This window comes from Equus caballus, chromosome 6 (assembly GCF_041296265.1).
Source record: "Equus caballus isolate H_3958 breed thoroughbred chromosome 6, TB-T2T, whole genome shotgun sequence".
In the NCBI taxonomy this organism is placed as follows: Eukaryota; Metazoa; Chordata; class Mammalia; order Perissodactyla; family Equidae; genus Equus; species Equus caballus.
The window spans coordinates 18,916,665-18,977,612 of NC_091689.1; the positions used below are offsets into that span (position 1 = coordinate 18,916,665).

At 54.9% G+C, this 60,948-nt stretch overlaps 1 protein-coding gene, 2 long non-coding RNA genes and 1 other non-coding gene across 5 annotated transcripts; all 4 read left to right on the forward strand.

Annotated features, from left to right (window-relative positions):
• Window positions 1-4,655: 4,655 nt before the first annotated feature.
• Window positions 4,656-11,946, forward strand: LOC111773860 (uncharacterized). The gene is made up of 3 exons (XR_011439878.1): window positions 4,656-4,887; window positions 10,361-10,663; window positions 11,522-11,946. It is a non-coding gene; the product is annotated as an uncharacterized lncRNA (long non-coding RNA).
• An 18,383-nt stretch (window positions 11,947-30,329) lies between these two features.
• On the forward strand, window positions 30,330-39,793 carry LOC138924748 (uncharacterized). Its single transcript, XR_011439879.1, has 2 exons — window positions 30,330-30,412; window positions 39,310-39,793. It is a non-coding gene; the product is annotated as an uncharacterized lncRNA (long non-coding RNA).
• Window positions 39,794-49,209: 9,416 nt separating this feature from the next.
• PTMA (prothymosin alpha) lies at window positions 49,210-56,376 on the forward strand. 2 transcript variants are annotated; one of them, XM_070270660.1, is made up of 6 exons: window positions 49,210-49,393; window positions 49,937-51,716; window positions 54,447-54,518; window positions 54,772-54,865; window positions 55,300-55,373; window positions 55,635-56,376. In XM_070270660.1, the coding sequence occupies exons 2-6, from the start codon at window positions 51,672-51,674 to the stop codon at window positions 55,680-55,682; spliced, it is 333 nt and encodes a 110-aa protein (XP_070126761.1). In that variant the 5' UTR covers window positions 49,210-49,393; window positions 49,937-51,671; the 3' UTR covers window positions 55,683-56,376. The 2 variants fall into 2 exon arrangements, with proteins under 2 accessions (XP_070126761.1, XP_001498484.3); XM_001498434.7 differs by lacking the exon at window positions 49,210-49,393 and having other exon boundaries at window positions 49,840-51,716.
• Window positions 50,831-50,975, forward strand: MIR8978 (microRNA mir-8978). The gene has a single exon (NR_127984.1). It is a non-coding gene; the product is annotated as a microRNA mir-8978 (primary transcript).
• Window positions 56,377-60,948: the final 4,572 nt, after the last annotated feature.

Consider the following 60,948-nt stretch of genomic DNA (forward strand, 5'->3'; position numbering starts at 1 on the left):
CACTCCAGTGACACAAGAAAGTCAGGCCCTGGCTGGGAGGACCAGTCAGGGTTCCCCTCCCTTCTTGTTCCTCCATCTCCCCTCCAAGGCCCCCCCAGTTCCTTTAACTGCAGGGGGGCCCATGCCTGAGTATCTGGAAGCCAAGAAATGCCCCGGGGCCCCTCCTCCCTGCAGAAGGTGTTTCCCTTCATGTGGATAATGGCCATTGACGACGAGGAAGTGAGGGGAAGTCTTTCTCCTCTGCTTATGCGTCCACCTGAACAGATGCTTTGAGTCTGAACCTAAAAACAGGGGGCCCAGACAATCCCATGTTACGGCTGTGGGCATGGCATATTCTCTTTCAGTTTGTCTATTCGGTTTGCTTCTTCATTTTGTGTTTCAAAACTTTTTTTTTTATGATTTTATTTTTTTCCTTTTTCTCCTCGAAGCCCCCCAGTACATAGTTGTATATTCTTCGTTGTGGGTCCTTCTAGTTGTGGTATGTGGGACGCTGCCTCAGCGTGGTTCGATGAGCAGTGCCATGTCCTCGCCCAGGATTTGAACCAACAAATCACTGGGCCGCCTGCAGCGGAGCACGCGAACTTAACCACTTGGCCACAGGGCCAGCCCCATCAAAACATTTTAAACATATGTAAAAGTAAATAAAAGGGACTCCCATTGACCCTCTCTCCCAGAGTCTACAGTTACCAATTTTTTGCCACACAGGCTTTATTTGTCCCTTTCCAGTATAACTATTAGAAGTGCCCTCCTTCACTCCGGAAGTCCTAGTTTGGACAACTAAATGCACTATCTGATCCTAGACTAGATCATGCACTGGAGGGAAAAAGTGCTATTAAGGACATCTTTGGATCAATTGATAAAAATGGGAATATAAACAGTAGAGCAGATACAAGTATTACATCAAAGTTATATTTACCAAAGTTGATTGAAAAAAATATGGTTATGTAAGACAGTTTCCTTATTCTTAGGAAATAAATAGGAGTAAGGGGCCATGGTGCACGCAACCAACTTTCAAATGTTTCAGAAAAAAAGCATGTATATACACATATGTACATGTAAACATATGTATATGTATGTATACAAGTGTGTATACACATATGTGTGTGTATATATATTGAGAGAAAGAGATTGAAAGTAAATAAGAAAGATGCTAAAATTGGTGAATCTGAGTAAAGATATAGGAGTGTTCTTATACTATTTGTATTCTTTCCATTTTTCTGTAAGTTTGGAATTATTTCCAGAAAAACATACAAAAAACCCTATGTTAGCAAACCAATGAGAAGTGCTAGTCTGGACAATAAATTATGTGGCCACCCTACCTAAGATTCATCTAAAATCTAAAATGGCCACTGTGGGTTTGACTGTGCTGGGGAGGGAAATGCCCCTGCTACCCCTCTTGAGTTCTTATGCCTGGACTAATAATTAAACTGACACAAGACCAGAGTAACAGGAGGGAAAAAGCAATTTAATACGTACGTACAGGAGATCATAAAAGTGATCCTCTAAGAGTGAACAAATCAGCTAGTTTATATATCTTTTTATACAAATAAATAATAAAAATCTGTAATTGACAAGACAAAGAAACTTAGCTTTGGGCTATGTTAATTACATAATTGTGAGGAATTTAAGCAGAGTTTAGGCTTGAGGTAGTAAATTAGTAAAAGTAACAAGAGTTGTTTATACAGGCTTCTCAGCCCTGAACTCCCCAGCTCTGTGATAAGGATGTCTCTATTTCCTGGTGCAAGGAGGGTACTTTTCTCATGGGAGATTTATTTCCTGCCTTCAGGAGGAACAGAGAGAGGAGAGTCAAAACTTTAAGTCAAAACAAATAACTTAAATTCAAAATAGTCCATATGCCATTGTGGGACACTTTGGAGCAGCCTGCCCTGGGTGCCAACAACTGGGAGGCAAGTCCCGAGATTCCAGGCTGAAAGAGTTCTGTCTCACAATTCTGTTTATTCTCTGCCCCACCCTCATTTGCATCTGTATGAAAGGCTACAGAGAATATTCATAAAACCAGGCCCATTTTGTTGAGCAATGGCTGCATGCAGAACCCTGGGGTAGGGGCAACAGTGCCAAGATGACTGAAGTGGCTCGTGGGCAGGTGGGCAGTGTTAGGGGCCATCCTGACGGCAGGGAGCTCTGCAGCCCCAGGTCTGGCCCCCCCTGGTGCTGGCCCCAGAGGCCCTTAAGTGCTTGAGTTCCACAATCCTCCCCTGTTACGGAGGCTGGGATGCCAGGACGTGGCTGTGTGCTGTGCATTGGCCTGGAGCAATCTCTTGCCTGGGGCATCTCTGCACATCATTGACAGGAGCTGCTGTCCACTGGAATGAACTAGAACAAGAGCTGACTGTCCGTGGCCCTCACCCAACACCTGGGCTTTTCATAAGGGGTCTAGAGTCCATGAGAATCCCCCAGTCCAAGAAAAGATCTCCTAGGTAGAAGCATTCTGCCCCATCGTGCCTTTTTTTTTTTTTTGGAGGAAGATCAGCCCTGAGCTAACATCCATGCCCATCCTCCTCTACTTTATATGTGGACAGCATGGCGTGCCAAGCGGTGCCATGTCCGCACCCAGGATCTGAACCGGCGAACCCCGGGCCACCAAAGTGGAACGTGCGAACTTAACTGCTGCGCCACCGGGCTGGCCCCCCATCATGCCTTTTTGTTATCCAACTCTGGGTTGGAATTTAATATATTTACTCTAATCTCCTGGATGTCTCCGCGTCAACTGGTGTGCCCCTTCCCCCTGCACCCTTCTCCTACCCTTGAAACTCAGAAGTATAATAACAATAACAATGGCTGACACTTTATGCACATTTCATCATTTAATCCTCCCAAGAACTGGAGGAGGTAAGTACTATTATCCCCTTCCACACAGTTTAGAAAACATTAACTAAGTTCACCCAGCTAGAGAGTGGTGGCACTGAGCTTCCAGCACAGGCAGCGCAGGAAGGGGTGGGGCAGGCAGAGCTGCTCCCGGGAGGCGTCCTCGCCCCAGGACCTGGGAGCCCAGAGAGTGAAAAGCCCACTCTGAAATGGACACAAGGGTGGGCTACAGTCCCAGATTTCTGAATCTCCATGAATATAACGGGATGTCCTGAGCACAGACTTGGGAACCAGGCTGCTTGGGTTCAAACTCCAGTTTAGCTGATCACCAGCTGGGTGACTTTGGGCAAGTGTCTGTACCTCGGTTTGCTCCTCTGTAAAATGGGCATAATAATGGTACCACATGGGGTGGCTGTGTGTATTCATGAGTTACACACACAGAGATTCTCTGACGGCATTCGCTCTTTCTCACAAAATGCTGCTTTCTGTGCATCCCTCCCTTAAAGCCACTTGACCCTGAGGATTCACCCACTTTTTAAAAATTAGTCAATGAGTTTACCCAATAGAGGGTTGATTACTCAAGTAGTTATCTCTTAAGAAAGTACAAAAGGCTGTGAAAGAGAAGAGTTGGGTCAAGGTGGAAAAATTTCTGAAAGCCTGTATGTGTGTGTGACCTGTTTAAACACAAAGAAGTAGGTCTGCAAGGATCCACGGCGCACTGCTCAAGGTGCTCGCCTGCCTGGGGGATGGCAGGGGCAGGGAGGCGAGACAAGGGCTTCTGCATTTTACTTGTATAGGCATCAGCATTTAAAAAAAAATTAACAACAAACACGTGCTACTGTCACGAAGCAAAGTGGGTTTGCTTCTTGGTGAGCTGAAATCAGAGCCTTCACCAGAAGTAGTTGTCACACAAAGGAAAGTTTATTTGCCGCAAATAGGAGACCTCGGGGAATCATTTCCAAAGTCGGGGCTCTCTGTGAGCACAGGACAGGAGGGGCCGTTTATTTCAGATGGGGAATGAATATTCAAAGGAGAGAGGTGGGTATTCGCTTGCGCAGGCTCAGTTGGAAAACATGCTTCCACATACATCACGTTATGGCAACAAGGCCTAAGCCCCTCCAAGAGGGAAGATCTTAGCGTTAAAAATGAGGCAAAGGTCACCTCCTACCCATTGGGTGTGCCTCTGCCATCCAGTTGTGGAATAAAATCCATGCATCAAGAATTTTAAAATAGGAATAAATGTGGTTGAAGGTACATGGGGAATCATACTCCTACTTTTCTGTATGTTGAAAATTGATGTAAATTTTTAAAAATTTAAAGCAGTTTGCTCTCAAGGTAGATGACCTTAAAAGTACACATATAGAAAAAGTCCCGTGGCTTATCATCACTCACGACAAACGTGAAAGTCTGCAGAACTACAAAATCCTAAATGCCTAAAAAAGGTATAGCAATTGCTGTCTTCAATTCATTCCCTCTCATACACACAACTGGCTGTAATTTCCAGTTTTATAAAGTAGCCGTGTAGCCATTTGGAAGATTCTGGTGTTAAAAAAGAAATAGGCCCAAAATGGAGTCATTTGCCCCCACAATAGCCAACCAAGACTTGATTACAGTTTCAACCTATCCCAGGCATGTGATCTTTTCAACGGTCAATCAGAAATTTCCTGACTAGCCCTAGTGAGGTAATCTGCATGATGAAAACCCCTTCTGATCCCTTCCCCTAAAAGAAGCCGTCCTGGCCTGAAACAATTCTTTCTTTTCTTTTGCTAATCACTTCCTTACCCCACCCTCCTTCTGCCTATAAAAACTTTCCAGTTGTACAACTCCTTGGATTATCTCTCTACTTGCTACACAGGATGCTGCCTGATTCAAATTGTTTAATATAGCCAATTAGATCTTCAAATTTACTCGGTTGAATTTTGTTTTTTAACATATTTGGTGGCAGCCGTGGGATCAAAGGAGACTTCTGTTGACTTCGAGGACAAAGAGAAACACAGGTGTGGTGCCCTGTGAACACTTCTGAGTTTGCTGTCTTTTTTCACCATTTCCAGGGGCGTTTTGGTAAGTTCCTCTCGGTTTGAGCTCTGCTCTCTTTTTACATTGTGCTCCCTATTTAATTGGCTTTTCAGACCACAATTCCCAGATTATTGAGTGGAAACCCCAGCCCTGATTCTCTCCTCAGATTCCATGTTGGGAACTGCTGGTGGCAGCTGCAGCTCTCTATTTGTTTGGGATCACTCTGAAGTCCTCATTCTTTGAGGCCTGCTGGTCCAATCCTTTCCCCAGAGTCCAGAGTCCCGTGGGCATTGTTGGGGGTTAACACCAGAGTTGGACTGGGTCCAACTTAAGAATGGGGCTGGGTCTGATTCCAGAACCAGAGAGGGTCTGGGATTGGACTGGTTCGGATTTGAGCTAGACTAGGTCCATTGGAAGGCCTCAGGTGAATATTAAATAAAGGCCAGCTCCTAATGGGAATCTCAGAAGTAAAAAAAAAAAAGCAACAAACTTTAGTGGGCATGGTCCAAACATTTAAAGGCTGCTAAAATACTCGCCACCTCCCAACCTCACAGCAAGTCCTTCTTAGTATTAGTTTGGCTATGAGAAACCCAAAGGCATAGCTAAAAGAAATGGGATCCTTTATATTCAAAGAATTGAGGGCACCACCTTCTGGCACACCTGCTTATTTTATGTTTAACAACTATAGACCAGTAAATTGCAGATAAGATGCAAAGATTTCACTGAAAACTACCTAGAATTACAATGGCCATTGTGGGGAATGTTCCAATTAGACAAGATGGTTCATTTAAGAAATACACTAGAGGAGCCAGCCCTGTGGCCTAATGGTTAAGTTCGTGCTCCGCTACCACAGCCCAGGCTTTCGCCGATTCAGATCCTGGGCGCGGACATGGCACTGCTCATCAGGCCATGTTGAGGCGGTGTCACACATGCCACAACTAGAGGGACCCCCAACTAAAATATACAACTGTGTACCAGGGGGCTTTAGGGAGAAAAAGGAAAAATAAAATCTTTAAAAAAAAAAAAAAAACAAGAAATACACTAGAGAGCAAAAGATCCCAAGTTGAACAGACAGAATGGGACGCCTTTAATTGGTACGCAGAAGCTTCCAAAAACCTTTAAGATTCTAAAATAGTTTCATTGAAAGATTCATTGCAAAAGGCTAATAAAAAATTAAAAACAAAAGTTATCTAAAACAACAAGTCGGCCTCCCCCATTACATTCTCCTAGGGATTGATTATCCATTCAATGGCTGAAGGCTATAGGGGAAGAAGACTTTTCCTCTACCTAATGTGGGTTCGTCTGGCCGGAGAACAAATTAAATTCACATGAGACAGAATAGCAAGAGAAAATTAAACAAAGCTTTATGAGGACCGTGGCCAGGGGCCTTTCTTCCCAAAGGAAGAAAGGGCACTGAAGAAGTGGGGTGCACAGAGTGGTTATATACCCCTAAACAGGATATTTCGCATATGATTGAAATGTCCCTCCCAAAATAGTCACAAGATTGTCCTGTCGGCACAGCGCTTGATGGACACAGCAGGTAGTGGTCTGCTATCTTGGAGGGCGTAGCAGGAGGCAAGTCTCGAGCTGGGTGGCCACAGGTGAGCGCAGCAATCAGTTCCTAGCCTAAGGAATCAGTTCCTAGCCTAAGGAAAGATGCTTAATCCTTAAAGAAATGCCAGTGTTGGGAGGGGGAGGGGGAGGGAAGTCAGTTACAGGAGGTTACCAGACAAGCACAAGAAACAAATGCAGATTTAAGTCCTTGCCTTCCCCATTGATTAAGAGTTTCTAGAGACAAGGTCATCTCCTTTCTTCTTCCTGGTACAGAGAGGGAGGCACCTTTACAGATAGAGATTTGCCTTACAAATGTAAATGTGTCCTAACAAAGGGCAAGCAAGTTCTACTCCTCAGAGCCTCCTTCCCTGTCCCAGTTTATCAAAAGCAATCAGCCTCAAATAATCCTTATGCCAAAGAGACATATCTTGGGGTGGCCAATTCCAGTCCCCACAAGGCTCAATACTTAATTTGTAATCAACTGGGACACTGGGGGAAAAAGGTGTCCTCAAAGGCCCTATGCAAACTCTTCTCAAATGCCCTCATATCTACCTCCAAAGGAGGGCCTCCATATGGGCCCCTCCTACAGGTGCTGGGGCTCTGAGGGGTTTTCTGGTAAACTATTGCCAGTAATTCCCTTAAACAGCCAAGGGCAAACTAAAATTACAATTAATGGGGTTGCTCAGTACTGCCAGAAATACCCACTGTTTGTCCCAGCTGAAACTTGACGAAATATTTGAAAGGACTTAATAACTTTATGATCAGAAATTTGGCCAAATTGGAAGCTGATATTCAGAGTCTGATGGGAATTTTTTTTAGGCCTTCTCTAAGCTAAATGTATCTAGAGGGAAAGAAAAACATTCTAGCATAGGCGAATGGGTGTGCCAGCCTTTTGATACCATTTAGATGGCAACCCAGTTCTTTGGGGAATTGAAAACTGTCTTTGTCTTGCAAATTTATGCAGGGCCAAAGACGTGGCTCTGGAAGTTCTAGGTTTACCTCCCTTTTTTGCCAATCTCCCAAACCTTGCCCATTCCTCTCAAAATGCTCGAAAATATCAGGACATTGGAAACAGAGTTGTCATGCACTTAATCTTTGTGATGTAAATTTTCTATCCTCACCTTCTCTAGGACCTAAGAGCCATTCTTTGAAACGCAAACCTTAGGGAGAAGTTTTTGTTTTCATCCAAAGAGAAAAAGGAGGGGAGTGTATTTGGAAATTGGGCTAATGAAAAACCTTAAATGTCCGCTCTGCAAATATTAGTAAACAAAAGCTATACAATCTCTGTTTGCATCTGTCTGTGCGTTTGTGTTTGTGGTCATATATGTATGTTGTAAATGTGAGATATTTTTCTGCCTCTGGATTGTATCGTGAAAATTGATTGGTAAAAGAGCTCTATTTAATTGGGTTGAAGGTCAAGTGCCATTCTAAAACTCTTAGAAATATAGAAACTAATCCAAATGTTTTTCAAGTTCACATAATCTGAGATCATCTTTAGTAAACAAAAGCTAGTTTAAGTTTGCTGGTTTAATTAAAATAAACATGTCTTCAGAGTTATTGCATTAAATGTAATGCAGATAAACAACTTTTATTCTACTTGAGTTTATTAGTCAAATAAGCTCTGCTATCTCTTACAAAACTTATCAGCCAAAAACAAAAAAAGAACGATGGCTGATTTTGTCTAATGTCTCATGATGTTTTTGTGGGTAATCTAAACATAATAGTTGGGAGCAAATGATTTAGATAGATGTAAATGGAATAAGAGTTTATAGATAAACTTTTTAGCAACAATTACATTTTATGGTATGTGTACTTAAAAATAGCTTCCAAAATTTTTTTTGGTAACTTGAGACCTTAGAGTTTTGCTAAGTTAAATTAAATGATGGAAATTCATTGATTGTCTAGATCATTTCCAAATAAGATAAAATACTGAAACATTAATTGCGAAACAAGCCTAAGTTTACCTACTTTTGACCTCTATTACAGAGGAACTAAAGATATTTGGGTCTGTTAGTATATGATTATAATTTTTATGACTTTGTGTTAAAAATATATATTTGAGGTGGGGGGAGATCGGCCCTGAGCTAACATTCATTGCCAATCTTCCTCTTTTTGCTTGAGGAGGATTGTTTCTGAACTAACATTTGTGCCAATCTTCCTCCATTTTGTATGTGGGACGTCACCACAGTGTGGCCTGATGAGTGGCATGTAGGTCTGTGCCTGGGATCCAAATCCCTGAAGCTCAGGCCGCCAAAGTGGAGTGCGCTAACTTAACTACTATGCCACTGGGCTGCCCCCATGTGTTTAAAATATTGATGGTTCTTTTTTTTTCCCCTCCAGATATAAAGAAACCTTTTCTCTTTAGCCAAAGTATGACTTACAGCAGTTTGGTAAATTATACCTTTGTAAGCAAAGACGGAAACATTTACTTTTTCTCCCTACCTGATCCCTGCAAAATTTGAAACCTCTTGCATATTCTTCTCATGGCAATATAGTTAGTTATTTGTATAAATTCAATAAGAATCTGTTCTTCTTGTAACAGGACACAGTTGGAAACAAGGGAATTTTGTTGTTGTTGTTGTTTTTAAAGATTTTTTTCCTTTTTCTCCCCAAAGCCCCCCGGCGCATAGTTGTATATTCTTAGTTGTGGGTCCTTCTAGTTGTGGCATGTGGGACGCCACCTCAGCGTGGCTCAATGAGTGGTGCCATGTCTGTGCCCAGGATTTGAACTGATGAAACACTGGGCTTCCTGCAGCAGAGCGCACAAACTTAACCACTCGGCCATGGGCCGGCCCCAACAAGGGAGTTTTTTTATGTTCTCTGAGACCCCAATCAAAACTGGGCGACACATAAGCACTCTACTTATTGCTATTCTCTAACCTTCTGAAATCACTGACATCAAAATTGAGGCTCACACTAAAAGAACTGAATCTGGATATCAGGAAAATGCCCTGGCTGACTTTCACGCAAAGGCAGCAGCAACAGAATCCACTGTATAAAGATCGTGGCACAAGTAGATGAAGTCCATTTTGCTTTTGCAAAATATGGCCCCCCATTGCCAGACTTTTGCCATCCTGATGTCCTTGCAACATGGCAATAGTCTGCTTCTGAATCAGAGAAGTTAGGATGGGCAAACAATGGCTGTAAATTTAACAAACAGTTAGGGCTATGGGAAACTCAAGATGGCTGCTTGATTCTTTGCCACTCCCTGGATAACCTCATTTTTTTGGTTTTTGCTTTCCTTCACCCGCCACAGAGCATTTAAGATGACTCAAATTAGGAATAGACATTGGTGGGAAGACTTCTATAAAACTGCAACAACAGTTTACCAACAATGTCTGACCTGCCAGGTCCATAATCCTGGAAAAATTATTTTTTGTCCCCATGGGCTTTTTTGTCTCCTCTGGACCCTTTGAACACTTGTAGCTGGACTCATGCAACTTGAGTTATCAATATGTCCTTGTTATTTTATGTAGGTTTCCTGGATGGGCTGAAGACTTCCCTTGCTGCAAGGCTGATGTCCTTACAGTGGCAAAGAAACTGTTAGAAAATGTGTTTCCCACTTGGGGTCTACCTTCCATAATCTCTAAAATGATTGAGGCACCCACTTCCCTGGGGAAATCATACCTTAATGAAAACCTTGGAATGAATTCCTTCTTAGAATTATCACTATCCCTATCACCCTATCACCCAATCATTAGGCAAGGTCAAGAGAACTTGACCTCTTGATGTGATCCTCAAAATTAAAATTCCTAAACTTGCCAAAACTACTGGACTCCCTCGGCTTAAAGTATTTCCTTTGGTCTTGCTGACTGTTCACAGTACCCACTTTGGGAGACATAAACTCACTCCACACAATATAGTCTGGTAGGCCAAGTCTATTGGTATACAACCTGCTGCTGACCCCTTGTTGCCTCATGCTAGTATGACCAGTTACTGTAAGTCTCTATGTCTTATGTTCAAGCCTGTTATCAACAGGGTAAAGAAGCTTTCCTGGATCCCAATTCAAAGGATCCTCTTGATCACAGTCTAGAGCCTGATGACTAGGTATTCTGGAAATGTCATCAGAGGAAGACAGCCCTTGAGCCTTGTTGGAAGAGCCTTTACCAAGTGCTCCTGACCACTGACACTGCTGCAAAACTAGAAGGCATTGAGCCTTGGATACACATCTCACAGCTAAAGAATGCTCCACCTGACATCTGGTCCTGCACAGACGCTGGAAATCTCTCAATCAAATTGACGAGGAAGAGAAATAGCTGACATCAAGGTAGACAGCTTCTGCCTAACATGACAGATCAAGACTTCATACTTTAAATGTAAACCTGTTCTTCTTTTCTTCCTTTCTTTCTGTCCTTTACTCCGGCATTGGCCTGGGAAGATAACGCCGTCATCCATATCTCGCAGGCCATCGCTAAGGGGGGTGACCCCTGGAATTTAGAACAACTTTTTATTTCAGGCTAAGAGAAAACCTAACTGACGCCTGGCTTGAATGGGCAAATGCAACAATTCCTGCAAATTAATCCATTAACAGTACCACCTTACAGGAAATAGTGCGTGTCCTGACAGGATATATCTCTATCTGTGGTGATTATCATTCTCCTTGGCCTATGAAGGCCTAGACAGCTGGTGCACAGCTGGGCAATGCCTCTTAGGTTATCTAACTGTGCCCCTAACTGCTCTAGAAAAGACCTACTAGGAGGCTTCCATGATTTAGGGCTCGCTTCCTTTGGCAGGTCCCTACTTCCCTGGTTAGGAGTAAATACAAATGAGGCTACGATCAGGAACCTCTCCTTAACTCTTAGAGACAATGTAGATTCCAAGACATTATCTGCCTAGCAAACATCCTTAGGCTCTTTGGCTAAAGTTGTTCCTGATTATGGGATAGCCCTTGATCATCTTTGAGCTGAGCAAGGAGGTGTCTATGGTGTGGCCAACACCACCAGCTGTACCTGGATCAACACTCCTGGCAAAGTTGAAATTCACTTACTTAAGATCACTCACCAAGCCATTTGGCTTAAAAAGGTGACTCTTTCATATGACCCAGCTATCCCACTACTGGGTATCTACCCAGACAACTTGAAATCAACAATCCAAAGTAAAATATGCACCCCTATGTTCATTGCAGCACTATTCACAATAGCCAAGACATGGAAACCATCCAAGTGCCCATCGACTGATGATTGGATAAAGAAGATGTGGTATATATATACAATGGAAGACTACTCAGCCATAAAAAAGACAAAATCATCCCATTTACAACAACATGGATGGACCTAAAAGGAATTATGCTAATAGAAATATTCCAGACTGAGAAAGACAAACACCAGATGATTTCACTCATATGTGGACTATAAACAAACACATGGACAAAGAAAACAGTTCAGTGGTTACCAGGCGAAGGGAGGTGGAGGATGGGCACAGGGGGTGGGGGGGAACACTTATGTGGTGATGGGCAAGAAATAATGTACAACTGAAATTTCACAATGATGTAAACTATTATGAACTCAATTTTAAAAAGAAATTAAAAAAAAAAAAAAGTGACTCCTTCAATGGGGCCTGTCTTGGACTGACTTGATTTTGATTGGTTTGGCTCTTGGGCACCATGGCTCTGAAGTACTCTCCAAACACTGGGAATTATCCTGCTTACAATCTCCCTGGCATGTCATATCTTCCCAAAAGCTTTAAATGCGTGTTTGCAGCCACTAACTACCAAGCAAATGATCTCTTTAAGACTGGAAAGAAAAAAGAAGCAAAGAGAATGATCAACTTAAAACTGTGGACCCAGAGCCATGACCTATCAATATGACACGCGGGAGCAGTCAAAGCTGCGAGAACCACAGAGCGCTAGCTGAGAGTGGAGCTGAGGCATCACACTTTGTTTTCCTCCCCAAAGCCCCAGTACACAGTTGTATATCCCAGTTGTAGGTCATTCTAGTTCTGCTATGTGGGACACCACCTCAGCATGGCTTGATGAGCGGTGTGTAGGTCCGTGTCCAGGATCTGATCCTGCGAACCCCGCACCACCAGGCAGAGTGCATGAACTTAACCGCTAGGCCACCAGGCTGGCCCCTAATGCATTAATTTTTGATCACATCTCTCACTTAGGCTGAGAGTTTGATCAAAAGGGTAAAAGTGTTAGAAAAGAAATAACAGGCTCAAATGGAGTCCTCTGCCCTCAAGACAGCAAACCAAGACTTAACTCCAGCTTCACCCCATCCCAGGAACGCGACCTTTTTAACAATCAATCTGAAATTTCCTGATTAGGACTAGAGAGGTAATCTGCACAATAATACTCCTGTGTTCTCTTCCCCCCCAAAAGATGTCCTGGCCTGAAACAATCTTTTCTTTTCTTTTGTTAATAACTTCCTCACCCCACCCTCCTGCTTATAAAAACCTTGCATTTTGTAAGACTCCTTGGACTATCTCCCTACTTGCTAGATGCGATGCTGCCCGATTCATGGATCATTGAATAAAGCCAATTAGATCTTCAAGTTTACTCGGTTGAATTTTGTTTTTTAACACTGGAATGAAGGGCAGTGTGCTTACTAAGTAGTCAGCAGGGAGTTCTGCAACTTCCAGCCTCTTTTTCTCCATAGTAACAACTGGACCTTTGCACCAGGCACTTTTCTAAGCCCTTTAAATGTTATCAACTTATTTAATTCATCAACCCTACGAGAGTTACTACCACTATTCCCATTTATGAGAGAAAAATGAAGCACAAAGAAAGTGATTTGCCAGGTCACTCAGCCAGGGAGGGGAGTGCCCAGGCAGTCCACTGTCGTTTGCAGCACAGTGCTTCTCCCACTGAGCCCGGGCCCCAAGGCACTCGCTCTGGTCACAGATATGAATGCCTTCCTCTCAAGAGCCTTCTACGGCATATCCACACGATGGAATATTGCTCAGCCACAAACGGAATGGAGTATGATAGATGCTACAACCTTGATGAACTTAAAAACATTATACTAAGTGAAAGAAGCCAGACATAATGACTGCATACTATGGATTCCATTTATATGAAATGTCCAGCATAGGCAAATCCATAGAGATAGAAAGCAGATTAGAGATGGGGCTAAGGGGAGGGCAGACAAAGAGTGACTGCTAAGGAGTCTGGGATTTCTTTTTCGGGTAATGAAATGTTCTGGAATTTGTGGTGATGGTTGCTCAACTTTGCGAATATATTAAAAACTAACTGAGTTATACTTTTAAAGGGGTAAATTTTATGGCATATAATTTATATCTCAAAAAAAAAAAGTTTGGCATAAGGATTATTTTGAGCTGAAGGCAACTGAGAAGAAGCAGATATGAGAAAAGCTTTCTCCCCTCTTCCTATTTGCCTAAAAGCAGGACATAAATTTGCAGATATGTCCCTCCTCCTCTCTCTACCAGGAAGGACAGAAGTTCATTACCAGAGACAACCCTACACCTTCCTCAGCCTGGAGATGGCACCAGAGGAACCGACATAACAAACCTTGCTAAAACTAGCCCATATCTACCATTAATTCCCCTACATATTTACCTTCCCACAATCTGTCACCCTAGAAACTCAAAGTCCTTTTCTTTTGTCTTGTCACTTCTCTAAAAATTTATTGTTCTTTTGTTAAGATGCTATAATAAGCCCAAGTTCTAACCACCCCTTTGAGTTAGTCATCACTGGGCGCTCCCCTGTGTATGTGTGATGCACATTTGGTAATCTGTCTTTTGTTACTCTAATTAACAAGGCTCCAGTCAGAGAATCTAAAATGAGGAGAAGAAAAAGGTTTTTTCTTCTATACTCCTACAGAAATCTCCACGGTCTGGCTCCTTTCTGTGCCTCAGCTTCTGTCGCTCCTGTCCCCCAGCTCCCATGCCCAGGCTTTCTGGACTTCAGTTCCTCAACTTTGATGTGCACTTTCTCTCTTCAGATTCTAAGACAATGTTGGGCTCAGTTGAAGCATCACTGTCTCCAGGAAGCTTCCTTGGTTTTCTACCCAAGTCAGGGCCACTGCCACCTTAGGTAGCACCCCACCATCCTACACTCACCACCCTGGCAATTTGCTCAGGGTTTGGCTTCCTCAGTAAACTCTAGGCTCCATGAGAGCAGGGATGGGTTGTCTTGTTCACTATTCTATCCTCTGCCACAGCACCCAAACAGAGGTGGCACTTACAAATCCACTGAACAGAGAACACAGGGCCCAGATGCAGACAGGCTGAGCCCTGGGCTTACAGATGGCTCTGCTGCTTTGAGAGGGCAAGGGTCCTTCCCTCTCAGTGTTCCAGTTGACATCCAACCCCACCCTTCAGACCCTTTCAAAGATGGGAGGGGGACCTTACATGAGACCATTTCACGTAAGCCCTTTTATTATTTACTCCAGATAAAGCATGTGCCTGATGCATCGAGGAACCTGAGTCATTTCTGCGGTGAGTTTAAAATCTTCTCCTTCCTTGATCAAAAGTCTTGAGCAAGGGCCAGCCCCAGGGCCAAGCAGTTAAGTTTGTGTGCTCTGCTTCTGTGGCCCAGGGTTTCAACTGTTCGGATCCTGGGCACCGACCCAGCACCGCTCATCAAGCCGTGCTGAGGCGGCGTCCCCCATAGCAAAATGAGAAGGATCTACAACTACAATATATGACTATGACTGGGGGGCTTTGGGGAGACGAAGAAGAAAAAAAAAAGATTGGCAATAGTATATTCTAATTGTAGACTTAGATGTTGTTTGGGGTGGAACTGGGCACATGGTTGTGATCTGCATGGAGCTATATTAATGTTTCCTCAAAGGATTCTGCTACTCTTAACACAGAATAGCAACTCAACACAAGTGCTGCCGTTTATTTATTGAGCACCTGCTACGGTCCAGGGACTTTATAAACATCTCCAATTGTCCCTTAAACTCTGCCAGGATGTATTCTCATCCACGTTTTACAGATGAGAAGACAGAATCAGAAGCAACTTGGCAAAGCCACCAGCTACTAAGTGTTAAAGTACTTTCTTTTACAAAATGTCAGAAAAGGCAATCATCTAGGAAGCTTTTCACAGTCGCTGGAACTTTTTGATTTTCTAGGAACAATTCAAAATGCTTATTAGGAATTCGTGATTCAATAAAGAGAGGGACCAAGAAGACAGGATATCTCTGTGTGTGAGACTTGAAATCATATTTTGGTTCCATTTCCTATTTTTTCCAGTTCTAAAATTAAAAGAACATTAGGGTTTTCTCATATTCATGACGCATTAATGAATAAAAGTAGGTGACATATTACTTGGTAAAGAAAAACCAAATTCATATTGCAATATAAGAAACTAATCAAAGGATGAGCTGCTTTACACAAGTAAACAAACAAAAGGGACAAAAAGGGTGTTGATAAACAGGTGGACTAAAGGATTAATGAATGTGAGGGATGTGCTAGCTGCACACCCCTTGATGGTTAAGAATAGACAATCTTGGGGGCTGGCTCTGTGGCTGAGTGGTTAAGTTGGTGTCTCCACTTCGGCAGCCCAGGGTTTCACCAGTTCTGACCCTGGGTGTGGGCATGGAATTGCTCATCAGGCCATGCTAAGGCAGCATCCCACATGCCACACTAGATGGGCCCACAACTAAAATTTACAACTATGTACTGGGGGGTTTTGGGGAGAAAAAGAAGAAAAATTAAAAAAAATAAAAATTAAAAAAAAGATTGGCAACAGGATTGGCTCAGGTGCCAGTCTTTAAAAAAAAAAAAAGAATAGACAATCTTTCACCAAGCAAGAGAAGTAGGTACCATTTATCAGTAATGCTGGGTGTTGGGATCTCCATCTTGTTAGAGTTTAGACAAATGAGCATGGACATAATTACAGATCCTTTGAAAGCCAAGGACCTGGAGACTGAGGTTGCAATAGCCTCAACGTGGATGAAGGATCTCTGCTCCACTGTCTATTAGCTGATGAGCTTGGGCAAGACCCTCCATCTCAGCTGCTTCATCTGTAAATGAGGAGTCTCCCTACCCAGCTCCTGCCACCTTGAGAGCTGACCCTATCCTGATCTGTGAAAATCCGTTGCTATAGGCTAAAATGAGCTTGGGAAACTATAAAGTAAGGCAATTATGACCTGAGAAGCTGCCAAGTAGGGGAAAAAAGGAAGGAAGGAATAAGGAGGCTTTTCCTCCCATCCCCAGAAATGATCACATGAGCCACGGGAGTGCTCCAGGATCGCTAGATGTCAACCTTCTAGAGCTGGGTGCCGCTGAGGCATCACCCCGTGCAGCCTCCTAACAGCCCAGGACCAAGGTGCCCAGAGACAGCGAGGAACCTCCAAGAGCCTGCCAAGATTTCTCCATCCGTCCAACCACAGCGCTCCCAATTAAGCAAAAAACGCCACAAATTGCATGCATAACATGAACCAAACTTCCTAACGCACAGAAAAACACTGGCGGGAACGCCAGCTTCTTAAATAGTGGCCGTCTTGGTAGTGGGTTTACTGCTTTTTCTACTTCCCCGTACTTTAAGTACTTTTGTGGACTTAACCTCCTTGTGCTTGCTTCTCCATCTGTACCTGGCTATGAAGATTAAAGCACTTAAAAAAGCGCCTGGCATGTAAGTATTCAGCGAATGCCACCTGTCATTTCTTGCTAAGTTTTCTGCCAAGAACATGTGTTACTTGTAATGACGAAAAATATTTTGAAAAATGTTTTCTGGACTACTGCTTTTAAAGAACGTCTCTTTAATGGGAAACAATTTACTCTTTTGGCATCAGTGTCCTCCCCCCCCCCCCAAATCCACATTCTCAATTTGAAGCAGCAAGTTGCAAACTACTGTATTAATTTGCGGAGGGATCTGCGTGCCCTTTATGAAAAACTCTGGGCATCACATTCTAGAAACTTCCTCAGGAGCTCCACCGCCCTGCTTCCGCGCTGAAACGCGGGGGCCGAAGAAAGAGCTTGGCGGGAAGGCCTCGGGCTCTCCCGGAGGCCAGCCCTCCCCTCCGCGCCCGGGAACGGCGCCCAGTTCCGCCATCGGGGCGCGCGACGAAAAATGGAGGTACCCAGGCCTCCCCGCAGCGGCCGCGCCTGCGCCCTGCGCGTCCGGCCCGCCCCGGCGCGCGAGGCCGTTACAGCCGTTGAGGGAGGCCGAGGGGAGGGGAAGGAGCACCGCACAAGGCCCCGCCCCGCGTCTGAGCGCGCGGTTCCGGCGAGCCCGGCTCCGGCGCCGGTAGGCCGCTCCAGGCCGCTCCGGACCGCGAGCCGCTCCGTAGGCGCCGGCCGCGCTCCGTGCTTTCCCTCCAGCCCTTTGTGTCCTGGCGCGCGTCGGAGGCAACGCGGGAACGCGCGCCGCGCCGTGCGCCTGCGCAAGGGGGCGGGCGGCGCGCCCTGCCGGGAGTGGGTGCCGCTCCCGGGCGCGCCGCCCCTCGCCCCGCCCCCTGCCGCCATTTCGTGCTCGGGCGCCTCGCCTGGGCCCGGCGCGCGCGGCCTCCGCGTGATGGACGCCCGGAAGCCGGGACAACAAAGGCCCGAGCGCAGGGGCTGCGCTGGCTGCAGGGCCTTCCGCTGTCCGCGGGGCGAAGATGGCGCCCGGAGGCTGCAGCTGGGCCTGAGTGTGGAGGGAAATGGGCGCTTCTGCCTCCCCCGGCTGGGCCTATGGACTGACCGCGGGGGCCTGCACGTCCTCGTGTGCTCACACCCCTGGGGTGTGCATCTTCCTGTGTATGCACCACCTCGGGAGCGTGCACATGCCCAAACTCGTGTTTGCACCTTCCGGCCCGCACCAACCCGTAGGCTTCCATGTATTCCTGTGGCACGACCTCGAGGATGTGCTCGCAGTGGACTATGCCCGCACTTTTGTTCGCACCACGCGGCTACCGACAGAGGCCTGGTGTCCATGGATTCATGTTCGCACGACCCCGGGATATGCACGGACGCGTGCATACACGAATCTGGTGTATGCACGAATCTCTATTTCGTGGCCCCGGGTTTGTGGGCAGATCCACGAGTGTAAGCACCACCCTCTACAGTCTGCCCCACCCCCACCCCCATGAAAACTATCCGGTTTCTGGCCTGTTTTGGACTCATTCCCTGTTGCTGAGTTTACATGCAAAGCATAACCACCTGTCCGCTTGCCGTAATGTATTCTCTGCTATTCTTAACCTTTCATTTATTCTTTCCTCCCCCGTTCACTGGGCTCCTGCTGTGGACCCAACTGTGCACTGGGGGTCACTGGTGACAGTGATGCGCGACCGGGGAGGGAAACAGACCGAGAAACGGGCAGTTAGAGGCATCATGATGCAGCTGTGAAGGAGGTGCCTGGCCCACCAGGGTCAAGAGCTTCCTGGAGGAAGCCATGAGCCGAGGCCAGTCTAGCCAGCCAGGGCCTGGTGGCAGAAGGAATGAAGGAAGCCCCAGGTTCAGGCTCAGGCCTGAGAACTTTGTTCTGGGAGGCATTTAAACAGGACATGCCACCACATTTGGCGTTTGAGAGAGGACGGGGGGGTGGAAGCAGAGGGAGCAGGTGATGGAGATGAGGTGCGTGGGAAAAGGAGGCCTGCTTGGGACTAGGCTTAGCAGGCAGCTGGCCTCCCGAAGGAGGGAATGGGGAGGAAAAGCAGGTTCGGGACTGCTCACCAGCTGTAGGCCTGCTGCTGCTTCTGGTTCTTCTGTGTGGAGCATAGTGCTCTCCCCAGAAGGACAGAGACTCAAGCCCCAGCGCTGCCCTTTATCAGCTGGGCAAGCACCTATGTCAGTGGGGTGGAGGGAGCTCTGCCTGCAGGAGAACAGTGGAGGCACGGAGGAAGTGTGCAGTGAGCGTGGGATGTTAGCACTGAGCTGGACTCACTTTAGAAGTTCCCGTGTCTGGCCCTCCTTGCCCTTCCAACAGAGAACCACCCTGTTGGGGGGAGGGTACCTTTAATATGGTTGTGGATATTCTCTTGATACGCTTGCTGTTCCTAGGTACATATTAAGGGCACGGGAGTCCTTTACATTCCCACTGAGAACTCCTCTACACAATCCCCAGTATGTTGTCATTGAGCCCCGGTTTGAACATGAGTCATGATGGACAACAGGCCACTTCACAGGACAGAGTTTCTTCTGTAGCATGTAAAGTCTACCTTTATGAGGCCCAGATCTTTGGGATCTGAAATGAAGGCTTTTTGTCTGTCACCCAAAAGATACTTTCTGAGCACACCCTGTGTGTTAGGCCTGTGTCCAGGCTAGGGGTATAGCAGCCAGATACAGTGCCTGCCTCTAGGAGCTAACAGACCCTAAATTGCAGGACGTCAGGATCGGAGAGCAGACAAATAGCCTCTTCATACTGGATACAATGAGACTGGAAGTCTGTGCAGTGTGATTACAGCACCCTGGGCCTGCCCTCCTGCATCTTGAATTAAAACTGTAGGGGGCTGCGGGGGTGGGGATTGGATGGGCGCATGCCCCCTCCCCTCATGGGGAGCGACCTTGTCAGGCACAGCCTCCCTCTCCCACGTCCCTCTGGTGCTCGCTTCAGGCCTGGTCATGGTCCATAGTCCATGCTACTGGGAGTAGGGGGAGCTGACCGCCGGCTCAGCAGCACCAGCGACATTAGGCAGAAAGAACCAGCTAGGATCCTCCGCAGAAAGATGGATGTGGGCATGGAAGACACTTGGCTGTCCTGAGGGGTGGGGCCATCCTGCTAAGCCCTCTCAGCAGCCACTTCAGGGCAGCCCTGCCTGCCTGGGAGGTGGGGCCTTGGGGATAAGCAGCTGTTGTTTCTCTGTGGCTCAGGCGTTGGGGCAAGTTTTTCTACCACTTTAACCAGCCAGCAGGGCCACAGGCTGGAGCCTCCTAGGAAACCAAGCCTGAGATCTGATGTAAATAAAGTCTGTGTAAGCTGGAAATAGGTGAGTGAGGTGGTCTCACCTCCTCTCCTGCTGAACAGGCAGGTTGTACTGGATCACTGCTCTGCATTTCACACTTTTCCCAAAGGCCCAAGGATCTGGGTGATGTCATCCTCCCTCAAGGGCTCTTTCCTGGAGTTGGGTTCCAGAAGTGAGCTCCCCGCCCCCTAGCCCCTGAGCAGCCCCGTCTGACTGACGCACTGGGCATCGTGGGCAATTTCTCTGGCTCCCAAGAGTAAACCACAGGGACCTAGAAGGTGCTACCCTTGCTCACAGTAAGAGAGGAGGGGTCCCTTGAGAAATGAGACTGTCTGCAGAAGAATAAATGCCACCTTGTGCCTGCCGACTTCCTGCAGAGGTCTGTGGGCCTGTTCCGGGCTTGCGTAAATAATTTAATGGAAAACTCCAGAAGGGAGGCAGCCCACATGAGCCTGACCTTGCGGGCCAGCAGGCAGGTTATAAAATGTTCCCCTTTAAGCAGTGGCTGGGGGTCAAGGATGATGCAGTCGGACCCCAGAGCCATGAGACCCGGCTCTGGGCTCCCGGGGAGGGACAGCGGGGCTGTGCGCGTCTCTGCTGGGCAGCGGGATTTCTTCGAGAAAACCATCCCTCCCGCTGCCCCGCGGTCCTGGTCACAGACTCCTGGGTGTGGCGCCTCCGGATCGCAAAGCCAGGGTCCTGGCGGTCCCAGATGTGTCCTGTCCTCCCTCCCCTCCCAGCGCAGGGCAGCCCTGGGCCCAAAAGCAGTTTGCTGGGACTGGGGGTGGGGGTGGGGGCGGGGAGAAGGCTTCCGCCGAGCCAGGCAGGGTGTCCCCTGGGGCAGCACGGCCGCAGGGCCACCAGCGCGGCCCCACCCGCCCGCCGAGGCGCGTCGGGGGCTGGGCGGTCCCCCTGCGCGCGCTCGGGGCGGTTCCTCCGGGTCCGCCCGCCCCAGCTCGGTCCGTCTGGGAGGCGGCCGGGGGGAGGAGGGAGGAGGGAGCGAGCAGAGCCACTGGCCGGAGGCCGCCCCGCCGAGGCACAAACATTTCCTTATGTGGTGGCTCCGAGGGCCGGGGCGGCGCCCCGGGGGCTGCTGGGGACGGCCGGACACGCCCTGGGCGATCGCGGCGACCCTGGCCGCCGCCCCACGGCATCTCAACCTCATCTCGTGGACTCGACAAAGAGCAACGGCCCCCTGCTCTGCTCTTTGTCCCCTGGAGCCGTCCCACCTTCCCCCAGGAGGAAGTAGCCGCTGCTTCTAGGCCAGACCCTTTCTCTCCCCGACTTCCTCTGCATTTGTGGGAAAGTGACCCTGAGATCGGAGGTTCAGGGACCTCCCTCAGGCCTGGGCGAGGAGGGGGCGGACCGGGTGGCTCCCCTTGTCCGCGGCACCACCCCGGTCCCGCCCCGGCCATCTGCACAGTGCAGCCCCCTCGTCGGCCTTGAGAACTATATTTAGCCGTGGAGGGATAACAGGGTGACTCATGGGCGGAACAGCCCGCGAATGGGCAGTGGACGAGCTGCATCGCTGGAAATGCTGCTTGTTTCTGTTCCAGGCGGCCTTCAGGTTCCAGCCGCCCAAGAGGGCTTGACGTCAAAACGTGGGGCAGATGGGGCTGCCTTCCCTGCAAGGGCACGTCTCCAGGGGCCCTGCTCTGCTGGGTTGGTGGGGGGCAGGACAGTGGCCTGGACACGTGCAGAGCTTCCCAGACCCTGATTAGTGGACCCCTGGCTCTGACACCAGGACTGTTCTAGATTCTTGGGCCGGTATCTCTCTTCTCCAGTATTAGAGCCTTGGAGCAGACTTTACTATCTGATAGGGCAGGTTCCCGTGGGATATTTTCTAAGTGGGGCTTTTAGCAGGACGTGTGCTCACCCCAGTGAATCTCTAATTGGTCTAATTTCAGGGAGTATAATTTGAGGCTGCCTCTGAGAGAGAATCCCAGCCGGAGGCCGTTGCATGCAGCAACACCCCCACCAGGCTGCTCAGGAAGAAACTCTGTGCCTGGCCGCCGCCCCTTCCCACCAGCTTCTCGGTGCCTCCTTTCCCTCCTCTTGCAGCCCCTTGATCCCTGGCTCCCTTGGGTCCCTGGGCACTCATACTCAAGTTGCCTTCCCCTGCCACTGCCCCTGCTACTCAAAACTGGGAAAACATCTCCAGCCTCAGAGTTCCCCTCAGCCCCAGCCCACGCCCTGTCCTGGTTTGTGGGAACGGGCAGGGTTCAGGTCCCCTACTTGGGAACCACTCTTCTGTGGGACACCAGGTTCTGGGAGCTGAAGTAAAGAATCGGGCCAGTCAGATGGCAATGGCCGTCCTTGCCCATTGCACTGCAACGGTACATCTGTGGATAGACTGTCCAGTTTTAAGATTCTCTTTTCACACTGGGGAGAGGTCCCCAAGGAATCTGAAGAAGGAAGATGGGGAAATGGACACTCAAAAGCATGAGACACTCTGTAACCCATTCACTGATAAAATGGCCAAGTCTTAGGGTCAGAAGGGATCTTAGCAGTCATCTCATTCACCCCAACTAGCTAAAGCAGAAACCTCTTCTACCAAGTTCCTTGATTGCTTCCAGTGGCAGGGAACTCACTACTTCGGTGTGTTCTATCTCATATAGAATTAAAATCTGCCTTCTTTAATGTCCATCTTCATGCCGCTCGTCTGTCCGACCTAGTGTTCTGTGAAGGCAGAGTCCCGGTGACTCTCACTGCCTCCCACAGTGCTGGAGCATAGTGGTGCTCAAAGAACGTGTTCGAATGAAGGATGCAGCAATATCAAATGTTCGCCAAAGTGCCACCTCAAAGCCATCCACTCTGGGCTAAACCACACCAGCTTTTCCCACCATCCCATATAGGATGTGGTTTCCAGGACACTCTTTATCTTTCCCACCTGCTACAACATCCAGGTTGCAGTGTTTCTTCTAAGCCGTGGACGCCTGAAGTGAGCTCACTTCTCCAGGTGTGCCTCAAACGGCACACAAGTGGCGTGGGGCGTGCCCTCTCTCACCGTGCGCTCTGTGCTACCATCCACGCAGCCTGATCCTGCGAGGCCTTATTTTTAGCAGCCTGCTGTGGTCGCATCTCTCTGAGCCCCAGGCCGGTCCTTTGTGTGGCATGCTGTAACTGTAACCGTCACAGTTTTAACAAAGAGGAGGGCTCCTTGCTGCATGGGACAGCAGTGCCGTGCCCTGGGATGGGCTCTTGGTGCCCACTGGCATGTCAGGGGGCTGGGCTGGGGAATGGTCAGCCCCAGTCCTCCTGGGCGGGACCTCCTCATGGGGCCAAGATTCTGGTTGTGGGCAAAGAAGATGCCAGAGGGTGCCCTCTGCTCAACAATCAAAATCTGGTTTCGGGGCTCTCCCAAAGACCCCCTAAGACCCATAATCGGGTAATCAGCATGTCCCCCACCATGCTTGGTGGAGCCCCTTGAGGCCCCAGGGCTTCTGGATGCTGTGCCTCAGCTTTGCCCTGCCACATAGCTGAACAGGCGCGGGATAGCTGTGAACACACAGCTATGGGTTAATATGTGTTTGTTGACTGACTCTTAGATGGCAAGGAGGTGAGGAGCAATCCCAGGCTGGCGTCCACACCTTGGACATCTGCTTCTCCCTGTCCCCTCTGCAGTTTGGAGCCAGGGCACACTCACCCATCTTGCCCCCAGTTTGTGGATCCGCTGAAGGGCGACGAGAGGAGGCTCTGGCCCTGAGCCTGCCTCAGGTGGCCTGGGAGTCTGGTCTGGGCCCAGGCCTGGCCTGCACTTACAGACCAAAGGCTGATGGAGGGTGAAATCCATAAAGTGCCCCAAGGAAGGACTGGGAGCCTCTGCCCAGAGAGGTTGTTCTCTCCTGAAAGGGCTTTATGCCATGTAGAGTGCCCACCCACTAGAATGCCCTGGCAGCCAGGGAGGGCGCAGGCATCATTCCAGGTCATCTGATGGTGCAGGGGCCTGGCCAGCGGGGGAGGGCAGCGAGGGCAGAGGGAAGGGCAGGAGCATCGTGACAAGGAGGAAACGCCAGAAACCAACAAGGTCAGTGCAGGGCAACCGAAAGGAACATGACAGTCGCCAGAGTCTGAGAAGGAAAGGAAGGCTCGGAGGGGGCCCGTGATGGTGGCACTCCTGGCCCTCGAACTGCGCAGGCTCTCTGGTCAGCATGATTCAGCACGGAGGGCACTGGGGCCACTGGCTCGGGCTAGCTCCGGGAGGACCCCAGCTTGGCCTCCACACCACGGGGCTCACAGGGGGGCCCAAATGTGCCAAGGAGAGCGGGAGCCCATGCCCAGATCCCAGCCTCACATCCCCTACCCTCCGCCAGCTCCCACACACACCTTCGCTCCATCACCCCCTTCCCAACTGCGCTGACTCTGAGTGGAGGCAGGTGCCGCCTCTGCTCGCTGACATCGGTGTGGGTTTGCACACCCGCTCAGGCCCAGACCCATGGGTCCTGCCGCAGGCCTTCGAGAGCCTGAGAGAGCCCCTTGGAGCCCCTTGTGGTCCATCTAAGGCAGGCTGTGTGCATACGGAAAGAGCCCTAGACGGGTTCTCTGGACGGGGTTGAGGTCCAGCTCTGACCCTAGCTGGGCAGATGACCTCGGGCAGATCATGCTGCTCATTGGTCCTCCGTTCCGGATCCCAGCTCTGCGTCATTGTGATTCTCAGGGAGCGAGCCATCTGAGCTTTCCCGAGGTGGGAAGGAGCAGGGAGGAGAAGGTCAAGGCCAGAGCCTGCATATGAAATGCAAATGGGAGCCCCATATGTAAATCAGCCAATGTTTGTTCCTTCTCTTCTCACAAGGCCCAGTGCGAGCAGATGTCTCAAAGAGTGCCCATGACCTTCCCCTGAGTGTCCTCGCGGAGAGGAGCAGGCTGGGCATCTGGGGTCACAGTGGCATTGACCTGCTGGGACGGGGGCCCAGCTGGAAGCCAGCCCTCCCCTGCCGGAGCCCAGGGCACTCGGTCCCCTGCTCAGTGAAACACACAGCTTTCTGCCCCTTCTGCAGTCACTTGTGTCCCGTGTCGTCCCACTCACTTTGGGTGGCATCTGTCCCCACCCAGGAGCAGAGTGGAATGTTTTTCAGTCTGTGAGTCTGGGGGTTGATACGGCAAAGACCTTTGAGGAGCTGGCTGGCCACCCACTATAACAGGGACAGTTGTGGCTGTGGGCAGGGGTCTCTGGAGTCCAGGCCCCCGAGGCTCTTTCTTGCATGAAATACCTTGAGGTGAGAGGGGGCCAAGCTTGGGACCCTGCCTCCAAGGATGCCAGGCACTCAAACGATGCCGGGCAGGGTGACCAGCACTGGGGTGGTGGGGGGGCTGTTTCTGAGGCTGCCGGCCAGGCAGGCAGCTGGGCCACTGGGGCCCTGGGGAGACCCAGATGTTGTCTCTTTTCAGCTCATTGCTTCCCAAAGTGGGAGGGGGGAGCCCGGGGAGGCCACACAGAGGAGCCAAGGGGCCCCCTGGGTTTTACTGAGGAGCCGCCTGGGAGGGAGAGTGGGGCCATCTGTTCCCCAGGCTGCAGGGAGCAGAATGGGCCATGGCGAGGGAGGGGCTTCCCAGCACCAGCATGCAGGGACCACTCCAGGGGGTCCTAGTGGGGGCCTGAGGGGTTGAGGAGGGGATGGGTCCCAAGATCCCTGCCCAGAGTGAGCCCCAGTAGGACCCTGAGAATTTGGTGTTGGAGGGGCACCAGGCTGAGGGAGGAGGGCCAGTCCCCAAGAGAAGACGGGGGGTCCACCCCCAGCTCCTTCCCTGCCCCTGCCTGCTGGAGGGCACCAAAAACACCTTCGACCTAGACCAGCTGGCTGTTTCAAAGCCCTTTCAGGCCCTGGACAAGGACAGAGGTCCCCATTTTACTGAAACTCTTGTTTTCCACCAAAATCAGTCAGCCTCAATTCTTGAGGGTCCTCGGAGTCCCCCTGAAGAGCCTCAGAGGGAGGAGGCATGGGGAGGGGTTACAGACCTGGAAGGCTGTGGACACTGTCCCCCCAGGGCTGGCACATCTGATCACCCCCCAGCCCTGAGCAGCTGCAAAGCACCACTTCCTCCCCTTCCCCCAGCCCTCCTCTGGGTCCCTCTCCCCCCCATCCAGGTCCCAGAGAAAAGAGAGCCCCACCCCGCACGGCATCCCACTTCCTGCATCTGTCACCTGCGCCGCTCAGATCCCTGTCCCCAATGAGGAAGCAGAGGTGACTCCACCGCTGTGCTGGCTCCCCCCTCCCCCACCCCTGGTTCCGGGCACCTGACTCCACATCATTCATCCTCAAGGCTGGCGCCTTTCCGTCAACGCCGAAGCCACCAAGACCCTCCGTGTTAACATGAGCGCCCCGAGCTCGCCTCCCTGTCGGCCCCCTTTCCTCACGGCCACCCTCTAGAGAGAGATGTCCACGCCCGGCTCCGCTTCCTCCTCCCTTCCTCCCTTCCTCATTCCTCAGTCCCTGGCTGCCCTGCAACCGCTCAGAGCTCGTCTCTGCTGCGCCAGGTCCGCTCTGTCCTCCTCTTCCCTGCTACCCCCGAGCGTCCACCTCTTCCGCAGTTCCTGTCCCCCTCGAAGCTCCCTCTGTCTGTCTGGGTCACACTGCTGGAGTTCTCCCTCTGAGAGTGGCAGACAGCGGGATGGGGCGGAACGAGGGCACTGGCATCAGACACCCTGGTTCAAAGAGGCCTCGCTGCCTGCCAGCTGGGCGGCCTTGACCACGTTCCTTCACCCTCGGTGCCTCGGTCTCCTCAGCTGTAAAGTGGGGGGACAGCATGGAAGGGACCTCTTGGATCCTGTGAGGATTCAGAAGTACGTGCCCTCCCTTAGCACGGACCGGCGCAGAGCGCCTGCTGCTCGGAGCAGCGGGAGGGGGCACCGGTTCTGGGCTCTGCCTGGTGGCCCGTGGCACTGGGCCACCAGTGACAGCAGTGGGCCAGGTAGCCACGGGCTTTGGGCAGCGAGGGTGACCTGGGAATGCCAGTGATCTTAGAAGCCCCAGGCACGCTCAGCCAGTCCATGCATTGCTCTTCCTGGGCATGGGGTGGGGGCATTTCGAGGGGTTCAGTCATGTGCACGGAATACTGTGTTTTCCTCTCTGCTGCGACTGCTCCCAAGGAGGTCGAGTCGCCCCAGCCCACCCTACTCTGGGCATCTCTATCCAGAGCCTGGAGGCCCCTGAGGCATAGGGGTGCAGGCTGGCCACAGATGGGTTAACTCCTGGCCTGGCTCCTAGACAGGATGCTTCCTAGGGCACGTAATGCCCCCTCCACTCCTTGCCTTTCCTTGGTCCCCAGAGCAGCAGGCACCCCTCCCTTCTCACATCCCCCTCCACTCCCTCTGACCGACCGAAGGGGACAGAGGGCTCCCCCAGGTGGCCAAATGTGCCAAGGCCAGAAGCTGGGGAGTCTGCAAGGACTGGCTTCAAGCATCCTGCCCCTTCAGCCCCGTAAATACGTCTGCATGGTCAAGACTAGGTGTTCCAATTTGGGGTTCGGAAAAATCAGGTCCCCTGTATGTGTATTGGTATCTGTATGAAACCAGCAATGTGTGTGATCCACGTGTTGTGAAGTATTCCTAGCCAGATGGTAGGGAATTGCTTGCAGCCATTCTGAACACCGGGGGAGGATTATCTGCAGGGCCTGGCCTAACACTCTGCCTTGTGTCGCGGGTCACAGGATGCAGAGACATGGGGACAGGAAGCAGAGCGCAGAGGCCCAGCTAGAAGCCAAAAACACACTAGTACCAGTAATCACCACCATTTACCACAGGCCTTCTGTGTGTCTGTCACCATGCCCTGGGCTTTCCTTCCTTCGTTTCCTTTACTTCTCACAACCACCTAGGAAACAGACATTATTATTATCCTCACTGAGCAGATGGGGAAACTGAGGCTCAGTGAAGTTAAATCCCTTGTCTAAAATCACACAGCTAGGTGAAGACTGAATTGGAGCTCAGACATGTCTGACTCCAAATGCCTTGCTCTTATGCAAGTCTGCCTATGCACGGGAAGATCATCTGGCAGAGAACTAAGAGAGACATGAGTATACTCACGAGACGCTCATGGGGGAGGCTGGACAACTCCTTCCCACCCCAAGAGCACACACAGCAGGTGCTCAGCAGAAGCAGGTGGAACTACGACGGGTCAGTTACACAGCACAGTGAATACATGCATATGTACATACATACATACATACATACATGTGAGAGAAAGGGGAGGTAAACCAGCGGGCCCTCCAAGGTGTGCACACAGGCCGGGGGGCCTGATACCTGCCCATGAATGCAAGCAGGCTCTGGACTTGGGTATTGGTCCTTCTAGAATGTGGACACCTGGACACCATGGAGTGCACTAAGATCCAGAGGGTTCCAGCGATGCTGCAGCCTACCCTCGGCTCACTGGCAGGCCGAGGCCCAGTGTTCTCAACCCAGACAGGTTCTGGTGATAGCCACACACGAGCAGGGACACATATATGAATGTGGGCTCCATCACACACGCCCCCCCACACATACATCTTCCCAAGACAGAGCCTGCTGCCGCCATCTGTTCTGTGCAGACACAGTCGAAGTCTTGGGCACAGAGTCCAGCTCACACTGACAAGTACACACACACACACACACACACACACACATACATAGAGCTCTCAGAGAGAAGGGAAGAAAGGTCGAGCTGTCTGGGGGGCTGAAAGTCGCTGCAGCCCCATAGACACTGGGGCCTAAGCCCTGGCATCAACCCCCTGGGTGGCAGAGTCTGTCCTCAGGGGGCCCCCTCCCACCTTCCCAGGCCGGGAGACTGTCTTCTGCCCTCCCATTTGAAAGGCTCGGCCCAGGCCTGAAATGCCCAGGACGACCACCAGGGGGCGCGTGAGCATTGAATAATCCTTTCAGCCAGGCCTCCTCCCCAAACCCTCCTTCATTCATTCTTAAATATGTATAAAGCCCCCCTTCTGTGCCAGGTGACCGACCCAGAGAAGAAAGGGGAGGAGGGGGTGGAGGTGGTTGGGCCAAGGGGACTGGCAGGTGCCTATGCTTCTGTGGGACTGGAGGTTACGGGGAAGGCGTTGGTGGGGGTCTGGGTCAGAACTAACAGCTAGAATGTACTGAGCACCGGCTGTGTTCAAGCTCTTCTAGATTTTCATATGCCTTGACTCACTTAATCCACAACTGTATGAACTAGGTACTCCCATTCTTATGCTCTTATTGTGGCTATTGTGGGTGCAGTAGAGCAGGTATAATGACAGTGACTTACCCCACAGAGTTGTTAGAAGAATTAAATGGATCAATAGGCTTATGTGCAAACCACTCGGAACACTGCCCAGTTGTCAGCACCATCCCCATTTTACAGATGGGGAAACCAAGGCACAGTTAACAAGGAGTGGCCTCAGGATTCAATCCTGAGCAGGCTGGTTCCAGAGTACGGCCTTACTGAGTTACTAGACCCCCTGGGGTCCAGCAGGTCCAATCAGGGGGTCCTGGGGGCCATGGGGGGCCACTGGAGAATTTTAGCAGGGAAGGGACAAGACCTAGTTTGCATTTCATGCTGGCTGTAGGGTGGGCCAGCCTGGTGGCAGGCGGACTGGTCAGTTGGAGGCCGTCACCATGGTCCCAGCTGTGACAAGGATGGCAGTGGAGGGGTAGAGGGGAGAAGACAGATTTGAGAGATATTAAGGAAGCAGCCTGAAGGGTCTTGGTGACCAATTTCATGCCAGAGCTGGGGGAGGGAAGAGGCAGAAAGCAGTGGATGGGGAAGAAGACCGGGGAGAGGGTAGGAGCGTGTGGGGCATCTGAAGGGAGAAATGTGTGGGTCCCCAACCTGCCCTCTGGCCTTGCCCTGGGGGAGGGCTCCTCACCCTCATGGCTGAAGAAGATAAAGGAAAAGCAGCCCCCAGAGCCCTCTGCCCCATCTTTCCTGGAAAGCCTGGGAACAGAGTGAGGGCTAGGAACCCTAAACTCTGGCTCCCTTCTGTTCACAGCCTATGGGGCTCTGGGCTCCACAGGCATGGCACTGTGCTGGTCTGTCCCATCCCACCCTGCACCCTGGCCCTTGCTCACAGGGCAGGACCTGGGACTCCCACCCACCCTCTCTGGCTGCTTGTCCCCAGCACTGGGACAGAGTGAAAACATCCCCCTCCCCTCCCAGACACATGGAGGCTTCAGCCTTACAGAGCTTTCTCCTCTACAGGATCACACTGAACCCTCACAACGACCTGGGAGTAGCCCTTATTATCTTGGATTCACAACTGAGGGGCCACCTCAGACACAGGTAAAGGGGCCTGCCCTGGGCTACACAGCTTGTGCCTGGACCAGCCTTCTGCCGGGACTTTTGCATAAATCATGGGCTCTTACCCCCTCCACTCCCAGCACCACCAGGCCCTTGGTGGCCATCTTGGGGAGGTGGAGGCAGCTCTGCCCTGCAGCTTACTTGTCTCTGTGCAGAGCTGAGAATGGGGCTGAGACTGGGGCATGGTGTGGAGTCACCAGGGCTCCAGGTAGAGGAACCGGGAGCCGTGGGGAACCAGCTGGGGCACCGGGTCTCCCAAAGGGACCGGGTGGAGTGGGAGGTGCCTAGGGTAGCAAGTGGGGACAAAGAGAGCGCCAGCACACCTGGCAGCCAAGCAGCCAAGGAGCTGAGCCCGCCAGTCCAGATTCAAAGCCGAGCTGAGGCTGTGATTGGTGGCCAGGGTCCCTCACTCCACCCCTTCTCTCTCACCTCCCAGGCAGCTGGGAAAGGGGGATGGAGCTGAGAAGGCCCCTCATCATAAATCCTCAAGCACTGAGGGGTGGCCTGGCTGGCAGTGAACTCAATTAACTCCCTCTCGTGCCCCAAGCCCTGCCGGGACCCTGTCTGCCGTTCTGGGGCCGCCATCAGCCCTGATGGCTCCCCAAGCTGCCAGGCTTGGGTGGCCCAAGCCTCAGGTCACCCAACCACCCCTCCTCTGAGGCGTCCTTCAGCCCGCGGCCTCCTCCGCTCCTTTCCCCCCAGCTCGTCCTCTCGGAGTGTGCCCTGTTCTCTGACCCCTCTCCCCGTCTAGGCTCCCGGAAGGGGCAGCTTCCTGGGCCCTAGCCCCTTTCCATTTGGGCACCCTGGCCCTCCCGTGCCCGGAAACTCTGCTCTCCAGGCCTCCCCACGGGGCGGCGGCCGAGGCCTCTCTGCCCGGGCCCCGGGGGACCCTGCGCGCAGCTGGGCCGCGGCGGCGGTGGGGCCGCTGGGTGCACAGGTTGCCGGGCTCCGCGGAGGGCTGGCCGAGGGGGCTGGGCAGGAACCCGGCTCCGTCCGGCGCCCCGCCCCCGGCGCAGATGGCGCGGCCGCGGGCGGGTCCCGGCCGCCGGTTTGGGCTCGGGTTTCGGCCGCGAGGGGCGGGGCGGGCTCGAGGGGCCTGCTGAGGCCGCGGCCAATCAGCGCCCGGCCGGACTCCCCAGCCGCCAATCCCGGCCTGGCCCGGCCGCCCCCGCCCCACCGCGTCCTTTGTTCCCGCTCTCCCTGGCGGCCCCCGGCGCGGCCCTCGCGGCCTTGGCCCTGCGACTTCCGGCGCACGCGGACCGGGCTGTGTGCACGCCCCCGTGTACTCGGTGTGTGCACGCGCGTGTGCAGGGCCTGCCCCTGCCTGCCCCAGGGACATTGTGGGCCTCGCTGCCAGGCACAGGCCTGCCCGTGGCCTTGCTCACTCGTGTAGCCGCAGCCGCCCGAAGGACCCCCCGTGTGCCTGGCCAAAGCCCCAGAGAGTTCTTTCGAGAGCCTTAACTTCGACCACGGGCGGGGGGCTACGAGTGAGCCCCAGGATCTGGGCAGAGGTCCAGCTCAGGCCGCACCTTTCCTTCCTGGGCCATGGTTGGTTTTCCTCACTCACGCTTCCTTGTCTTGGCCTGGCTGCTTCCCCCTTTCAGATACATTCACCTAATGAACTCAGAGCCGTCCTTCCAGACCTGTCTTGGGGAGTGCATCCTCTGTGGAGTCGCAGGTGCCTCCCTCTGCTGCCCCCCATCAAGCCCCCACCCAGCACGTGGTCCCCTCTAGTCTGGATTTGTGGCATCTGCAGCAGTGAGCCCCTGAGGGACCCAGGCTCAGTAACTCCAGCGCCTGGCAGAGCATGGTGGTCCCTGCATGTCTACTCAAGGGGCAGCAACAAGCCCTTGTCCTGAGCACTTCAGGGGTCGCACTGCTCCTTCAGGCCTAATCTTGGTTCCACCTGAGACTGAGGATGTTATCCCAGGCCTGTTATAAGGATAAAAAGAACTGAAATCTTTGAAGATCAGAGGGCCACGCCATGGACAGCCCTCCCAGAATTCGGAAGGCTGCCATTTCCGAATTCCCAAATCCAGTGGACACTCCTCTTGCTTTCTCTCCCCCTCCTTGCAGTCCCTTCCCTTGACCCCTGAGCCTTCTACTCAGGACTCCAACCTCAGTCCCCTTTCTGCCCTTATTCTCTCCACCTTCCATGACTCATCCACTCCCAGACCTCCATCTGTCCTGCCCTGCCCTGTCTCTTGGGTCCCCTGAAGACCTCCACCTGGACATCCCTGAAACATGTCAAACCCAGTTTGTGTCAAACTCAAGGTCCTCATCCCACCACATCTGCTCCTATACCTATAAAGGACTCACACCCTCACCATTTCCCAGGCCAGACACCTGGGTGTCATCCCCAGCCCCTCGCCCACCAGCCAGGTGACCAGTTGTGTGGCTCTCAAATCTGGCTGCCCTGCTTCCCCAGGGCCAGCGCCTTGGCCCACACTCTTCCACTTTTTGTCTGTTCTCATAGGCCTCTGTGCTCTCGGCCCCTACAGTCTGCAGGGCCCACTGCTCGCAAGGTTCCTTCTCCCACCACCCTCAGCCTCCAGTCTCCACTCCTGGGTATAACAGACAGGGCCCTGCCGTCCAGCCCTGCCTGCCTTCCTGTCTCAGCCACAGGCACACAGAATTATGTCAGTTGAAGCCCTTGACACAGGCTAGGAGGTTGGGAGCGGGTCCACCTTCCCAGGGCCCCATAATAGAAGCAGTGCTAGGCACTGGGGTGATCAGAGGAACAGCTAAGGCTGGGGAGTAGACTGATTCAGCAAACAGCCTCTGCAAACAGGCACATCTGGGTCTGGATCCTGGCTCTGCACATGTCCACTTTGTGACTTTGGCTCTGTTACTCACCCTCTCTGGCTCTCACATCCCTGATGGGTTTAATATGACCTCTTTGAGGGGCTAGAGGAGAACTTAGGATCTGAGGCCAAGAGTGGGCTGGAGCTGCCTCTTCTCCCAGGTACTCCCCAGAGCCCAGCTTCTAAATCACCTGGGGGAGGGGCAGGGCCAGAGAAGGAAGAGCCAGGTGGGAGGCATGGGGAGGAGGGAAGGGGGGGGAGAGGAGGAGAGGAGGCTGACAAAAGAGACCAGCTGCTGTTTGCACACAAACCCCAAGTTGATAATGAGTGGAGGGGCGGGGCGGGAAGTGTCTTGGCAGGAGCCTCTGCCAGCTGAAGAGCCTGCCCAGAATCATCGTGCCCCTCCCTCCGCCGCCCCCCACTCCGGGCCCTCACTGCTCACACACAGCCATACGTTTGCTCCTAGGACTGTGGCAGGGGAGGGCAGGAAGGGCCCAGTCTGGGTGATCTGGTCCCCTCAGCCCAAAGCTCAAAGCCTCCCCCTCAGGCCACACATATCCTGAGAGCAGCCCTGGGGAAGCCCACAGGAAAAGCCTGAGCCTGATGGAGCCCAAGGGCGTCTGAGGAGCAGGCCCAGACTCCTAGGCTCTGAGCTCCTGGTCAGAAGGCAGGCCCTTGGAGGAACTCTGAGTGCCTGGAGAAGAGAGGAGGCTCCAAAGGTGAGGCTAGGGAGAGTCCTCTGCCCCTGGGGCCTCCCCCACAGGGCAAAGCAGCAGACCAGGGCTAGAGGGAGGCCAGGAGGTTCTTGTCAGCCCCTTGGCCCCCAGTAAGGCCAGGAGGTCCCCTGGGAGGCCCCTCAGACAGGATGCAGATAAATAAGGCCCAAGGAAGACCATCGGGGACCCTGGGTGTCAGGGGTGGAACCCCCACCACCATTTGGTCACCCACACCTGGACGGTTGTAGAAGGGTTTCCCCTCCTGTGTCCCCAGGGCCCGGCTCCATCTGTGCCTGTCTCCCCCTGCCCCCAGGGTCTGGCTGGTCTGTTGGCATCTCCCCTGGGCAAAGAGTTGCCCCATGCCCACAGCTGCCTCCTGCCATGTGGGCTGTGGGTGCAGCCAACAGGCTGCGTCTGTGCAAGAGCGTGTGCTCCTGTCACTGCCGTGTGCCAGCCTAGCAACCGCTCCCAGGGGCTGGGAGAGGCGGTGCCAGCAAGGGATGGCAGCTCTCGTGCACTCCCCTCTGCCCACTGTGTCCTCTTTCCCTTGCTACTTGAGCTCCCTGCCAACACCTGCTCCAGAAGAGGGTCAGCCTGGGGCCGGGCTCCAAGGACAGAGGCAGGACCAACCGACTGTGGCAAACTGCACAGCGTGGGTCCTTGGGCTTCTTTGGGTCAGTCTTTAAGGGGCCAGGGCTGAGTTTTGTGGGCAGCAGCAAGGAGGAAGCCTCCACTGTTTGGATCAGGAGCCCAGGACCAGAGCACAGTAGGGGAGAGGACTGTCCCCTTCAGTGTCCTTCTCAGCAGCTCACTTCTCCTCTCCTCAAGGCCAGAGAGGGCAGTCCAGGGAGGTGGAAGAGCTGGACAAAGGTTTAGAGACGGGACTGAGAGGGGCACAGGAGCAGAGGTTCACAGTGAGGGGGCTGCATGGGGCCAGGCGATAGAGGGGCCTTGAACGCCAAGATGAGTGAGGAGTATATCCTGGAGCCTGTGAAAGCCACAGAAGATGCTGAGCAAGGAGTGACAAGATGGACAGGGCAGTGGAGAGACCACAGCCTCAGTCCAGTGACAGATAGGCCTGCGTTCCAATCCAGATGTTGAGCCTCTCTGGCCCACAGCTCCCTCAGCTGTAATTCTGGGGCAATAGGAGACCTCCCTCACGGGTCTGTTGGGAGGGTTGGATGATAATGCATGCAGGAGCTCTCCTGAACGTGAACTATTGTCACTAGTGGGAAGCAAGAGTGGCTTGAATGGGGGCTCGGGCTCCTGAGTCACAGGGCGGGCTCGTGTGGTCCGAGAAGGGCACTGTTGTCCCCTTCCCTTCCTGGGGGGCGGGGGGAGCAGTGGTGTATACAGTCAGAATGTTGATGGGCTCCCGAGGGGGGCACTGCCCAGCTATGGCAGGGCAGCCGGCAACCAGAAGCGCAGGTTGTGTCCCTGAGCCAAGCTCAGCCTCAGAGGACCTGTGGGGGCAAGCACGGGGGTACTGGAGCAGTGGCCTGCAGAGGCCAACGGCTTTGAGGATCTCCAGGGCCCCCATGCAAGGCCTGGGCACCACCAGGGAAAAGGCAGGGTGGGGGCAAGAAGCCTGCACCCCACCACAGTTCTAGATGGTGAATGGGGCTTGACATAAAAAGGCCATTGGAGTGTAGAAAAACAAATCTGTGCTTCTCCCACGCCCACATGTGTGTGCACATGAGCCCATTTTGTGGAGCCCGAATGAGTGTGTTCAGGGACATTTTCCCTGAGCTTGATTTCACAAGTGAGCACAGGGCCAGCCTTGGCAGACAACGGGCCCCAGGCTCTAAGGATGGAGAAAGCCCACTTAAGACCCAAGGCCAGTGCCCAGGAGGCCGTCCCAGTGCCACCCCGAGAGGGGACCAGGCTGGCTGGGGCCCAAGGCCTTACCCGGCCCACCCTCCCAGGCCCAGGCCACAGAGGAGGCATTGATGGTGAAAGAGGCGTCCAGAGGCCGCTGCAGCTGGCGCATGTGGGCATCGCCCGGCCTTGGAGGGGGCGCAAGAGGATCCCTGCAACACCCAGGCCTCTGTCAGGTCCCGGGGCCCAGGCCTGAGCATCTCTGGGCAGTGTGGGTGCCCTGGGCATCCTCATCTGAAGGTGTTTCTGTGTGGCAGGCATGGTGCCCACACACCCCTGGAAGGAAGAACCATGGGCCTTCCTTCCCCCTCAACCCTCAAACCCCACAATGGCCGGTCTCTGCCCTACCTAGACCTCTTCAGTGACCCTCCACCACCAGGCGGATCCGGGTGCCTGGGCCTGGCCCCCCTCTCTAGCATGACTTTTCACCTTTAGACAACTAGGGCATCTTTTGCCCGCCCAGCGTGCCCCCGCCTCCTTCACTGATTCTCTGCTTTCTGTGCCCTGAGCCCATTGGGCACCCCACATCCTGCCCATCTTGCCTGCTGTCCAACTCTCAGGCTTTACCCACCCCTCAAGCCTCAGCTCAGGCCTGCCTCCTCCATGGAGCCTTCCAGGATTGCTCCAGGCTGACTTAGGCTCCCCCTCCCCTTTTCAGCTACCTCCAGCGTAGTTATCATCTTAGTGGTCAGGCTGGATTATAACTGTTCACAGGCAAAGCTCCTTAGAAATGGAACTTGACTCAGTATCTTCTCTCTTTCTGCTTGTGGGCACCGGATAAACACTAAAGTGGCCAGTGGCCAACTCTGCCCCTCCCAGCCTCCCACTGATGCCCATGTGAGCTGTCTACTCTGGGGACCAAGTGGCCAGGGCACTTTCAGCTGAACCAATGCGGGCAGTGCAAATGCTACAAGGTAGAGCCCGGCTCCATTCACACCCCACACGTCCAAGCCCGGGTGGACAGATGTGTGCACAGATACGCACACTCACATAGACGTGTACCCACACAGACACACACAGAAACACATGCACACAGATGCATACATTCTCAGACAGGCACAAACTCAGATACACATACAACTGCACACACAAATACAAATACAGGTGTGCACACGCACCAACACACACACTGATATGTGCTCAGACAGATATGCACACGCAGACATACTCACACAGATACATGCCACACACGGGCACCCACAGACACAGCTACAGACGTACGCACATAGACCCTCTCACACACAGGCACACACTCACAGACACGGACATACACTTGCATGCACAGCACACACACACACACAGAGGTACCCACCAGCGCACACCCAGCCAGGCCTCAGGTGCAGGAGGAGGAACTGCTGATCCAGGCCTGCAGCTGCCACCCCCTCCCTCCCCCTCCCGGAGCCCCCAGGCCGGCAGAGGGCGCCCGAGGCCCCTTCCCTCCATGCTCAGCCCTGGCAGGAGGGAGAGCGTGTGGTCACCACCCACTCTCCCAAGCCAGGTCCTCTTTGTTTCCCCGCCCCAGGAGGAGTCCGCCAAGCCTGGGGACTGCCCAGTCACAGAGTTCTCCAGGCCCTGCTTGGTCGTGCTGGCCTGGTCAGATGAGCCTGGGGATGCTATGCCCTGGGGGAGGTTGGGGGGGGAGGGCAATGATACGACCAAGGCTCAAGGCCTGTGCCCAGCGCAGGGATGGCTCATCGCCTGCTGCCAGTCCAGGCTGGAACATGCAGCCCCCAGGGCCCTACCAGCTCTTCCCCCTCCCCATTGTCTCTCCAAGAATTCCTTAATGTGTGGTCCCCTGGGGGGGGGGGGGAGCATCTGAGAACACGGAAATGAGAGCTAGGACCCCAAAGGCAAGCCCTTTGGTCCTCCCCTTCCACCAGTGCCCAGCTCTTTTGGCCCCTTTAAGCTGCTGGTGAGGTCTTTGACTCCTTAAGGACAGAATCCCGAGTTCCTCCCCCTGCACCCCAAACCTGGAGTCCTGGCACTGTGCTAAGCAGAGGTTACTCACGGGAGTCGTTCCAGACCTGCCTCCGCTGCTTACGAGTTAAGGACCTGGCGCGAGTGAGCTACCCTTCTGAGCTTCGGTTTTCGCATCTGTCAAATGGGCATCTTAATAGTCCCTGCTTTGCAGGTGGATGCGAGGACCAACAAGGCAGCATGTGGAGAGCCTTGGTTTGGTGTGATTTCCTTGTGCTGAGCCCTTTCCTGGCTGAGCCTTTGGGACAGCGTTTGGACCCCAGCAGAGAGCCAGGCAGTATGTGCTCACTAAACCCTGGGACATCAAGACGATGGGGGCAGCCCGAAAATGCCGCCCCTGTGCCACCAGCAAACAGCGCGCACCAGGGAGAGCCTGGCAGGAGGCCAGGCCTTGTTTTCCAAGTGATTCGTTTCCTGGGGACTTGAGTGTCTATTCCTGGTGGGACTGAGCTTTCGACCTGGCCATGTGCCTTGGCTGAACGGGGTTCCTCTTCTTCCTTCTCCCAGGAGGGGAGGACTAAGCTGGCCCTCCCTGTCCATTCCCCTAAGACCCCTTCGCAGTTGTCCCACCATAATTAGGCTCTTTGCAACTCTAGGGGGACAGTGTCTGTGCCTCCTCTCCATCCCCAGACTCGGGCTGGCCCAGGATGGGGGTCTCCCTTCCCTCAGAGTATTGCTGCCCCTCCTGAAGGCAAGTGGGGAGCCCCAGCCAAGCCTGTGGCAAGGGTGGGCCCTCCTGTCCCCTGCTGCCGGCCCCTTGCTCAGTGGTCAGTCGTGCGTGGAGCTCAGCAGGGCCCGGGCAGGCTGCTCTCGTCATTAGCAGCCCGGCCTCACTCCAAGTGAATTAGCTGGTCCTGGGGGAGCGAGTGCTGAGGCCTGCAGGCTCCTGGCACTGGCCAGTGATTCATTCACCATGGCCTCACCCCTGCCAGAGGCCAGTGGCATCCCTGCCCCCAGCCCACCGGCCTGGCTGGCGGGCGGGGAGTGGGAGGCTGGTGCCCAGAGCAGCCCTGGCTGCCGGTCCATCTGCCCCTATCATCCTATTAATCAGGCTGCTCCCTGCTCCCTCGGGTCACGATTGCTTCCATCCGCCCTCCCCTCCCACATGCAGGCCTGGTGGCCCTGGGTCTGTGCCCGGCCCTGCTTCCGCCAACCTGGCGTGCCCTGCCAGGCTCTGTCTCCTGCTCCCTTCATCCCTGGGCACCTTGAGTGACTTGAGGAAGGCCCCCTCATTCTTGTTTCTCCTCCCTCTGTGCCTTCCTGCCTTCCTCAACCGAAGCCCTGGGATCCACTTAACTGGTTTTGATGAAAACCAGAAGTCCTGTCCGTGCATAGGAGGCCCCGGATAGGTGCCCGGGGCTGGTCCCTGCAAGCCTCAGGCTGGCCTCGGCTTCAGGACTAACACAGATGTGGAAGGCACCACCTTGGTCTCTGCCACCAAAGCCCTTAGGAGCCCACCTGCATCCCTTCAATAACCCCCTCCTTATTTTCATTTACTCAACAGGAGACAGGTGCTCAGAAGGTGGTGGTGATGAATGAACGCCCTTCTCCCAGCAAATGTGACTTCTCTGCATCCATTCATGTGACTCACGTCTTCTTAGATCTCTCTGGCTTAAAAACTGTCCTACTGCAGCTACAGAGTGGAAAGCGCCCACATTTTGTGGCCAGAAGACCTGAATTCCAGACCCGGCCTGTTGTCTAGATCGCGTCTCTGAGCCAACAGGTCCTCATGGTCACGTGGGGCTGATTCCCCTCCCCCAGGCTGGCTCGGAGGATTAAAGGCATTTATCTTGTGCAGGGGACACAGGGCACAGAGATACCACCCAAATGGCAGCCACAAGAGGACTCCGCTCAAAGTGCTCTTCCTTGGGGGCCTCCCTAGCACATGTGTGCAATTTCCCCTGTATTGTTCTCTAATCCTTGATGGTTACTCTGTAATTGCTCTCAAATGGTTTCATCATAATAAATAGCATCTGCAGAGCCGTTTACGAACTGTACCTTTTTCCTCATCCCTTTCCCACCTTTACAAAAAGAAACTGAGGCTCAGAGAAGTGAATTGATTTCTCTAAGACCACACAGTGAGGAGGAGGCGAGCTCACCCCTCCTTGGCCCGTGGGGCCTGCAGGCCCCCAGCCCACTGTGTCCCCAGTTCCAGGCAGGGGAGGGAGGGACAGAGAGGGAGCTTGGCAGGAGTCCAGGGGCTACCTGGGGTCTGATGGCTGAGGGAGGAGACGGGCAGTTCACTCGGCCCCAGGCAGGCTGGGTGCATGGGCGTCCATGCAGAATCATGCACTCACCTGTGTGTGCAGGTGTGCAGGCTGAGACCAGGTGACCCCCAAGGGGGCTTATAGAGGGATCACGCCTCTGGGGTGGGATGTGGGACTAGGTTGGCTCTGGAATCCCTTTCTGTTCTTAGGCTTATGTGACTTGGAAACTTCTGGAAAAAGACTGGGCCAAATGAAACGCTTCCACTGGAACTGAGGTTCCATTATTACCCAGATAAGCTGCATTATTAGCTGTTTGTTTGATTTGCTTATTTTGTTGTTTTGGTCAGAAAACTGAGGCACCAGGGAGGTCTGTGGCCTTGTCCCAGAGGCACAGTGAGGTAAGAATGGGAGACGAAGACAGCAGAGCAAGGAGCCACAGGAGAGAGGGAAAGGGGATGGGGGCAGGGAAGAGCGATCGCAGGGAAGGTCCCAATACACCTGGAGCTGCTCCTCATCTTTGAAGTCAGCTCAGAGGATGCCTCCTCTGGGAAGCCCTCCCTAACTGCTCAGGCAGAGTTCTCTGCTCTCTCCTCCAGGTTCCCACTCCTGTGGCCCTTGACACACTCAGTGTCGACCTTCCGGACTGTGCCTGCCTCCCCCACTGGGTGGTGAGCAAGGCAGGGAGCCTGTGTGTGTGTATGTGTGTGTGTGTAAGCTTATATTTGGGAAGGTTAAAAAAATATAGAAAAATGAAAGGAGAATGAAGCAAATGCCCATGTACCTGGAGGGACTGGCTTTGTGCCCCATCCCTAGATGGGAAGGGTGCTTGTGTGACTGCCGACATGGCAGGCACACATTCATGTCTGCACACGCACAAACACACGTGTGGCCCAACCTCATGAAACATGTTACCCACCATGAATACATGTTCACGGTTGTACCTACAATGCACGTGCACCCCCATAATCGGGATGTGGAAGGACTGGAAAGGGGCCTATTCCAGAGAAGCGAGGAGCTGGGCCAAGGACAGGGGTGTGGCCACTGCGGGCCTGCCGTGTGTCTGTCTGCAGAGGGTTTCCAGACCCGCCCCGACTGCCACTCCCACTCCATGCTTCTGTCTAGAGAGAGAAGGCAGGCTCCCTCATCTACGGGGAGCCCACAGTAGCCAGCAGGGTTGCGGCTCCCTGACCCCATTTTCGAGGTTTCAGGCTGTGACACTTGGCTCTTTTCCAGCCTTTCCTGCTGTCCCCTCTGCCAGATCAGTCCCTGACCTCGAGCAGCTGGGAGCAGCAGCAGCCCTGGCTCCAGGACGGCTTACTGCGGGTGCGGCCAGCATGGACAGATAAGGACTGAGGCGCCCTGAGAGGGCGACCCGAGGACGGGGAGCAGAGCCTTCGGGCAGAGCTGGGTGACCTCGGAGTAATACCATGAACCGCACTGCCAGTTTCTGAAAGGCAACAATCGAGAGCTTTGTAGGCTGAGAAGGGAAATTCCCACCAAGTAATATAATAAAAATTACCAACAAGTTCTAAGCTGTGGGTTGCTTTGCCACTGAGATGTGAACAAAATGAGAGGTACTCAGCCTCCTGGGAAAGCTCAGAACCCCCCCCCCCCAATTCTGCAGAATGGTTCATCTCTCTCCACTCTGGCCCCAACTCAGTTCCAGACCCACGTGGGTGCCTCTGGAGCCCCAGGTGTTCAGCTGGACTCAAAGGCTCTGAGCCTCAGAGGGCAGCTTGGGGTTTAGAGAGAATCCCCTCTGCATTTCACTGGGAGTTGGGGAGCCCCTTGGGGTTCTGGGCCTTCCCCAGGAAGCCCACTCAGGGCGTGAGGGGGTGCCAGGCTGGGGATGGCTCTTCTTAGCCTGCCTTTGGGTTTTCTGAGGGACCGGCCTGGGCCTTGCCGTGGAGTGTCCAGGTCAGTGGTCTCAGGAAAGGGGCAGGGAGGCCGTCCGTGTTCCCAGTTCCTGTGCTTATTCCTGTGGGTGTTGGGCCATACTTCCTTAAGGCTGAGCACCATGCCAATACTCCGGGGACATTCCTGTCTCTCCAGGAGAGCTCAAAATCTGAATTATTAGGTGTAAATGCCATGGAGGGGGCCTTAGCGAGGGGTGGCCGATTCCTCGCTCATCCTCCAATAACTCAATGAACTTTACCCCCTCTTGGAAAGCCCCCCAAAAGATAAGAGAATGACATGGGGAAATGGAAGGTGGGATGGAAGTGAAGTGGGAGGGAGGGGCGGAGATTCTGGGAAGGGCTGGGAGAGTGGGGCCAACCACTTATGGGGGCAGCACAGGAGCAAAGGGAGGCCAGCGCTGGGCGGCGGGGCTGGCAGGGGGTGACCTGTCTCCACCCCATCAGCTCCCTTTAGGGATCTTGATGTCCTGTTCTGTAAAAAGGGGCACCTACCTGGATGGGCGTGAGGCTTCAATGGCACACCCTGCGAGAAAGCGCTTTAGGTATAAAGGGCTCCGGCTTAAATTACCCCTTTAATTAGTTCAGGCCTTGGTTCGAAAGTTTATAGAAATACCTAAAGGCCAACAGGAAAAGAAAGTCACAGAAAAAGTTGGACTAAGGAAGATAGGTCAGGAAATAAGAGGAAGGCAGTGGTAGGGCTGGTCCCATCAACCTCGGGGGGTGTTCTGGAATCCAGAAGGGCCTCTGGTGGGTGCTGAGCTCCTGACAGCCCAGACAAATAGGGAAATGGGATTAGTTATGAAGCACAGGGGTCTATATAGAAAAAATGAAACGAGTTATTCAGGAGAGTCTTAGGAGGTTGTTATTGATCCCCATTTTACCGGGGAGAAAAGTGAAGGTCACGGGGGCTCAGTCTTGCCCGAGGACCCTCATTCTAAGCCACAGAGGCAGGCATGGAGCCCTGGTCTGGTGGGCTCTTGCCCCTCACACAGGAGGACGGGGGGGGGGACCGAAGTTTGTGCTCCTAAATGCCAGGCCACGCTGCCCTGCTGGTCCTAAGGCCCGAGAGAAATTTGTCCTGTGGGTCGTACAATGTTGTGCAATGTTGTACTTCCACAGCCCGGAGCAAGCCAGGGGAAATGGTAGCGGGAGAAGCATTCAAGGCAGATGTTACCAATTGTCTACTGAGGCCATGAAACAGCTCATTGGAACACTCCGGGAGCACTTAGTTTTTAGGAGGCTGGCTTTTTGGTGAGCCCCTGGTGACAAACAGTTGCAAAATACCCTTTCCCCCGGGTCATCAGGTCCCACTGGAAAAAAATCTTGCCTCATAGGGGCCCACCCAGAGGCGCACTGGTTAAGTTCGTGTGCTCTGCTGCAGCAGCCTGGGGTTTGCCAGTTCGGATCCTGGGTGCAAACCTACGCCCTGCTCATCAAGCTATGCTGTGGCAGGCCTCATATATAAAATAGAGGAAGATGTGCAGAGATGTTAGCTCAGGGCCAATCTTCCTCACCAAAAAGAGAAGGATTGACAGTGGATTTTAGCTCAGGGCTAATCTTCCTTTAGGGGAAAAAAAATCTTGCCTGACAACCAGAAATCACCTATCTGGGACTCCTTCTCCGCTCCCCCTGCAACCTGAGAGGCATCTGCTGGGGGATAAGCACTCAGGTGGTGAGAATAAACTTACCAATCCACAGAGGAAACCCCCAGATCCTGTCCAGGACGTTCGAGGAGAGGGGATGGGCAGAGGCAGATGACGATGGGCTTGCTTATGACCAGTGACTTTTCCCTCTGAAAGCTGGGGGCTGCACCTGCAGCTGCAGCGAGCATGGGGCCCTGGAGCCAGGTTGCCTGGTTTCCAATCCCAGCTCTGTCACTTTGGGCAACACCTGGCCACTTGTGCCTCAGTTTCCCCTTTCATAAGGTGGGGATAAGAACAAGCCTCATAGGATTGAACGAGTAAACGTGTGTCTAGAACTCAGAACAATGCCTGGCCCAGTTTGTTCAGTAAGCAGGAGGTGCCATTCTCATGTGCCCCTTCTACTGCTCACATCTAAGGTTGCTGGGGTGGTGGCTGTGGTCATTGCTATGTCCCGATGGGGCAGGTCTGCAGGGTTCTATCCTCATAGCTGTTCACCAAGTGGACGGGCACACTGGAATGTCCCTGCCTGGTTGGGGCAAGCCAGGTTTCAGAAGTGCCCCCTTCCCATTGACCCCCTGCCCCGTGTTCTTGTTGGTGTGCCCACCTGGCTTGTTTCCATGTTGGAACAGCCCAGACTCAGCAGTGCACTCTCCCTCACATCTTACCCTGACTTCAGGCTCTTGCCAAGTCTTACTTGCTCCAGGAAGCGGCCCCAACCGCTCTGGTCTGCCCTGCTCTCTGAGTTTTCAGAGCTGGTGTCAGCCAGGGCCTCAGTCATTCCACAAGAGGGTGGGTAGGTGGCATAGAGCCCTGGCAGCCAGGGCCGAGGGGGCTCTATTCCTGGCCAGGGGCCACTCTGCTGGCAAATCAGGCTCCCGTTATGGGTCCCAGCATCTCCATCTGTAAAATGAGGCTCTTTCCCATCCTCTCCATCTGCAGGGGTGCTGCCATGGCTCTTTGAAATGTGTTCGATTTTTCTCTTCTCCTCTGGCACAGAGCAGGCGTGAACACTCCAGGATGGGGGCTCAGGCAAACGTCAGGCCCAATTCCATCTGATTCAGAGCCACGGAACAGTCATTTCTTGATGAAGTATAGCCAGCTGTACAAGGCACAGGGCCACACTGAGAGGGGACACAACCAGACCTGCCCCTGCCACCCCCAGCCCAGGTGCCTGCAGAGACGTGAGTGCTCAGTCCACTGTCCACGGCCAGAAATCCCCCCATTTCAGTCCAGATGAGAGGAAGAAGGTGGGGAAGGTAAAGGGCCTTGCTTAGAACCAATGTCTGTCACACCTAGGAGTGGATCCTCCAGGCTGCACTCCTCCTGGTGGCCCCGTGAGGGGAGAGGCTGGGACAAAAGAGAGGAAGCACTGAGGACCCCCACCATAGCCAGCTGACAGCCTTCCACGAAGCTGGAAGCTTTAGTAACCAGAAGCTGGGATTCTTGGCTAAGGATGAGTCTGGACGCGTGTCCCTCCCTGCTCTGAGAGCTGTTTCATTTCATGTAGGCTCATTTATTATTGTTAATCATTAATTTCTAATTTCCATTTTATCTGTTCTGCAGGTCTTCAGAACACATTTTACTTTCCTTCCTGAATGCCCCTGAATCCAAATTCGGCCTTGTTTAGCAGTGATGGTGACTTCTGAAGAACATCCTGGAATACATTGTCTCATCCTGAAAATCTTAATTGAGGAAACCTCCAACACGTGGCCCAAGAGGAGAGTGATTCCCACCCAAGTGATAAATACTTCGGGGGTCTCAAAACTGTGTCTTGGCCAAGGACGTTCCACGTCAGAGCCCTGTGGCTCTGCGAACAGCGCAGGACAGAGAGGGGACAAACAGCCGTACTGTTCTCTCCCTGGGAGCTGGGCCATATTCTCCTCTCTGTTTAGCAAGTGGGAAAACTGAGATCTTGCCAGCAGCCAAGTGGATGGGGAGGTGTCTGGCCGATGCTTTTGAGGTAACACTCTTAAAGCACCTAAGTGGCCAGAGAGAATGGGCTAACCTGAGAAAGCCGCTGAGTGCCAGGAAATGGTCACAATTCAAAGCCTGGCTACAATGCAGCAAGTCAAGAAGACAGCACAGCTGAGGAAAGCGCAGGGCAGCTCCCAGTTCAGGTGTGTGTACTCTGGCTTTCCCCGCGGGCTTGAAATGCACGTGGAGCTCGCACTTCCCTAGAAACAGTGCCATCACCTTCCTTTCCCTTCCCTTCCCTGGGGAGGTTAGAGTTCTGGGCTTGTGCTTCATCCCCTTTTGAGGTTTTCCTACAGAATTGGCCAAGGGAGAGCCTCAATTTCTTCCCCCTGCGAGAGTCTCAGAAAACCTCTTGGAGGAGAGAACATGCTTGAAAGGAGCCTGAGAAATCTCCTCCCCCAGTTCTAGAGACCCCTGCTCCTACCTGGATCTAGAAACGAGCGGATTCCCATGCTCACCGCTGTCACAGCCCACGGCAGCCTTCACGCACATGGCAGCCAAGAGGCCTCCCTGGAGGGTGCGGGAGGTCCTGATCCCAGCGCCGCCAGCTTGTTCTGTGATCTTCACTAAGCCCCTCAATCCTGCTCTGCCATGTGCAAACCAAACGCTCCCGGCGTCCCCCTGGGTTCTCCGTGGCTAACGGCAGGAGGATCCAAGTGGGAGGGCTGTTTTGGATGGAGGGCCACAGGACTCTGCTTTCTGGAGGGGGTTATAGATTCCTTCAGAAATGACATTCTCCCCAGCATGTCAACAAGGACTGGACCAGTGCGATCGTGTCCCCGTGTGCCTGGGAAGTTCCCTGGTTGTAGCACTGAGAGTTCCACGTTCCGCAACAAGCTGGGCAGTTGGTCACCCTGTTTGTACTCCCCTTTGGAGAGAGAGAGTGAGCAAATCCTGGCTAGTGGTGTGTCCTCCATCCCTGACACCTTCTCCCCCGTCCGTGCTGAAGGGAAGGCAGAAAAGACCCATCTGACATTAACTGAGAAGAGGAGAGAACACTCCAAGCTGTTGAAGAGCCTGCCTCTTCTCAACTCCAAGCTTAGCTGGGCTGCGACTCCTGGCCTGGCCCGGGGCACACAGACCCTTAGGGGGCCTCTTGATGCTCCTTGTCTTGCTGGGTTCCTACATGGGGCTGGGTGGCAGGAAGGGGCAGGTGTGGAGGTGCCTAGTTAAATGCCTCCTCATGGTCACATACCGGTGTTTAACCTTTCCTCGGGGGCACTGGTCTCAAAGGCATTCCCAGGCAGGGCAACCAGATGTGTGTCCTCACCCGTGCTCCCCCACGGGCTCCTTCACCTGCCAGCGTGATGCTGTGCCCACACGCTCACAAACGGTAACCAGAGCTTAAGCAAAACACCCACGGTGCTCAAGCTATGCAAATAGGTGTGCGGACAAATGCATGCAGGGAAGAGGGGCTGGGAAATGGCGCCAACAGGCAGAAAGATTCCTGGAGACACTGCAAGGGGCATGTGCCCAGGGAGTCCAGAACTGGCATCACAGCACAAGTGTGCACAGGAGGCAGCGATGGCTGTGAACACAGCACATACACCTCCCTCAGCCTCCTGAGCTCATCTCCAATCAGGGTATCAGTTTGGGGGCAGGCCCTGAATGTCAAGAGATGTTCCCTACCCTCTCCCTGACAGGCAGGAGCTTCTAGGGGCGGTCAGACCTGTGTGGGTACCAGGGCCTCTGGCACAGCTCCCCGGGAGCACGGGCAGGCCTGGGCGTGCTGCACAAGGGAGCAGGCATGGGGGGGGTGGGGGGGGGCAGGGGATGGCTCTTACACAATCCCGTCCGGTCGGTAGGGCGGGAGAGTTGAAAGGCCCCTGGCAGCTCCCCAGGCCCTTATGCCTGGGCCAGGAAACCACAGCCTGAAACTCCTGGGTTTCTGATGGGCGGGAAGGCGGGATTTTTTGAGGCCTGTTCCACTCAGGCTGCCTCCCAGACTCTGTCATTCCTCTGAGGCCAGAGGGGCTGCCAAGCATGTTGGGCACCGAATCATAGGCTTCCAGCAACTCAGCTAGGCCGGTGCCCTCATTTCCCACCGAATATGGGATGAATTTGCTGAAGACATTGTTCCTTTGCCCAGAGTCCTCCAAACAGTGTGAAACCAACCCACTTAGGTGCAGATGGCAACTGGAAAGTGGGGTCCCAGAACACGGATGGTTTTCCCGGATGCGCCAGACACTATTTTAAGCACTTTCTGAAAATTAACTCGTTCAGTTCCCACCATAACCCTGGAAGGTAGGCACTATTATTGTGGTCTCCATTTTTTAGAGGTAAGGAAGTAACTTGCCTAATTTCATGCAGCTAGTATGTGGCAGGCTGGGACTTGAACCCAAGCAGCTTTACCAGCATTCATCAGAAAGATCTTTTGGGAATCAAGCAGAATTGTAAGACAACCAATTAGGAATATGTTGGAAATGGCTTAGGTGTAAGGGTTGCAAACTTAAGTGCCTACAGGGCTCAGCAGGTGAAATAAACGTATGACTCAGGCCGGGCAGGGAGAGGCCTGTGGTCCAACTGGAGAGCATGTAGGCAACTCTATGCAAATTCCCTAAAAACAAAACTTGCCTGGAGGCCATTTGGGGCCCCTGGCTTAGAGCAGCTCTAACTTAAGCCCAGTGCACTTCGGGCTGTAAACAGACCTGGGCCAGGAAATGCAGCCTACCTGGGCATACCATCTGGTGTTGGGGGGGTTTGAAAGGCCACAGAAGCAGCAAAGGGCAAGGATGCCTTAATGAGTGGAAGTGCCAGGGGACAGGAAGAATGGCCTGTTCACAAACAGCAAAGGAGGTGGGGAGTTGCCTGTCACTTGGGGAATGAGGCTCTTGGTAGCCTAAATAACTCCACCACTCATGAGCCATCAAAGCCACACTTCTACCGTGGAGGAGGTCCGAGGAGACCACTTCTGCTCCAGGGCTCATCTAACAACACAGATTCCTCCAACCTAGGATTTTAGCCCCAGCCTGGTCACTGATTTACTTGGTTACTGCAAGTCCCTTGCTATAATCCCTTAGTCTGCTTTTTTGACTTGTTAAAAGGAGAGTGATACCATATTAGAGGTTGAACCTATAAATCTGCTGATTTTCAATTGGTTTTGACCTACAAAAACATCAATTTCCTACGATTCCACCCTATAATTGTCCAACCTACCTTGCAAGGTGCAGAGAATAAATGAAAATTCTTGACGCATGAGCCAGAGGCTTACTGCCATGTACACAGCAGGCACTCGGTGAGGCTTGGTAAAAGTGAATGCTGGTTCCACAGCTAAGCAGACGTGAGCCCCTCCCTTACCCAGTTCTAGCAAAGCCAGTTGCATGGGGACAGGGTCAGGCAAAGCAGTTCTTCGAGGGAAATTCACATTCACCTAGCTCCTCCCGCATGTTTGCCCCTGCTCCCCACCCCCACCCGCATCCCCCCTAATAGCCAGAATCCAAATAGTCACGTCTAGTTTTCAGCTGTGGACACAGAGACGACTGCCTAAGACCATCCTCCAGACAGGGAAGAAGACTCCAGCGCCTAGATGTGGCACAGACCCAGCTCTCGCTGCGGCTGCTGCATCCGGGTTTTGTGGACTGAACAATCCCCTCGAGGGTAACCAGAGTTTAACGGATGTGCCGCAGGTAGAAGGCGCTCTCCTGCTCTATTTACGATGCCGCACAGTCCCTCCACCTCTCGGAGAATGTGGCACGAAGGAGGGGGTCGCGGCGGCAGCGGGCATAGAAACCCGTTCCTCCTCTGGGGCGAAGGGCGGCCGCAGGTCCGCGCCGCCATAAAGGCAGACGGCGGCGGGCGGGAGGGGACCGAACAAAGAGTTGGGACGCGTGGCCCTCGGGGACACCATTGTGAGTCTCTTGGATCGGCGCGCGCCCATCCTCGGGGAGAATCCCACCTCCACCCATTGGGACGCGTTGGGGCAGGGCGGAGACCCGCCGGACGCCTCCGCCGCGGCTGTGTACCTGGGACGGGATGGCGACCGCTGGGCAGCGGGAGGTGGCGCGGTGCCCCCGCCCTGTCCAGCACCTGCCCCATGTTTTTCCCGGCGAAAGGACAGGGATCCCGAGCTTCTCTCTCCCCTAAGGACAACTCGCTCGGGAAAGCCCCACAGGCCAGCGGCCAGACTGTCAGATGTGAAGGGGGATGCGGGCATGAGGCGTACAGGAGAGGGAGAGTAGGAAGGGCCCCAGCCCCGGGTGGCGCCCCGGCACTTGTGCCTCCTCCCGGCCGGGCAGCGGAGCCCGGGGCGCGGAGAGGCAGCCGGGCGAGTGCGTGGTACCCTCAGCAAAGGGGGGGGGGGGGGTCTCGCGGTGGTAATGGGGCGAGTTGGCCCCTGACCTAAGAAAACTAAGAAGGGCGACTCAGTCTCCCCTCTCGCCTCTGACTTCAAGCTCTAATGGACTTGACATCCGTCCCTCCTCCATGATCCCGGACTCCGGGTTTTCTTCGTTCCCTCATCGGCGGCCCCAAGAGACAGGCAGCGGAATCAGCCAATGGCAGGACGCAAAGCGTCAACTTTGTGTTCGCCCGCCACTCTCAGCCAATGTGTGCTCGTTTCTCCGGAGTCCCGCCTTCCGTGTCGGGCGCCCCCTGCTGGTAACATAGGGATGAACAGTATCTGTCGCCATCTTGTGTGTGGCACGGATATTTTTCTGGACCATCTTTCCACCTATTCCAAGCTTTCCTTCCACGCAGCTGGTTTCTCAGTTAGACAGCCGAGTGCGCTGGCAATAAGGAAAGTGTAAGCTACGGTTTTCGGGTCATCTGCGCAGTTTGGATCGCCGCGTCACGCCACGCTTGCCGAGCCCAACGCCATCTTGAGTGTGGCGTCTTGATGGTTCCCTTCTCGGGGCTCCGCGTGGTTCCCCAAATGGCGCCCTAAACTTCAAGGAGCCCCCAAGGACTAACCCAACTGGTCTAGGAGATGATTATTTCCGTCCAATAACCCTGCAATGTATAAGTTCATGTGCCCCTCGCAGCCCTGTAAGTGGAGTGGGAGCGGTGCAGATTCGATGGCCGGGCCCTGGAAAGAGGCTCCCTGAGGCTGTCGCGACGGCAGTGACCAACCGCTCGTGACAGGCACCGTCCGGAACCCTGGCGTTCGGGACCGCTGTGTGGCGCGACCCCCGCGGGCTATCCTGCTCGAGGGCAGGAGCCCGCACCGGCCCTAGCGCCCCCTCGATGCATGAGTGTCCGACTGTGTGTGCTTGGCAGGGAGCCCGCTCGTCGGCTGACTCGGGCGGCGGACGCCCGGGCTAGCGGTGGGCGACGGGGTCACCTCCCCAAGGGCTCGGGACGTCCGGGGCTGGGAAGGGGAGGTGGACGTGATAGAGACGGGGCGGACCAGGTGCGCGGATCTCGGCCTCGCGCCCTCATCGCTCGTCTTTGGGGTTTCCGCCCACATGCGCTGGGACAATTCTCGGTCGAAGGTGCCCAGGCGCGGTGGGCGGGCATCTCCGCGGGCACTGCGCTGGGCACCGCCCGGGGCGAGCGCAGCCCAGCACCGGGCCTTCCCCTCCCCCCTCGCTGGCAGCCGTCGCGAAGGCCGACCGCCGCCCCCTCTTCCCTCCCCCTCCTTCCCAGCAGTCGCGGGGAGGGGGAGGACCGGGGGACTGGGCGGGCAGCTTTGCCGCGCTTTGGCTTTCTGCGTCAGCAGCCCCAGCAAAACAGCGGCGGGAGCGCGCGCCCCGTGCGCGCCCGCGCGCCCCTCCCCCGCGGCCTCGGCGCCGCTGAGACCCGGCAAACTCAGGCCCTGAATGACAGTGCGGCCGGCGACTGCGCAGCGCGGGACGCACCAAGGCACTGCCGCTTTAAGCACGCTTGCCCATTGTTCGGAATCGAGCCAATGAGCGAGCGCCCGCTCCCTGCGCTCAGCCAATAGCCTTCGGGCAGGGGAGGCCGAGCGCCGCCCACTAATCTATATTAAAGGTTCTGGCGCCGCGTGAGTTCCCCACTGGCTGCTCTGAAAAGCCATCTTTGCATTGTTCCCGTACCCGGCACCCGCTCGCCGCAGCCACCTCCGCCGCGCGCCTCAGCCGCCGCCGACTCCGGCAGCTTTGTCGCCAGAGTCCTCGAACTCTCGCTTCCTTTTTAATCCGCTGCATCGGATCACCGGCGTGCCCCACCATGTCAGACGCGGCCGTGGACACCAGCTCCGAGATCACCACCAAGGTGAGGCTGGACGCCGCCCGCCCCTTCGGGCTCTGCGCGCCGCTGCCGCTGGAGCGGTGTTTGGCGCGCGGTGGCTGGGCTGCCCCGAGCCCGCTGCGGTTCCTTTCCGCGGGGAGGCCAGCCGTCCCGGCCTAGGCCCCCAGGCAGCCCACTCTTTGTGTGCGCGGGGGTGGGGGGGGGGCGGGAAACGCCGCGGGCAGACGTGATGCCCGTCGGGGAGTGGGCCGGGCGCCCTCGGGGACGCCGGGGGTGCGGACGCGGAGGCTGCGGGGCTGGTGGGGAGGCTGCTCCACGGCTCCTGAAACTTGTTTGTGAATGCCCTGAACAGCAGCGGGAGGAGCGGGGCCGGGCTGGGGTCGTCGGCCCGCCGGGCGCACGGAAATAACTTTGAAACTCGAGCGCGGTTGCAATCGGAAGTGTTGGGGGGGCGCGCGTGCGGGCGCGGGCCGGCTGCGGGAAGTGGCGGCTCCGCGGCGAGCGCCCGCCGGCGGCGCTGCTCTTTGTTCGGTGCCGGGCCGCCCGGTTTCGCGCCTTGCTGTGGGTCCGAGGAGGCTTATCTGGACTAAGCTCCGATAAGGCGGAGTGGGGCGGCGGGCCGGCCGGCCGCGACGTCGATTGTCTCCGCGGAGATGCGAAGGTTTTCATCTCCCGGGGTGCTCTCGGGGAGGCGGGGGTGGGCGTCCTGCGGGGGTGTTCGCTGGGAGCAGCCGCCCAGCTTCAGTAAATCACCAGCGGTGCCGGGCTTGGCTCAGGAGGCGAGCCCACGCGCCGGAGGGGAGGAAACGGAAAGTGAAGGAGCGGCGCGCCGGGGTGCCGATGGGCGCCCCCCGCGGCTGCCCGGGAGCACCGTGTGCGCAGCGCGCCGGGGGCGCCGCCGGCGAACAAAAGCTGTGGTCGCGGCTGGCCCGTGGCGAGGTCGAGCCGGGCGCCGAGTGTTGTCGGGCTCGGTGCTGTGGGCTCGTTGCCTTCGGTTTAGAGGTTCTGCGCGTTTGGCGCAGCTCCGCTCCTGCGCGCCGCGTCGGTCCTGCTGCTCGCGCCGGGGCGAGCGTCTCCGCCCTCGGCGGGAGCGCGGGCCTTGGAGGAGGACCGGCTTTTTTACTCTTTGGTCCTTGTCCGTACTCTTTTCGTTTTCCTGCGGGGATGGGTGCGAGTCACCTTGGCGTCTCCTTAACCTCAGTGCCCCTGGCGTCACTTCTGGCTCTGTCCCATGGGCGACTCCCCCAGCGGAGCGGAGTTTGCGACCCGCATCTCCGCAGGGGCTCCCGCCGGCCGCCTCTGGGCCCAGCCCGGGAAGTAGTTTGGGGAAGACGGCCGGCCTTCCCCTGTGCGGGCATCCGCGCTCGTTTTCTTCCGAGGTAATTTCTTGCTAGGGGCAATAAATCGCCCCGTGGAGCGCGTCCCCGACGGTCTCCGGCTGCGGGACTGCAAAAACCCCGCGGACTTCGGGGCGGCCTCCCGCGGGACTTTGCCCGCCAAATGCAGAGACGCGGCGGACGCATCTAGGCCCCCCGGGGTGGGGAGCTGGTGGGATGTCCGGAAGGACTGGCGCGCAACTCGCGCGCTCGGTGGGGCTATCGCAGCCCGCGGGCTCCGGGTCTCCAGGGTCAGGGGAGCACTCGGCAGCTCTGGGCCACGTGCTCCGCGCGCGCGGTGCGTGCCGAGGCCCGCGCGCAAAGCCCGCCGGGCGGGGGTTGCGCGCCTGCGCGCCGCGACCTCCCCGCCCCCACCCGCTCCCCGGGGCTTCGGCCGCCAGGGGGCGGGAGCGGGCGGCGCCGGGGTCCGCAGCGGGCAGTCCGGGGCGAGCGGGGCCAGCAGGTGCCCCGGGGCCTCTCGCCGGACCGTGCCGAGCGGTCCCCGAGCCTGGGCCTTTCGACGCCTGTTTGTGTTGGCGGCCGGTTCGGCCTCGCTGGGTGGAAAAAGTTACGGGGCTTCGGGGTGGCCGCGTGGTTCTGCTCTTTGGCATGCGGGCTGTGTGCGCCCCGAGAGGTGCGGTCCGATGGACACTGAGAGCCACGGCGGGGACAGGCGAGGGGCTGGGAGGGAGATGGGGCGCTCCAGGGTGCGCGGCGCCTGCTCCCCGTTTCCAGGCAGCGGTCTGTGACCTGCTGGGACAGCTGGCGGATGCAGGGGATTGGTGGGATTTGGGTTTCTCAAAGACATGCGCTTGCCGCGTTCTGGGGTCCTGGGCTCCTGTGGGCTTGGCGCTCGGGCTCAGCGAAGAGGCCTGGCTGGTGAGGCGGCCTCCCCAGCTCTGCCTGTTAGTTCCCGTCCAGTCCTTTCCCAGGCTGGTCCACCCACGGGAGTTCTCCCGCAGTTTCAGGGTCCTCCCTGTATTACTGGGTTTATTTATGGCGCATACCTGCCGCCTTCCAAGAGGGATTTGTGGGAGGCGGAGCTCCTGTTTCGAAACAAGTCTGTGATAGGTGTATGTGAGTGAAGTGTTCCTGGGCTCGTCCGCCCGGCCAGACGGGTTTGGGCCTGGGCACATGGCTCTTTTCCTAAGAAACCTAAGTTAAGGGGGCAGTGGGATCAGCTGTAGTGCGCCATCTTTAGTGTGTTTCTTTAGGGGTTGAGAAATGGCACGAAATCCTGACCACAGTCACACTGGGATCCTGGGGCCCTTTTAACTGGGTCTCCGGCTCAGCACGACGCACGTACCTGTAGTCCCGGGCCCCTTTGCCAGCCCTGGGTTGCTGAGAAGACTCATTGGCTCCCTTTTCCTTTTTGAAGGACTTAAAGGAGAAGAAGGAAGTTGTGGAGGAGGCGGAGAACGGCAGAGACGCTCCTGCTAACGGGAATGCTGTGAGTGTCCTTGCTTTTGACGTTTATCCGCTCCTGGCCGAGAACTTGTCATAGTCTGGTGTTGGGCTTAGTCCAGGTGGAGGCGGCGGCTGAGCTCTGGGGCAGGTCCTGTGTGCAGCTCTCCTGATAGAGCTTCCAGGGGATCAGCTGATGAGGGCCTCGGGGCTGAGGCCGTGGAAGCCTGGGGCAGGGTCTGGGGGAAGGGGTGATGCTCTGTCCTCTTTAATAACCTGGCGTGTTTTCTGTCGAGCAGAATGAGGAAAATGGGGAGCAGGAGGCTGACAACGAGGTAGACGAAGAAGAGGAAGAAGGTGGGGAGGAGGAGGAGGAGGAGGAGGAAGGCGATGGTGAGTAGCCTTGTCTGGCAAATGGGGAGGTATTGGGGGATCCTGGGGATGGGGGCGGGTGGACCACTTAGAACTGGCTTGCTCCTATGGAGTCGGAACTTTCTAATTTTTTATTAGTGATGTGGAGCCGTGCCCCACACATGCATGTTTGCTCCCACGGAACTGCCTTCCGTGTGCTGTTGTGCTGGTCTGTGGGTGCAGCGGCTTGGGCTCTTCTCCCCTGTGAGGCCGAGTGCCTGTATGGGTGGCGTGGGTGCCCTGACTGCCCCGTTTGTCAGGCCGCAGAGCCAGATCAGGGACACTCGACCCTGGCAGATGTCTTCCTGGGAGGTTCTGCAAGGAGCAGCCGCCCCCCATTCTGGCTGCCACTGGGTGTGAGCGGACGCAGGCTGAGGAAGGCAGTGTGGTTTACCTGGGATTTGGTTTCTCTCTAGGTGAGGAAGAGGATGGAGATGAAGATGAGGAGGCTGAGGCAGCTACGGGCAAACGGGCAGCTGAAGATGACGAGGTGAGTTCTGATTTGAGGAGGGGAGAGGGCTGGGGCGGGAGGCCCTAAATAAAGCTGGAGGGGCTGAGTGGGACCTACTGTTTGTACTTGGGGTTGTCTGTGGTCCTGAGTGGACCCCTCATGAGGAGGACCGAGGAGCATGGGGCCTCTAGCTGCCGGGGTCTGGTCCTTGTCTGTCCTGGCTCTGCCAGCAGGAGCTGAGGCAGTTGGTGGGTGGGCCCAGTGGGTTGGAGGGGACCTTGACAGTCTTTCCCTGCCCAGGACGACGATGTTGACACCAAGAAGCAGAAGACCGACGAGGATGACTAGACAGCAAAAAAGGAAAAGTTAAACTTAAGAAAAAGGCCTCCGTGACCTATTCACCCTCCACTTCCGGTCTCAGAATCTAAACGTGGTCACCTTCGAGTAGAGAGTCCGCCCGCCTGCCCACCGCAGGCAGTGCCACCCGCAGATGACACACGCTCTTCACCACCCAACCACAACCACAACGTGAATTTGCAACAGGGGAGGAAAAAAGAACCAAAACTTCTAAGGCCCTGCTTTTTTTCTTAAAAGTACTTTAAAAAGGAAAATTTGTTTGTATTTTTTATTTACATTTTATATTTTTGTACATATTGTTAGGGGTCAGCCATTTTTAATGATCTCGGATGACCAAACCAGCCTTCGGAGCGTCCTCTGTCCTACTTCTGACTTTACTTGTGGTGTGACCATGTTCATTATAATCTCAAAGGAGAAAAAAAACCTTGTAAAAAAAGCAAAAACAACAACAAAAAAACAATCTTATTCCGAGCATTCCAGTAACTTTTTTGTGTATGTACTTAGCTGTACTATAAGTAGTTGGTTTGTATGAGATGGTTAAAAAGGCCAAAGATAAAAGGTTTCTTTTTTTCCTTTTTTGTCTATGAAGTTGCTGTTTATTTTTTTTGGCCTGTTTGATGTATGTGTGAAACAATGTTGTCCAACAATAAACCGGAATTTTATTTTGCTGAGTTGTTCTAACAAAGCTGTCTCGAGCCTGGTTTTTCTGTTTGGGTTTCTTTAGGCCTGGGGAGGGGGCGAGGATGAGGAGGGGTGGATCTTGAACTGGCCCAGCTGATCATGGGGACAGTGCGCTGGAGACACCAGTTTGGGAGGGGTGGGCGTGCCTTCCGGCGACTGGGCGTGGTGGGTGGCCAAGGGTGACCGAGCTGCTGCTGCCGGGCCGGACACGGTGGGGGTCGCTGGAGTTAGGACCGAAGGAGCTGTTAACAAGTTCGGTCGCCTCCTGGTCGTACCAAGAACCTTTACCGATGTGGGACCACGTTGGTGCCAGGTGCTCTCGAAGGAGGTGTCCACGGCCCCGGGCACCCTGGCGGAACGGTGCGGGTGGGGCTGCCGTTCTGTGGGGCCTGGGGTGGGTGTTGGGCCGAGCGTACACCCGGGGGGAAGGTGCCAGAGACTCCGCCTGCCAGTGGGAGGACTGGCGGTTGCGGCCTCCCCTACAGGGGCCTCACCCGATTAGCTCGGCTGCGGAGTGGCTCCCCCTGGTGGTGGCATGTGGCATTTTCTGGTCCCTTAAGACGTATTTTCCAGGGCACCGGTGCGGTCTCGGCCTCATTCCCCCAGCTCTGACCTCCAGGAGAAACAAGTAGAGGGGTCCCTCGGTATCCGCCAGGAGTCGGCTCCAGGACCCCCTCGGTTACCAAAATAAGCGCATATTTAAGTCTCTTACATAAAATGGCGTATTTGCACATAATGTACGCACGTCCTCCCCTACACTTCAAATCATTTCTAGATTATAATAATGCCATATACATAGTTGTACTGTGGGGAATAATGACCAAGTTCATTATCCTACACGTTCAGTACGGTGCAGCATCGGTGCAGTCCCGGTGGACACGGAGGGCCGACTGCTTGGGCGGTCGGGAGGCCGGCCACCCGGCCTCGGGACCGGCCGGAGACGGTGAGTAGGCCGTTTAATTCTCAGGCAGGTTGTGAGCAGAGTCAGGAGAGCTAACTGAAGGAAGCGTGACCTCGAGCTCCAGTCCTCAGGGAGAGAGCTGACAGCCCACTCAGAACCTTCTGGGCTCCATGATGAGCTTCACAGGCCGAAGACCCCCGCGGGCATCCGTAGTGTGCGTCCTTGAACGGGGGTGTTTGTGCCGGTTCTCTAGGGGCTCAAGGAGGCTGGAGACCCCAGGCGTGGAGGGGCCGGGAGTCGGCTTCTGGCTTCTGACTTCGAGGTGGAGAGGCTGCAGGACCCACCCTGAGGGAGAAGCTGTGTTGGCCCTGAGAATGCAGAGGTGTGGGCCTGCTGCCACCTCTGCCACCAGCTGGGTGACCCTGGGCCTCCTTCTCCCTCCTGAACGCGGTCTTAAAGACGCCTCTCTCTGATGTCACGGGATCCAAGTGAGGTACTCATGGGCGTGAGGAAAGCAGGGTCAGAATCCGGGGGCACTTTCCCCAGCCTCCAGTGCCCCTGAGTCTGTCCCACAGGCAGGGGGAGCTGTGGGCAGAGGAGGGGGTGGGGGGCCGAGAAGCCATTCCCCCCCCCCCCCCCCCCGCGCTCCCCGCCCCGCCAACCCTCTGGCCATGTGGACGTTCCTTCCCTCACCTTTGAGCTGACTGGGGTGGGGCACACACTGCTTTAAAATAAGAAAGAGCCCCTGGGACCCCAGACCCTTCTGGGGCGGGGCCGGGGGAGGGGGTGGGGGACGACACACATTGTGGGGTTTCATCCACCCCCCTCCCCTGCCTTCCTCTCTCCCTCCCTTCCTCCCTCTCAGGCCACCACTATTTGCATTAAGGAGTCGTCTGTCATCAAAACGCTTGCAGTGGGGAGAGGCTTGGGGGCACAAAGGTTAACAAGGGATGAGCACGAGGACAAGGGACTGACATAGCAGGGAGGGCTTCCCTGGGGAGGTGGCACTGAAGCTGAGGCTGGAAGGGCCAGGAGGATGAAAAAGGAGGTGCAGGGAAAGTTTAGGGGGCAGGAGCAGTGTGTGGACAGGCCCCGATGCAGGAGGGTGGTGAGGGTGCAGGGGTGAAGGGGCAGGCCAGGTACCAAGGTAGGATTTGAGGAAGCTCTGGAGGAATTTTAAGCAGGAAAACTCTGGAAAGCACTGAAGAGGTATCTGCAGAGGTGGGGGCCTGGGTTAAGAGGAGGTGCTGGGAGGCAGAGAGACGGGTGCATGGAAGACCACACGGGGTAGGGTGTCAGCACTGAGGGATGGGTTGGATGTTGGAGGCAGGGCCCACCAAGGATGCCCTGGGCTCAGGCTTGAGCCCTCCAGCACAGGGAGGGGCTGTTTACCACAGAGAAGGGGCAGGAGATGGAGGTCTGGAGCCGCCTGGCAGCCTCACTGCATTGAGGTGAACTGTCAAACGATGTTGGGGGCCCAGGTCTGGAGGGCGGGAGGGAGGCGGGGCTGGGCCAGAGTAACAGAGGCCAGGGTGTGAACAAGGCAGGCCAGGGTGAGAGCACAGCAAGAAGAGACAAAGCTCAGGGCACACCAGGGAGCACACTGAGCTGGGCACTGTCCCTCTGCCCCACCTTCCTTACTCATCAGCCACATCAGCCTCCTCATGTCTATGGCAAGCGTGGTCCTCCCTCAGGGCCTTTGCATATGCTACTTCTGCCACAGAAATGCCTGGCTCCCAGACTTCTCATGTCTGGCTCCATGTTACGTCTCAAAGCCAATGTTATCTCTGTAGGGAGCCCTTCTCTGGTCCCTAATCTAAAGAAGGCCCTCCCCAATTCTCTCCCTTGGCCACATAGCAATTCTCACAAAAAAGAGGAGTTTGTATATTTATTTACCTGTTTGTGTGTTTTTTGGCCCCACTGAAGTCAGGGGCCACTTCTTATTCACCACGTTTCCCTTCAGACGGTCAGTATTCTGTCCATTCCCTTAATTTGTTCATTCATTCATTCATTCATTCATTCATTCGTGTATGTACCGAGTGTTCTCTCTGTGCCAGCCATGGTTCTAGGCTCCAGAGACAGAGAAAGGAGCAAGAGAGACGAGGCCCCTCCTGACACGGCAGGACACCTCCGCGTGGCGGGACACCATTCCACACCTTGTCTCCCCCACATCTGTGGTTTCCGCCAGGCGCCACGTTCTGGGGGCTCCCAGGTGCTGGAGCTGTGGAGGGAGACACAGTGTGGGGTGCCCTCCCTGGCCGCTCAGGCCCCAGGCCCGTCTCCCACGGAGCTGTCTCCAAACCGCGGCCAGGGTCAGGGTCAGACCCAGGCTTTGGTAGGAGCGACCCTGTGACCCTGTGTGCCCACCCCATGGCCCTGCACAGGCTGGCTGCTGGTCTCTCAAGGCCGGACTGGCCGGCTGCTCTCTGTCCCGCTGCCAAGGGCAGCTCCGTCCTGTGGATGTTCCCAAGGCCCAGTGCCACGGGGTCTCCAAGGCAGGAGAAGGGGCGAGGAAGACCACACAGCAGGCAACGCCCGGGGCTGGGACCAGGTCTAATGCAGCTCCCTCAGGCTGAGGCCCACTCAGAACTACTACCTCCCGAAAGCCCCAGAAAGGAGGCGAGGATCTTAGCCATGCCCAGACGCAGACGTGGCAGCCATGTTAATATGGGGCGAGTAACTGGATTTTGCTGGGCCTCCATCTCCTCCTCTGCACAGTGGGAGCAATGGCATGAGGCCTGAGCCAAGGGCCAGAGCTGCCTGTCTTAGGGTCCCACGTCGGTGCTGAGCTCGTTGTACCCTCTGTCCCACCGGCATGGCCTTGCCCCACCAAAGCTTTGGCCTGGAACAGCCAGGGCTTTTCAGCAGAACCCGCTTTCCTCTAGTCCTGATTTATCACTGCCTGGCGACCTGTCTTCGGGGTCAAGGGTCACCCGGATGGGACTCCCAAATTTGCCTCCAGGGGCAAGGACTGGGCCACCCAAAGAGCCAAAGTTGGAAGATTTGCAGGGGACGGGCGCCCTCTGGTGGACACAGAGGAACTGCAGGGGGCTCCCCTGGGTTTTGCTCAGACCAGGAAAGAGTCCTTGAATGGGCCCTGGCCCCAGAGGACATGGCCACCCCCTCCCCGCAACAAGACCTTCCTCTGTCTCTGTGGCTGGAACCCCAGTTAGATGTGCGAGTCAGTGGCATTTCCCAAGTCTTCCCTCTGAGCAGCTGATGGCCCATCCCAGGAATCTGGTCCTTCTGTTCCTGGAGGGAGACCCCAGGCCTCCCCAGAGCCAGAGCTGAGGCCGAGTCAGCTCCTCCGGAGTCACGGGCCATCTCTGGGTTCTGGGTTCCTAGGCTCCCTCTTGCTTAGCTCTGTTCAAATGCTCGGTGTGCACAGTGCCCTCCCAGGGCAGGCCAGCTCTAGGTCATCTCTGGGCCCTATTGTAGGACTCTTCACACTGGCCGCTGCCCTGAGTGCAGCCCCAGGGCCTTCAGCTGCTTGGAATTGGGGACTGGGGGTGGGGGCTCCCAGCTGCACTCCCTGGCACTCTCTACCCCAGGCCTGAGGGTCAGGATCTGGTGCCACCTCTCCTCTACTGCCATCACTGGCCCAGGGTCCAAAGGCCTCCTGGATCTGAGTCCTTCCAGGGCCCCGACGGCTGGCATCCTCCTACCAGGTCTCCT

What these genes read in the sequence shown, in the direction of transcription:
- PTMA (XM_070270660.1), top strand. Translation starts at nt 51,672, where the DNA reads ATGTCAGACGCGGCCGTGGACACCAGCTCCGAGATCACCACCAAG. An exon ending in GCTCCGAGATCACCACCAAG is followed by an intron (nt 51,717 to 54,446) that starts GTGAGGCTGGAC and finishes TCCTTTTTGAAG; the next exon opens with GACTTAAAGGAGAAGAAGGA. An exon ending in GGGCAGCTGAAGATGACGAG is followed by an intron (nt 55,374 to 55,634) that starts GTGAGTTCTGAT and finishes TTCCCTGCCCAG; the next exon opens with GACGACGATGTTGACACCAA.